General features: G+C 52.6%; 1 protein-coding gene across 1 annotated transcript; it reads right to left on the bottom strand.

Moving 5' to 3' along the window:
- Window positions 1-3,894: 3,894 nt before the first annotated feature.
- Window positions 3,895-31,926, bottom strand: WNT4 (Wnt family member 4). The gene is made up of 5 exons (XM_066270159.1): window positions 31,622-31,926; window positions 17,018-17,253; window positions 8,025-8,156; window positions 7,795-7,937; window positions 3,895-7,150 (listed from the first exon to the last, which is right to left on the bottom strand). Exons 1-5 carry the CDS (start codon window positions 31,696-31,698, stop codon window positions 6,683-6,685), a joined length of 1,056 nt encoding a protein of 351 aa, XP_066126256.1. The 5' UTR covers window positions 31,699-31,926; the 3' UTR covers window positions 3,895-6,682.
- Window positions 31,927-60,948: the final 29,022 nt, after the last annotated feature.

Below are 60,948 nucleotides of genomic sequence, written 5' to 3'. Positions count from 1 at the left end.
GCTGTTTTGTGGGGAGGAGGTGGGCTTAAGGCACTGAGGCCCTTTGGCCCAGGAAGCACCAAAGGCAGGTCTGGGCCAGCAGGGAGGAGAGGGAAAATGGAGAGGTGTGTGGGATTGGAGGAGGGGACTGCTGTCACACACACTTGCCACCATAGTCAAGTCTCTGCTATGAGCCTTGGTCTCATCTATAAAGTGGGGATGAATCATATACCTGCCTCTCAGCTGGTTTATCCAACAGGAGCTATTTGCTTCATTATTTGCTTATGCCCATGACAGAGGATAATGCTGGTAGTGGTATTTAGCGTGGACCTGACCTCACTGTTGGTAGGTGCTCAATAAATAATAGGGTATTGCGTTATCAGCACGGCTTCCTGGCCTGTCCTCAGAGGCCATGTCACTTTCCCAAGTGCAAGCTCCAGGGAGGCTACAGTTCTTGAAGTTGTTGCAAAGTCCACCAGTTCTTAGGTAGCTAAGGAGCCACACTGAAGATAGAGGGCTTGGCTCCGGAAGGAGATGCTCCCTCGTCGAGGGCTGAGGAAGGCAGGATTGGGCTGGAATCAAGAAGTCGGGGTATAGGAGGAGGGCCTTGCTTGGGGCCTGGGCGCTCTCGTGGTTGCTGGGCTGTGCAGAGGAGTTACTTCCTGGTCCAGGACCAGTCGGGGCCAAAGTTTGTTCTGATTCCCTCCTGCTTCTCTTAGTGCCATCTCCCCATGGATCAATATCTGGGCCTCTGTTTCTTCTCCTGGGTCCCTTTTTGTTGATAGAAGTAGAGTCTGGCCCTGCTCCAAGGTCATCCATGGTTTGTTTCCTTGCTGGACCATGAACCCTTTAAAGATAGGATTGCCTCTGGGCTCTCCTGTCCAGCATGTAGCCTGTAATCCTTGGTTCCTGAGCAGTGGGCTCAGCCCCTTCTGACCTTGATTGTTGGGCTGGTCAAGGCAGCACAAGCCTGAGTTGGCCCTTCTCCCTCACAGGTGGCATGGGTGGGGGTGGGGTGGGTGCTGAATCAGAGTATATGGCTCCTTGTGTCCAGCTTCCTCTTCCTGGCTGGCCCAAGGCTTGGGAACAGTGGCTGTCTTTCTGGGGCAGTCAGGGCTCCTGCCAGAGTATGCCTGTCGGGCATGGTCAGCTCTTCAGCAAGCCTCGGTCCTCCTCTTAACCTAGAGAAGGCCCCGGGTTATTGGTGTTGTTCTTGGCGGACCACCGGGCCCCTCAGCAAACAGGCAGGCGAGTGTGCACCCGGCCTGGGCCTGTTTGTGTTGGCCTCGCCAGGCGGGGGATTAGCTCAGCTGGGCTGCTAATTGCCTCCGAAGTGCCGGCCGGGATGCTGACAAGGGCTGGGCCTCTAGGCCCCTCCTTCCCAGCAGGCACTATGCCAGGCTAGGGGGCCTGGCCCAGAAGGGCCCCTTCTCTCCCCTGTCAGCGCCTGCTTGGCCTAGACCCTTGAGATGCGGGCAGGGGGTCACTAGGGCTGGCGGCTGAGGAAGGAGTGGGGGGAGATGCCTGTGAAGTCATCGCCTGGGCCAGGCCAGGCCACATCCCCCCCACCCCCACCTCCCTGAGACATCCCCTCACTCCCCCCTTCTTGAGTCAGACGCCTTCTCCTGAAGCTCAGCACTTTCTCCTCTTACTAGGAAGCTGCTGGACTCCTCTGCCCAGATGCCCTCTGGTTCCTCAGTGCCTTCCTCTCTCTCTTCTTGTATCTTTCTCACTCTGTTGCTGTGTCTGTCCTCCTACTCTCTGCTTCTGCCTCATTGTTTCTCAGCCTGTCTTAGCTGCTCTTAGTTGCACAGACCCTATACTTCCTTTTCCACCCTTGCTGTGTTTTCTGGCCCTTCCTTGGCCAAGATCTACCTTAGACGCTGCCTCTGGTCTCTCCAAATTTCCCTTAGACCACTGGCTGCCATGACGGGACTGAGAAGGTCTACTTTATTGCCCAGTTTCCCAACCCACCCAGAGACCTTGCCTGAGCTCCGAGGGCAGCTGTCAAGGATGGATGTGGACGCAGCCTCTCCATGAGCTGAACCACTCGGACTGGGAGTTCTGCAAGCCTTCCATCCTTACAGATGGAGCCCTTGGGCCCCACTACATTTGCTTCCTACAGCTCTGACTCTCCCACCTCCACAACTGACTGTGCCTTCCTTGGGCTATGCTCCCTGTCCTAAGGCAGCTTCTTGTCCACATGGGGACCTTGGTTCAGCTTCTGCTGGTGCCTAGGGGCAGCTTTGCTATTGCTTTGCTCGTGGCTGCTTAGCTATCCCAGCCCCTGGGATTCTTTGTCTCTGTCTGTCTCCAGCCTGGGATTCTCTGCCCCTGAGACATATGCCTGCTTCTGCTTGCTGGGGTGAGGCCAAAGGAGGACCGCAGTCTTGGGGTACCTGCCTTCAACTCTTAAGCAGTTCCCCCCTGTCTCTGCTTTGCTCCTTGTTCTATCCCCTTTTCTGGTCCCCCCATCTTAGAGCTACTTTAACTGCCTCTTACACTCCTGAGAAGAGAGTAATACTAATATAATAATTGACATTTGGCCTGACCAGGCGGTGGCACAGTGGATAGAGTGTCGGACTGGGATGTGGAAGACCCAAGTTCGAGACCCCGAGGTCACCAGCTTGAGCGCAGGCTCCTCTGGCTTGAACAAGGGGTTACTTGGTCTGCTATAGCCCCACGATCAAGGCACGTATGAGAAAGCAATCAATGAACAACTAAGGTCTCGCAACAAAAAACTGATGATTGATGCTTCTCATCTCATCTCCGTTCCTGTCTGTCTGTCTCTGTCTATCCCTCTCTCTGACTCACTCTCTGTCCCTGTAAAAAAAAAAAAAAAAGACATTTGTTCAACTTTACATGTGTTATTTAATGTCCTCAATAAATAGACTATTATCATATTATTTAACCCCATTTAGGATTGGGGCAAGGGGAACGGTGCCATAATGTAAATGAAGAAAATGAGTCCCAGTGTGACAGTGAGTTGTCCAAGATTCCTTATAGTGAAGGGATTCCAACCCAAGCCTGTCTTGATTGCAAAGCTTTGGTCCTTTTCACAGTTGTAAAAACCGGTTGGGAATGGACACATACATCTCTTAGCCGTCCTGGACTCTATGTTACCAGTCCCCTCCTCTCCTCTTTGACCCTGATTTGAGAGTGAGGTGTCCTTTCCTATTCACCCGTAGTCTAGACTTTATATTGTTCCCCTCCCCAATTCTTCACAAATTTGTATGTACTCCTGCTGTTCTGAAAGCACTTTGCACCAGCCCTTTTATATCCCACTAAACTTCTGGAAAGCCAAGCAGTTTCCAGGCTGGAATGAATTTGTTGCAGTGAGGGTGTTAGGTGGAGAGACTGGCCGTGCCCCGCTTGGTGGGGACGTGGACTTCTCCAGAGTAAGCTTCCTCAGAAGCCACCTTGGGTCTCCCCATCAGTGTGACTTGAGTTATGGTATTTTCCATCCAGACACCTCATTTTGATTGGGCTCCAAACCTGGAGTTTACTTCTAGCCATAGGCTTTGAATCCTTGTGTCCTTGACAGGAACTAAGTTCTTTTCCTTTTGTCCCCTATCTCCTCAGTTGGCACTCACTTCACTAGACCCTCACTTGTCAGTGTATCTGTCCCTGTTCTCCACATCAACACTCAAGAACGGTCCTGAGGCCTTGGCTTCGGCCAAGGTTGAAATGGCTGATCATTGCTCAGTGAAGTGCAGCAATAGCCTCTGGATGTTAAAAGTGAATTCCAGACAGCGTACTGGTGGGCCTTTCACCTGTGGCCATCACGCCCCTTACTCAGAAGGAAAGCAGGCAAACAGGGGGCCCATGTCTAGAGAGTGCTGCTATTTACCTGCTTTTCTCACGTCCTTTCCCAACTCTCTCTTCTCCAAAAAAGTCACCACCACAATTGCAAGATAAAGAAATAATCATTTTATCGTGCATCAGACTATTTCATGGGGATGTCACAATGGCAAGGAGCCGAGTATAAAAATTGGAGGATGGGGTAGGGCAGCAGAGGGGCAGCAGCATCCAGAGCTGGGGCTTATCCAGCCCAAGGGTTCAGAGGACATCACCTTTGCCTGTGGCAAGATTAGTGAAGGTTTTGGACAGGACTTGGACCCCCAGGCCAGCTTCCAGAGTGGGTGGCTGTCAGGCCTGTGCTGATTCTTCCTCTATTTGGGACAGTTTGGAGGAAAGTGTGTCCAAGGAAGCTCTATTTTCCTGTGGCAGTGGATCCCTTTGGCGTTTGGGGTGCTGGTTGTTGATGGTAGGCGGCTGGACAGAGGTTCCTAGAACCTAGTGTGCTTTACCAAGTTTATACCTTTCAGAATCCAAGAGGCTCAGCTTTGAGGAGCCCCCTGCCAAGGGGGGAAGGTAAGACCTATGAGTAAGCACAGACCATCTTTGCTGCTTCTGGGGGCATTGCCCAACATACCAGCATGCAGCCTGGACCTATTATTCCCCTGGCTCAGGGGAAAGGACTTGGGGATGGGGGAAAGTGGCTCAGCCCTATCTCTGGAGAGGGAGGGGTCCCCAGTGCTTCTTTTGTCTGGGTCTGGCCTTTGCCAGTGAGGGATAGTATTTTCCCTGGCATTGAGCAGACAGCTGAACAGAACCCGCCAGAGAAGGAGGGAGCCCAGCTGGGCAGCTGTGGGGACACTTACTCGGCTCAGCTTTCATCCACATCAGAGCCTGCCTGCCCCAAGATTATCCCCACATTCAAATGTGGCTCCAGCATCTCACTTGGTTTTGGCCTTCTTGGATGGACATTGAGCAGAGAGCTTGGTTGGAGACCAAGAGTATTGACCTCTTCGTGAGGGAGCCAACACCAGGAGGCACAACCACCAGGTCTGGAGAGCTTCTATAGGCCAGAGCCCATATTCTCACTTCAGGGCTTTGAATTCAGACTTTGAACCTGGGCGCCTAAAGCATGGGGTCTGAGAATCTCCAGTGGGGCTCCCAGAGCTCAAGACCTGAAACTAGGAGCCTAAAGCCCCAGTGTGGGGGAAGCCTGAAGGCAGGACTGGCAGCGGGGTTCTCTGGTGGTTGGGAGTCCACCCTAGAAGCAGCTGGTTCAGGCCATTTTTGTTGTGTGCTTGTCTTGCTCACAGAAGTCTGGACTAGACTCCTGATAGTTTGGTTGGTGTGCAGGGCCAGGCCCGGGCTTATAGTGCTGTCTCTTGGGACCTCTTCATTATCCATGGGACCCCGGGGCAAGAGTGCATTCCAGATGTCCACTTAGTCCAGGGGTCGGGAACCTTTTTGGCTGAGAGAGCCATGTACACCACATATTTTAAAATGTAATTCAGTGAGAGTCATACAATGACCCGTGTACGTTATGCATTATCCAATAAAAAATTTGGTGTTGCCCTGGAGGACAGCTGAGATTGGCTCCAGCCACTCACAACTATGAACATGAGCGATAGGAAATGAATGGATTGTAATACATGAGAATGTTTTATATTTTTAATGTTATTATTATTTTTTATTAAAGATTTGTCTGCAAGCCAGATGCAGCCATCAAAAGAGCCACATCTAGCTCGCGAGCCATAGGTTCCCGACCCCTGACCTAGTCCCTCAGAGCCTGCTCTGCCTTCAGGAACTGTGTGGGCTCTAGCCAGCCTGTGGCCTGTGCCTCCGTCTGCCTTGTAGCCCCTCTTCCTCCAGCCAGAGGTCCCCCCACCCCCAAGGCTCAGACCCAAGAAGACCTGCAGTTTCTGGGCCTTTGGGTACAGGAGCCCAGGAAGAGCCGTAGCTGGAGGAATTTTGTGGCTCTGCCTCTGCATCTTGCTTGATCTGGGATTGCCCTCTCTGCTGCAAAACAGGCACAAGCATCCCTGTCTTCTCTGTCATCCAGTGAAATGTGGTTGGGAGAGGGCTATTTTACGTGGCCCTTTCCTCTCTGTGTGAGCAGTTTCCATTCTCAGTTTCATGGAGGAGCAGCATTGAGGAGGAGATGCATGAGGGCATCACTGCAGAGGCCCAGCTGGGGTCTCTGGTCCAGGATGGCAGCTAGGCCTGAGGGGTCTAGGGAGTGGAGATTTTCCTCTCTGAGGGGAGGCCAGGCAGGTTGGGCTCCAGGGTGGGACTGTAGGGCTTCTCTTGCCCTCATCTCACCTGCTTTTCCTGCTGAGAAGGTCCCACAGAAATTGAACCTTCAGCTGCTCTTGGAGGGCTAAAGTTAATCCTTTGCCCTTGACCTGGTACCTGCCCATTTCCTTTCCGGTGGGCTTGAGAAGACACAGTTACCATGCTGAAGCTGCCAGGGGTCTGTGTGTATGTGTGTGAGTGCAACTTCCAGCAAAATGGCACTGATCTCCCCGCTGTAGGGCCACCCCTTTCCTTAATGGCAGGGTCAGTAGGCACGTGGCTATAACACTCCTGTTACCCTCTTCACGTCTACAAGTAGAAAAATGGATACAGATAACAACTGAGTGGTCAGTAGCAGCCACATGTGGACAGCCAGAAGCATGAGCAAGGTCCCTTTGGTCAGTGGCAGCCACAAAGGCCCAGGCTTGAGGGAGACCCCAGTTGGTGCCCTTGGGGTCACCTGCCTGGTTTCAGTAATAAATAACATGAGGACCCAAAAACCAAACCAAAACAAAATATAACCAGTATCTTTTGGGGTAGATGGAAGGGTACTGTTTAAATTATGGGCCTTCCCCAGGCCACTAGGTGGTTGCTGGGCGTGGGCAGGTGGCAGTCACCGGCACGTGTGCAATTCTACCAGCCGCTGGCATTGCCGGCACTTGACGAAGCAGCACCAGTGGAACTTGCAGCTGCAGCGCTCGGCCAGCTCCACCTGTGCTGTGTGGAAGCCGCGGCCGCAGCACAGCAGCTCACAGCCGTCGATGGCCTTGGATGTCTTGTTGCATGTGCGGCCCCTTGTGCCCAGCACACCACTGCGCATGTCCTGCTCACAGAAGTCTGGGCTGGGCTCCAAGTACACCAGGTCCTCATCCGTGTGTGGCTTGAACTGTGCGTTGCGTGGTACCAGTGCCCTGGAGGAGCCCACACGGCGTGGCTCTACCTCGGTGGCGCCATCAAATTTCTCCTTCAGTGCGTGGCCCACCTGCCGGAAGGGCGGCACAGCTCGCCAGCATGTCTTCACCTCGCAGGAGCCTGACACCCCGTGGCACTTGCACTCCACCCGCATGTGTGTCAGGATGGCCTGCAAAGGGCGGGGAAGGGAGAGTGCCATCAGCATATGTCAGGGAGGCCAGGGAGGTTTGCTGGCGGCAGACGAGGGCATGGCTGGGGGCATGCAGCAGAATGGAAGCAAGATGCACTGTCATGCTTCCTCTGTATTAGGCACCTGTTGTATGCTATGGTGGGCCAGGAAGCTGTGTTGGGGACAGTCCCTGCCCTTGGGACACTTGCAGTTGACAGGGGAGAGACATTTTAAAGGGCAGTGTCATATGAAATAGCAAATGACAAGTGACATGATAGGGAAGAACACAGCTGCATTGAATCTGCACAGGAACCTTGGTGAGTAGGTGTTGAGAAGGCAGATGGTATCAGAGTTGGCACATAATCTTTGTTGGACATAGAAGGATTCAAATCCTAGCTGTGCTACCTGTTAGGGGTGTGTGTGTGACAGAGAGATGGAGACACCTATACACATAAATACGTATGGATGGGGGGACGTGTGACTATGCGGGGGGCCACTCCCACTGTCCCCCACCCTGCCGTCTGGTACCCCACTGGCCGACAGGAGTATTCTCTGAGTAGCATGTGGGTGGGAGAGTGTTTCGGGGACTTTGCCGAGCGCGCCCTGCCCCTGCGATGATGGTGGCGGAAGACATGCCATGCTACCTTCCTGCCAGCCTCATTGTTGTGGAGGTTCATGAGGGCCCGGCTGGACGAGGCCCCCTTGCTTCTCTCCCGCACATCCACGAACGACTGTGAGAAGGCCACGCCGTAAGCGATGTTGTCTGAGCATCCTGACCACTGGAAGCCTGGGGGGCGGGGGCAGAAGGGGCCATGGGTGAGGGACGGCCAGGCCACTGCTCTCCCTCTCACACCTCAGCACCTCCTGCACTTACCCTGGGGGCTGACCCCATGCACTGTCCGGTCACAGCCGCACTTTTCCAGCTCCCCACTACTGCATGCCCTTGTCACTGCGAAGGCCACACCTGCTGAAGAGATGGCGTACACGAAGGCCGCCTCCCGAGTCCCTGTGGGTGGCAGAGGGAGGGCAGGGCTGGGTCCCAGTGCTCTTCCCTGCACCCTTCTTTTCAGAGGTGGGGGGGGTATATGGGACCTGAACGATGGCAGCCCACGGAGAAAGCAGGGCAGGCTAACTCCATGGGCCAGGAATGACACTGCTGGTGATTAGTCTTGTCACGTGGATGCTAAGTACACTTGCTCCATGCCTGGTCTTTACATGTGCTGAGCATTTCATCCTCGCAGTGCCTGTGAAGTTAGTACCATCATCATCCCCACTTTACAGAGCACTCACTCAACTTGTCCCTGGTCACGGTATGTGGGTGAGCAGGCAGACAGTCCAGCTTCATTGCTATTAGCTTTTGTGGGGTTACTGTTCCCACAACCCCTCCAGAATGCAAGTGATGTTCGTGTCATTTTTGAGAGATAAGACAGGCCTAGAGTGGTGAACTGACTTACCAAGACTACAGAGCTGTGAAGGGGCAGACTGAACTGTCAGCCCAGGTCTCGCTTCCTCTAAAACCTGTGTTCTTTTTGTGTCTATTTCCCAGCCAGCCCCCACGGGCTCTGAGGGGTCCCCCAACCTTAGGATCCTGCCCCAGCCTTCCTGCTCTGGCTGGGCTCATTCCTGGTCTCTTTAACAGTAAATTGTAATCACAGTGGCCCCTACTGTACCTTGATCACTGCTGATGAGGGCATGCACTCTTCCCTGGGTACCTTTCTCTGTGCCTCTTTCACAGATGGTGCAGTGCAGGTTTGGGGAAGGGAAGTGATTTGGTCCCAGTCACCCAGCTAGGAGTGATAGAATCAGGACTCAAACTCAGGTCTGCCTGCCTCTGGGCCTGTTCTTTCCCTTCTGCCCATGACTTTTCAGTGGTTCTATTTTGGTGCCTGCCCTTGCCCCCCTGCCTGAATGGGTGTTTTTATCCTCCTAGGAACTGTGCCTCAGGGGGTGTAGCTTCTGTGGAGCCTCTTTCTGGGGGTGTGGGTGGTGGGAGGGAGCGTGTATGTGTGTGTGTGTGTAGTGCAAGTATGGTGCATGTGTGCACGGCTGGCTGGGAGTGTGACCAGACAGGCCCAGCTCCTCTCCTGGGCCCTGTGAGGGCCTCTGTGTGCCCGTGACTGTCCTTCTGTCTCTTGCTGGAGTGTCTGTGTCCGCAGGAGTGGAGGGGGCAGGTTTTGGCCCCGTGGTTGGCAATTACCTCTGCGACACCCAGGCCTGTGCTCTCGGCTGCCCTGGGGAGCAGTCGCCGTGGTCAGACAGAAACAATCACCTCCTCTGTGCCCGTGTCTATGGACAGGCAGCAGAAAAAGCTGAGCTGGGGTGGGGGCAGTTCAGGCCCTGGTGGCTCAGGATGCCCTGTTCTTGGTTCGGCCCTTGAACTGGAAATACTGCCCACCACCCACTCACCACTGCCCAGCCTCTGCCCTGGGATGGCCATTTTGGGCCGGCATCAGGGGCCTTGGCTGGGGCCATGGGGGCCTCGACAGCCTGAGATGGAATCCTCTCCAATTTAATCGAGGTTAATAGCAGGATCATGTTGGTTGGTTTTGTGCTGTGGCCACGCAAAGAGAGACAACTTTAGTTTCTGGTATTTCTGGTATTTCCAGGCCTGAAGCAGCACAATTCTTTGCCCCAAAGACCAAGGGGGAAGGGAAAGCAGGAGATAGGGCCTTGGGCCCCAGCTCAGCCGGCATGGTCCATTCTCCCTTGCTTCTCCGGGCTCTCAGGCAGCCCTGGCCCATGCCAAGCTCTGGCCTCACCTCCTTCCTTGAGTGATTGTGGCCCTGGGAGCAAGTTGCCCAGGGAGACCTCTGTCTCATTCCCCAAACCAACACCTATCTGCCAGGATTCTGGGTCCTCCTTGCCCTAGCTTTGAGAACAAAGATGCATGGTTTTCCCCACTTGGGAGTGGGCCTGAAGGAAAAGATTCTGGAAGGAAGATAATAATAAAAAGAGCTAAAACGCCTGACCTGTGGTGGCGCAGTGGATAAAGTGTCCACCTGGAACACTGAGGCTGCCAGTTCGAAACCCTGGGCTTGTCTGGTCAAGGCACATATGGGAGTTGATGCTTCCTGCCCCCCCCCCCTGCTCTCTCTCTGTCTCTTTCTCCTCACTAAAATAAATAAATTTTTTAAAAAATGAGCTAAAGCTTATAGAGTGCTTACTCTGTGCTGGGCATCCTCTCAGTGCTTTCCATAATGTATATACAACCCTATGAAATAGAGACTTTTAAGCCTCATTTTACAGATGAGAAAACTGTGGCACTGAGTGGGGAAACAGCTTGTCTAAAATGACCCAGCTGGGAAGTGGTGGAACCAAATTCGAACTCAGGAAGCCTGGCTCCAGAGTTTTCAATCTTGACATTATCCCACCCACCTCATGGCCAAAGCCCCTAGGAATATATGTGCAGCCCCTCTCTGCCCACCTCCCATGTTTGAAGCCAAGAAGGTCTTCCTTAGGTTTACCCTAAATCTCACGTGTTGTAGGACAAGTCCAGTTCCTTTTGTGGGTTCTTTACTTGGGGATGGTGAGCAGTTGACCTCTGTGCTTAGCATAGGAGGCTCCAGGAGGCCTGGAGAATGTGGCCAAGCTACCATGCTCCTAAAGCTGATGTTGGCTCCTCCAGCTTTTTCTTTTTTCTTTCTTTTTTTTTTTTAAGTGGGAGAAGGGGAGATAGTGAGATAGACTTCCCACATGCACCCTGACCAGGATCCACCTGGCAACCCTGTCTTGGGCTGATGCTCAAATACTGAGCTATTTTTAGTGCCTGAGGCCAGTGCTCAAACCAATCAAGCCACTGGCTATGGTGGGGGGGGGGGGGGAAGAGGGAGGAGGAGAGAAGCAGATGGTTGCTTGTCCTGTGTGCCCTGACCAGGAACTGAACCCAGGATGTCCATAAACTGAATCGACCTTCTATGCACTGAGCCACCAGCCAAGGCCTCTCTAATTTTTTCTAACTGACCCTGCATCCCAGCCCTTTGACTCTGTTGTTTTGGCCCCTCTTGGTCCTCCACTCTGCTTGGGTGCCCAGGCTAGAGCCTTGCTCACTAGTGGGGCACCTGGCAGAGACCACTGAGAGAGAAAGATTGTGGTGCGCTTGAAAGTGTAGCAGAAGGGAGTTCCCTAGCCACGTGGTAGATAACTGCTCCCTGGTCAGGGTTTTGCCTGTTCCAACTGCAAGAGAAAGACAGTCTTGGCTTTGTCCTCCTGGGACAGCAGAGCTGAGGAAAGCAGGACTCTAAGGTGCCAGCAGCCGCCCTGCAACCTCTGCCTTTTCCATAGAGGCATCTGCCTGTCCCACACCCAACTTCTTCCTGCTTTTTCTCCTTCCCAGGGCACCTTCTTTGCCAGCTCCTGGTCTAAATCCTATGTGTCCTCTGTGTCCTGCCTCAGTGCCATCTTTTTGAAGGTGCTAAGGCTGCCTGGAGCTGGGAATTCAGAGTTCAGCAATAGCTCTCCTTTCTGAGGGTGCCGGGGCCTTTGCATATGCTATTAAGGCTCACAACAACCTTAATAACTTGCTCTCTCCAGCTCTGCTCTATGGAGGAACAACTGAGGCTCAGTGACTTCTCTGGGGGACCTAGGCCAGTCCATGGCCAAGACAGAACTGGAACAAGTCCTGTCTGACTGAAGGCCAGTGCTTTTCTGAACACATCACATATGACATCTCTCCCAGATGTTAGAAGGAAGTACATTCTAGCAAGAAGGAATGTTTGGAGGAGAACCGGGTGAGGCTGAGTTGGGCTGGAAAGGGAGTCATGGGCATGGTGATGCCCTAAGTACCAGGCAAGGTTCCTAGTAGAAGTGCCATCCCCAGATTAAATCATGTGCTTCCAAAGCAGATTTAGTGGGAGTTGTAAGAAGGGGGGAGGACAGGCATAGTCTCTGAGAGACATCATTCCTCGTTCTCTCCCTATCCTTGCCTCCGGCCTGCCTTTCCAGTTTCATTTGCTCTCTTATCTGCAAAAGCTCATCTTTTCTTGAAATCAACCTGTGTCTGAGTCCTGGTTCTAGCACCTTCAGGAAGCCTCTCTGGATCTAAGAGACAATGTAGGAGTAAAGGCTTTGGAGCTGGACAAAGCTGTGTTAAGACTCTTACTAGTGCTTTGACCTTCCTCTCTCAGCCTCAATTCCCCAATTTGGACATGGGGAAATCCTGCTGGCTGGCAGGCAAGACCCTAGTGCTTCTGCATATCTCTCCCACCACCGTGGATTCACCCCACTGGCCTGCCTGTCCCTTGCAATCAGGATCGGGTCGCAGACCGTTTCATCTTTTAAGTGTCTTGTGTGTTTGGCCTCTGCAGTCGAACAGAAGCTCCTGGGACCAGGCTGTCCCTCATATTTATCTAGCCCCCAGCACCCAGCACAGGGCTGGCACAGCATGGACCCCTCACAGCTGCTTGGAGGTGGGTGGGGCTGGGCAAGAGCGGGGATTGCTCACCAGGCAGGCCCGAGATTGAGTCCTGGTGCTGCCACTTCCTAGATGTGTGATTTCAGCTTTCTTGTCCATAGAATGGGGCTGATAATAGAACTGACCTCATCATGTGGTTCTGGAAATCTAATGAGGTAAAGTAGGGAACCTGTTTAGTCTAGTCCTTGGCACATAGTAGGCGCTCAAGAGTAGCTATTGTGAGACTTACTGTTGGGTGATTAATGCCACTTTATTCATTTAGTAACAAATATCAGTGGGGCATGTACACTCGGAGGGCTAGTCAGTTGACCATGTCTTTGCCGTTGGGCTAAAACACTTTCTTAGGGAAGACTCTTCCTTTGCTGCCTCAAACGTTTATCGACCACCTGCTGTGAGCTAGGCCCTATACTCTGCACTAGGGGTACCGAGGTGAGAGATGAATTTGTCCTCAAGGAACTCCCAGTGCCAGCATGTCTCAGGGGCTAAGATGCCACCTCCGCCCCCAGCCTGTAAATTATCTGATGGCACCAAGTGGTTTTGGATCTTCTCTTCGCTAAGGCCAGTGCACCGCATCCCTTCCCAGCCATGGCAGCCAGAGCCCGAAGGGGTCTCAGGGCTCCCTGTGTCCCCTTTCTCAGGACAGAAACTTGATCAAGCTCCCAGAGTGAGGGGCAAAGAGGCAGGGGGAGGCCCTGATGTTGTCCACAGATGAAGGGAAGCAGGAGGAGAGGCATCTGCATGGCCCTTCCCACGTCTCCCTGTCCCACTCAGGCCAGCTACGCTGAGACCAATCCCCCTCCAACCCCATGCACCCTGCTTACAGCCACCTCCAACATCCTGGCCTTCCCTCCCATCTTCAAACTCTTTTCATCCACTCAACACATACTTATCAGTTATCTACGATGTGCAGGTGCTGCTCTAGGCACTGGCATGAAGCAGCGACTGAAGGCACAGAGTCCATTCCACATCTGGCCCTTCATGCCTGCTTAGCCAAGAATTGCCACCCATCTGCCCCGTTCCTGTCTTCCTCAGGTGCCAATTTTACCAAATTGCTGGTAGATTTTCAGCCTAGAGCACACATGGCCCTGACTTACATATTGTCTCTACCGGTGACCATGTTCTCACCATCTGGTCTTGCCTCAATAGGACAGAGGCAGGGTGGCTTCCGCTACGTGGGGGTGGGCAGAGTACAAAGTTGGAGGCTGTGAGGCCCCAGGCAATAAGAGAGCCCGAGGAGGGTCTCTGTGGGAGCCAGTTAGCCCTACAGGCATCATCTTTTTGAATCCTGATGAGTCCTGGAAGGGAGGTTGGTTCTAGGATTGTCCCACTTTACAAGGACAGAAGGACCTTACCCAAGATGTCACAGCCAAGAGATGGCAGGTCCCAGACCTGGGTGTGTTAACCACTCTCTGCTTGCTGAGCCCCTTTCTCAGCTGGGAAACCGGAATAATACTACACACTTGCAGAGTCAGAAACTGGAAAGGCCGGCCGGGGGCAGCACACGGGAGGCCCTCAGCAAGCGGGGTTTCCTGGCTCTGAGGGTGAGCTGTTAGCTTTGGCCTCTTCCGTGTCTGAGGTCATAACCCCAGCCAGGCAGCTCATGAATGCAGTAACTGGCCAAGCCCCCCAATTCCCAAAGCTGGGGGCTGAGAGGGAGACCTGCCCAGACCGGCTGCTGCTGCTGCTGCTGCCGCCGCCGCCAAAAACGACAGCAGCTGGTGATGACGGATGGCTCTTCTTGGGGCAGGGTCTACACCACTAAGGGCTGCCATGCATTACGTCACTGAATCCTCATGACAACCCTATGAGGTAAGCGCACCTGCCGGTCTCACTAACAGGTGAGGATGCCGGGCTTGGAGGACTGAAGTCACTGCTGAAGGTCATGGTCGCCACGTCCTCCCTCCGCCTGCCTTATCAACCCCTGCACCATCTGAGAGTAGTGCTTTGGCCTTGACATGGACAAGTCCCTTCTCTTGTTCAGTGGAAACAAATGAAGACTTTTCCAAGAGGAAAAGTCAGGAAGAAAATGAAAAATACGTAAGTGCGGAGATGGATGGAGGAGAAAATAGACTCCTTCAAACACAACTGCCTGGTGTGGTCAGCTCGAGGGGAGGGCACCTTGACTCAGCTCTGAGGGTACTGGACGCTTAACCAAACCACTCTGGCCGTAATCCGGAGCAGGTTCCAGCTCGGCCCGGTAGGATTCTCAGTGTCTTCCCAAACTTGCTGAGCCAGCGCTGGGCCCCTCCTTCGTTCCTGTCTCAAGCACAGCTGAGGAATGGGGTCCCTCGCTGGCTTCAGGCCAGCACTGACCCACACCTGCCTTTCTTTGCCCCGTCTAGTCCTTGCCCTGACTTGTTTCCTGTCATTGTAAGACATCCACTGACTGTTTCCTGCATGCCAGGCTCTGCCACATGCTGGGAAACAGGTAAACGTGATGTCATCCTTACCTTGAAAGAGCTCAAGTTTTAGGGATGGGGGAGTCGGGTGGGGGACAGGCATTACAGTTCCGTCTAAACAGTGTAATGAAAGCCCTGTGCACACAAGTGGTTTAGATAAAAGTGTGCATGTGTGTTTTTAGAGAAACTGATAAGGCAAATGCGTTAACATGTGAACAATTGGTGAATCTAGGTAAAGAATATATATATATATATATATATATATATATATATATATATATATGGAAACTCCTTGTACTATTTTTGCAACTTTTCTGTAAGTTTGAAATGATTTAAAAACAAACCAAAGAAGGGAAAACCCCCAGCACGAACAAAAGAGCTTGAGCCCAGAGGAAAAAGCGGGCACCTGCTGTGGGGAGCTGGGGAGACTGGAGGAGGGACCCGCTGAGTGGCACAGAAAGAAGGCTGGGGAGATGGGGGGGAGGACACAGCATGTGCAAAGACCTGGGGGTCTGAAAGGGCCTGGCATGTGAAACTGGCTGATCTACCCACCAGTCCACCCAAAACACCAAACAGCTACTGCGTAAGAGGGGTTTCCCACACTCAGCATCTGTAATCTGAACACAGTTTCTGGGCCTCATCAAACAGGTAGCCCTGGCACCTCAGCAGTGGGACCATTGTCCCGGGAAATCCTCCGCTACTAGGCCGCTCACCGGGTCTCAGCTTCTTCTCTGGAGCAGCAATGTGTAGTAATGCCAAGCATGATCGTGCCTTTTTGGCCTCTGCCAGCTCCCAGGAGAATGGCTTCCAAATTTCTATCACAGTTGGTTTCCAACAACATCCAAACGGTTTGCCACAAGCCCAGCAGCCCTAGCTGTCCAGGGCCACAGGTGCCAAGACAAAGGTTGGCCCAGGCAATGCTTTCCTGCTGCCTGAGCAAGTCATAGGGCCCCATCCACTGCTGGTGGCTCCGGAGTGTCAGTTTCATGCTCAGGAAGTAGAAAAAGAGGCAGCTGGTTTAGAGCACTTCCTCGAGGGCAGAGGCTTGACCTGGTGACCTTTCAAGGAGCCTTCCAGATAGTTGTATGGAACATTCTCTATGTCCTGGACCACCTTCCTTTGGCTTAATGCCTTCTCATATTTCTGGTCTCAGCTGAAGGCTTACCTTCTTGGGAATGTTTTCTCTAAGCCCCAGTCCTGGTCAGAGGAGGGGTTTACCCTTGTGCTCCCAAGACTCCCATGTCGCCTCCATGACAGCGTTTTTCTCATCGAGGGTAAGAGCAACACCCTGGAGCTGGATTGCCTGGGCTTGAGGTGGAAGGGCTCTTCCACCTTCTAGTTCTGTGACTTTGGGCAAGTTACTTAACTTTCGTGTGCCTCAGTTTCTTCTTTTGTAACATGAAGGCCTATCCCAAAAGGCCGGGTGACTTAAAATACTCTGAACAGTGTCTGGTCCCTAGTTAGTGTTATCGGTGTGCAAGCCACTATCCCTACTAAGCTGCAGTTGTCAACTGAGAGCTCAAGAAGACAGGAGCTGGTGCTTTTCGTCCCTGAGTCTCAGGGCCGAGCATGGCGAGGCTCTCAATTTGGGTCATCAAAGGTACAGATGACTGAGATGGACTCACATACGAGAGGCTGAGTGCTCAGGCAAAACAGCACCGGGCTGGGGGGTCTGGAGCCCAGGTCTCAATTCTGATTCTGCTGTTCACCCTCAGTGGAGCCCCTTTCTGAGCCTCGATTTCCTCCTCTGTAATACCGGGCTGAAGACGCTGCGCACTGCAGAGTGCTGCCTAGCACAAAGCACAGCAGCCCCCTCTGATGGCCCTCCCACCTCGAGCTCCCGCCCCCGGATCACACCGCCCTCAAGGTCCATCCGTCGGCACCCTACGCCCTCGCTGGAGCAAGGTGCTGTTGACACTTGATAAACGACCGAATCATCTGGCCACTAATGAGCATATCATTCCCCACCCCAAAATGGTAATCCCTTCTGGGGTCCCCCGGCAGAGAGTCCACCCCGGCGCTGCTGGTCCCCGGCACCCCCTCGAGCCCTTCCCTCACCTTGCGTCACCACCTTGCCGAAGACAGGCAGGGAGTCGAGCGTGGAGCAGTTCCAGCGCCGGTTGCGGAACTGGTACTGGCACTCCTCGATGGCGAGCTGTGCTCCGCGGCGCACAGAGTCCATCACCTCCAGGTTCCGCTTGCACATCTGCACCTGCCTCTGGATCAGGCCCTTGAGCTTCTCGCATGTCTCCTCCTCCGAGATGCTCCCCACCGAGGACAGCTTGGCCAGGTACCTGGGGAGAGGATGTGGGGGGGCGGGGCGGAATGTGAGGCAGGGCCCCGTCCCTCCTTTGTCCACTCCCAGGACGAGGCCATGCCCAGCCCGGGTCTCTGGCAACCGACTTGTCTCAGTGTAGGTTCTGGCTGTCAGCTTCTTTCGAGTCCAGTGACAGGCCCTCTTGTGCAACAATTGGGGCCTGAGGGGAGAAGTCCTATCTTACACAAGAAGGCCTCCGCCTCAAGTTGGCCAAAGCAGGCAAAGCCCACGTGGGTCCCTCCCGGCCTGGGAGGCTCCTGCACCAGGGTCTGTGCTGTGCTGTTACCTCAGCCCCTGGGCGCCCACTCTGCCCATGCCCTCTAGCTGAAAGTCACTGTCTGCACTGTCTTTCCCACCCCCAGGCAGTGACCTCACTGACCTAAGCCCATCTTCTGGTTGCAAAGCCAGGATTCTCCCTGCCAGCCACATCCTGGGGCCACCAGCTAGGGACCAGCATCGGGGCTACAGCACTTGGGGGTGGGACAATAGGGGCTAGGGGAGAGGGGGTGGCAGGTAAAAGAGTATTCAAAATCCAAGCATGCCATGCTCTGCCCTCAGCCCCTTGGGTGTTTACAGTGTACACACTGGGGTGCCAATGCTGATGGGGTCCCCTCGGATTATGGCAAGGATCATGATCTAGATGAGATCATTTATGTCAAGAAGCTCTGAGACCAGGCATATGTGGGGAGAAGGGGCTTTAATGTGTCCCTTTTCAGTGGAGGACATCAGAAAGTACTACTCTCATTAAACACTAACTATGTGATGTGCTTGGTGGCAGGCACTGCATCCTTGCCCCAAGTCTATGAGGGGATAATTACTATGCCCGTTGTATGGATGCCAGAACGAAGGCTGCAAGGGTGATGTGCCCAAGGTGACATAGATAGCAAGTGCCAGAGTCGGTCCTCAAACTCCTTCAGACTCCAAAGGCCTTCCTCTTGTCTGTCCTTCACAGCCATAAGGGGCCTCGGGAAGGCTCTCCCTCGTCTAATGACAGACACTTTGTGACCTGAGTCAGGAGGCAAGGGAGTAGGAAGCGAGACAAAAATGCTCACTGGGTTGGGGAAAGGCCCTGTGAGGAAGAAGTGATCCCTCTCTCAAGGTAAGAAGAAGTGTATTAACTGAGCACCTACTGAGTGCCAGTTATGTTTTGGAGAGGCAAAGTGACTAGCTCAAGGTTACCTGGTTCGTAAGGGTGGACCTGGATTAAAATCCAGGTCTGGATCTCTCCATGACTTGGGCTGTAATTGCCGCCCCGCAGTCTCCCCCACCACCGGGTGTCCCTGGCACACAGTAGGTGTACGAATGGTAGCCTAATGGAGGAGCGAGAGTTGCTGGCGACTCTGGAAGACCTCCTCTCCTTTCCCTTTCCTACTGCTCATGAGAGATGCACCTTCTTACTTCCCAGGGCTGGGCGGCCTGCCTTCTGGGTTCTTGGGGGAACAGCAGAGCACAGAGAATCACAGACTTAAGGCATGTACCTGGCCTGGCATCCGGTCCAGACCCCTCATTTTACAGGTGAGCACAGAGAGGCACAGGGGCCTTCCCACTGTCTCCCAGGAGGAAACTCCACCTTAGCCACACAGACCCGGGGCTCTGAACAAGCCAGTGAGTGTCCTTCTTCCTCCAACTCTACAGTGAACCAGGACCCCTTCCCCCAAGGGGCTTGGCCAGCAAACCTGGTCAGGGGAGCTCCCTGGGTGTGTGTGTGAAGATGCTACTGCATTTTATAAGGAAATCTGCACAAATTTCTTGTCCAAAGAAGATTCAAGGGGGGAAGGTGGCCATTTCTGGGACTCGGTTTTCTCATCTGTAATGTGGGGAAGATACTACTGGTTCTGGCTAAGTCAGGAACTGTTGTCAGAGGCAAAAGCGATCTTGTATGTGAAAGATAGATGGTCTGACACAAGGCTGAGGCAATGGGGCAGGAGTTCAACTGTTGGCTGGATGAGGGAGTGAATGAATGAATAGAGAGACCAAATAGAACAGTACAAGAAAAGCTCTATTAAAATATGGGAAATGTTTATGATGGTCATAAAGAACTGAGCGAGGGGGCTAAGTATACTTTATGTACATACATTACTGTACTTGGCCTCTCAGCAAGACAGCGGACTCTCATTTTATAGAGGAAGAAACTGAGGCACAGGTTAAGCAATTTGCCTCGTGTGCAAAATCACACAGATAGTAAGACATGGAGGTAGGACTCGAACCTGGTTTTGCCTGACTGCAAAGCCGCTGGTAGAGACATCGTGGCTCAAGGACTAGAAGTGACACCAGTGGGCAGAAACTGCAGGGAGTTGGACTGGCTCAACCTAAGGCCGGCAGCCAAGGTGCCGCTGGCAGGCTGCCTGTAGTAGCTGAGCTCTCCATTGCTGGAGGTGTGCAAGCAGCCATTGAATTCTATTGGTCAGGCACGTGGGTCGGGCCAGAGCAATGGTTCTCAAACCTGCCTGTGCATTTGTGGCTTTGTTGAAAGCACAGGTGCCTGGGCCCCACTCCAGGTGGGCATCTGGGCTTTTAACATGTTCCCAGGAGCAGCTGTGAAGCCAGGTTGGCACTGGCCTGGTCAGCACTTGAGGAGAAGCTCTTGGGTAACCACTGGAGGGGTGTCTCCTTCTAAGGATTCTGGGACCCACTTTCCTCCTCATCGCAGTGTCAGCCCCTGCTATGGGGTCTGTCTGAGCCTGACTTCATCCACAAGTGGAGATAGTGGTTCTTGTCCCAGAGGGTCACTGTGAGAAATTAATGTGACTTAATGTGGCTGGTGCACCTGGCTGTGAGCTGGGCATATTGTGGGCGCGCCGTGACAGTGAGGATCTCACCCTTCCCTGGCAGCACAGGTGAGTGGGAGGTGGGTGGTCTCGAACTAAGGCAGTCCAACCTCCACTTGCCTCCCGGGACCTAGCAGATGCACAGAGACTGGTAGTGTCCTGGCAGAAGTCTGAGCCTCTCAGAGGGACACAGGGAGGGAAGATGGCTGAGGGACAGGAGAGGGTGCATCTGGAAGGCAAGGGGGCCACTTGGCTCTTCAGTGCTGCCTGAATGCTCACCAGCCAGCTGAGAGAGGGGGGCCCTCATGGAGCTAATCCACCTGGTGCTCTTATCCTGCAGGGGGCGCCAAGAGCCCAGGTACTGGCTATGGGCCAGGTTTATGTGAGGCCACCTGTGAGGGGACAAGAAGTTGGACCTCAAGTTGGATTCTTTCCTGCTCAGACTCAGGGTTGGCCTTTTGGAGAAGGGTGGGGACCCCTATGTCCTATGTGACATGGAGGCACAGAATTGGCCTGTCCCCATCTCAATCTGTGTTCCCTCTGTGTCTAGCTAAGGAACCTAGTTGGACTATGTTGGGTCCTGGCTTCTGGTGAAGGGAAGTGTTCAAGGGCAGGGGTTCTCTGGGCAGGGGGAGGAGGATAGGGAGGAGAAGCTGAGCCACCAGCCCACTGGGTGACCTTAGGGAAGTCCCTGCCCCTCTTGGAACCTGTGTCCTCATGGGTACAGTAAACCAATGGGTCTGTGTGGCCATTCCCACTGTCAGAGTCACCATCCCTCCTTCTAACAGACTGGGATGGGGGGTCCCAAGCCTCAAAGGCCTCCTAGACCCATGCCAGGCTGATAGATGGAGCTCTTGCCATTGAATGAGGAATGAGACGACTGGAGGGGCCTCCTACCCCAGAGCTCAACGAGGGGAGATGGGCTGAAATAATAGTAGTAGGGATGTAGGGGTGAGCTGCCGGGCTGCCAGGGCCGTGAGTCACTGGGACAGCTTCCAGGAAGAAGCGGAGAAACCTCTTCCGCTGAGGAACGTCCCTGTCCCCACGGCTGGCACCAATGCCCACTACCCCCAGCCTTTATCTGGCCCAACAGCTGTCCCCCTCCATGCCATGGGAGGCACAGCGTGACACAGGAGGCACACCCTGGTTCTCCCAGAGCCCAGGGTCTTGTCTGGGAGGGGTGGGGTGCCAGAGCTGGAAATGGAGTTAGAAATGGGGTGGAGAGAGTGAGGAACCTGGGTATCACAGGCTCTCCCCTGCATTGCCTGCTTATTCCGGAATCCTTCGCGTGTCTGGCCTCGTTTTACAGATGCATGAACTGAGGCCCGAGGAGGTGGAGTGACTTACCCAAGGTCACACAGCTAGTGAGTGGCAAAGCTTGGAATGCAAATCCAGCTCTGATTGAGGACTCTCCTTTGTACCCTGGTTATGGATCTGTCCTGTTTGACAGCTGCAGGGGGCTCATGCCTTGGTGTCATGTCCAGTCTGGGGTTCCCTTGGTGCCTGACACGGTGCAGCACATAGAAAGTGCTTAATAAAATCTTGCAGCATGAACAGAGGGCGCTGTCCTGACTAGGTCCCCTCTGCCCACCTCCTGGCAGAGTACTCAGGATGGGTAAGAATGGTGTGTGTGGGGGTAGGGAACAGCAATAGGGGTGGCTTTTGCCTTTCAGTCTGCTGAGGGCCTGGAGACCCTTAGGGGTTAGGCCCACCTGGTCCTGGGGACCTCAGGAATCTCCTCTCTGCATCCCAAGGTAGCTCAACCTTTCCCCCAGAGACACACATGCCTCTTGCTGACCCTGGAGCTGGGTTGGGCTCAGACATCAACTGGAGAAGACAGAGGGCCTGAGCACGATCAGTCTGGGCTGCTGCCGGGCTGGGCCGGCCAGTGGAGGGCCTCGACCATCCCCGCTTTCCTCCCATCCTAGTTGCATTGCCCCAGTTTAGGCTTCTTCCTGCCACTGCTGAGTACAGGCTTAGCAATTTGCCACCTGCTGCCTCGGCCACCCAGGACTCTAGCCACAGCCGTGCCATCGATCAGGTTACCCCACCAGCCCAGAGCGCCCCGGCTGCCGCTGCCAGCCAGCTCGTGCCCCGTCTTCTCAAATGGGGGCTGTGGGTCCTTCAGGCCCCTCCCAGGAGGCCCTCCCCGCGCCCGGCCCGTGCCTGCAGCCTGCCGGGCTGGAGGGCCCTGGCCCTGCCAGGGAGATCAGATCCTCTCAGCCACCTGCTGTTTTCATTAGAAACTAAAATTAGCTGGGCTTGTCCCAAGCTTTTCCAGGTTTGCTTGCCTTTTTTTTTTTTTAATTTAAAAAAATACATATATACAAATTCCTAGAGGAAAATCCACACCTCTCGGACTCCTCCTCGGTTCTTACTCTGCGCGTCCAGAGGACAGGAGACGGGAAATAGCTGGAGCGTTTGGGAGGCCAGGCAGATCAGTGTCGCGGGTCCTGGCCCTGAGGGTGTCCAGGTGGGGGCTGGGATGCCGGCCCAGGCCGCTCTGCCCCCTCCCTCTGGCCTCCCTGCCTGCTTGGGCCACATTTAGAGCCTCCTCAGGAGCGGTTCTGCCTGTGACACCAGGGAGGAGGAAGGCCAAGTGGGAGGAGGAGCCCGAAGGGAACGCAGAGCCTGTCGAGCAGTGAGCCACCTTGGGCGACACGGGGCCGGGTGAAAGCGAGGGCGACAGGGTCCATCCAGGACTGTGTTCTCGCAGGGGGTGGGGAGTACCTGGCTCCCTGAGGTCCCTACCACACCTCCCAGCTGTTCAGACCTGTAACCATTTCTGTACCCATGGTCTTAGGATCCTGCTGTCCTCTCCCCCATGGTGTCCCTCCCTGTCCCTGAGACTCTTATCCCTCAGCACGGTAGGCAGTGTGGTGCATTGTGCGAGGGAGACGGACAGACTGGGTCAGGATCTCATCTCTGTGATCCTTGAGGCAAGTTAGTGCACGTGGCTGAGCCTCAGTGTTTTCATCTAGAGAATAAGGAGAAGAGTAGTCCTTACTTATCTCAGGAGGCTTAAATGAATTAAGTGTTCACATAGTAGGCACTCTTCCCCTATTGGCAACATTACTACCTTATCATCATTATTAGGATGTTTACCTCCGTCATAATCATTGTCACCACCATCTCAAAGCCTCTTCATAGCCCCTTGAGCTACACCCCCCGCTGGACCTCAGACCGGTTCTCCCCATTTGTCCCCTTTGCTTGGCTCTGTCAGCTCTCTTAGACCTGGGTTCCCAGCACTTTTTTTTCCAGCTGAGCACACTTAGGGGAGGACACACTGTCATCAGAATAGTGGGTCACTTCAGCCTCAACCCCAGCTGCAGACTTCTGACAGAATCTCCAGACAGAGTATGCAGAGTGGGGGGAGGGTGTTTTCTGTATGCTCCTGGCCCGTCAGATGAATCCTTCAGGGACCATGAGTATGAGACACGGCATGTGGGGTGGGGAAATGGTGCTGGAGAAGACCAGGAGCTGGGGACACTGAGGTGAGCAGAGCAGGGACAGCAGGTATCCAGGACATGCTCAGGTATGCTCAGGGGACTTGGAAACCATTTGTGGGACTGGATGACTGGAAGAGAGGCACCTTACGTCCCCTATCACTTGTGCCCTTCAAACAGTAGTCACTTGCTTTCATATATCCTTGTTGTATCCGTTCAGGGTTGGCCAGGTGGGTATTATCCCCCACATTTTACAGATGAGAAAACTGAGGCTCAGAAACATGTGTCCAGGGCCATGCACCCAGTCGGGGGTGATCAGGATTTGAAAATAGGTCATTCTGGCTCCTAAGCCTGGGCTGGCTGATCAGGCTCCAAGGATGGCCCAGGGTACCAAAAAGGCATGATGGTTTGGCATCAACGGACAATGACCGGAGGAAGGTGGCTTCATTCTTCCACTGAAGAGTCTTTCCAGAACTATAGTGAGGGTGTCTGAAGTACTTTAAAAAGCAAGGGGTCCTGGGGAGGGAGCTGTCTCAGTGGTTGTGTGGCTGCCTGGACAGTGTCTGGGCATCTGGTCTTTGCAGCTTTTGGGGCCACGAAAGGAGTTGCTACCCCTGGAGGCACTGCCAGTAAGGAAGGGCCAACTTTGGAGATACTCACAGTGGTTGTGGGGTAGTGGGTGCTGCCCAGTTTTAGCAAAACTCTAAAGTCCTCAATGCCCAGGCCCAGTTCTCTTTGCTCCGAGTGCATTTCCCCCTTTGGGGGGAGGGTGATGGCCTCCTCTGGAGCCCAGGTCCCCACTCCCGCACCTAGGGTACTAGTGCCCTTCTTTCTGTCTCCTGGGATCCCCAGCTCCCTCTCCTTCCCATCTTCAGAAGATTCAGCACCCCCATTTTCTGTCTCTTGGCTTCCCCGCTTCCTCCCATCATTTCCATTCCCGTGCTGTCCCAGCTCCCCACATTTCATTCCCGAGGGCTCCATGGCCCCTACCTCCGGTCTGGGTGATGGCCCTGCCATTTTCCATCTCACAGTATTTGTTCCCAGGGGAGGGGCTGGCTGACCCAGGGCCAGGAAGTTGCCACTCGGACCTAAGCCTGGATGACCTCAGAGCTATGCCAGAAGGTAAGAATTTTCCTCCTCTCCCTGGGCGCGTGTGCTTGTGGGGGTGAGTGGCTGTCAAATTTAGGGCACTTTTTTTTTTTTTTTTTGTATTTTTCTGAAGCTGGAAACGGGGAGAGACAGACAGACTCCCGCATGCGCCCGACCGGGATCCACCCGGCATGCCCACCAGGGGCGACGCTCTGCCCACCAGGGGCGTCGCTCTGCCGTGACCAGAGCCACTCTAGTGCCTGGGGCAGAGGCCAAGGAGCCATCCCCAGCGCCCAGGCCATCTTTGCTCCAACGGAGCCTCGGCTGCAGGAGGGGAAGAGAGAGACAGAGAGGAAGGGGGGGGGGGTGGAGAAGCAAATGGACGCTTCTCCTATGTGCCCTGGCCGGGAATCGAACCTGGGTCCCCTGCACACCAGGCCGATGCTCTACCGCTGAGCCAACCAGCCAGGGCCTTAGGGCACTTTCTGACCTTGCCTTGCCCTCTAATTTGCCAGCACAGAGTTTCTCCCTCGTAAAGAACCCCCTACCGGTTGTCCCAATTGCCTTTCCTGTCCTTGTAGCCACTGAACTGTTGAACTGTCCTCCCTTGTTCCACCGAGGGAGCCCTGGGGGTAGGGGTGCGGAGGGATGGGTGAAACCCCAGCTGAGCTGTCCAGCGCTGGCTTCCTGGAGTGTAGCTTGAGCTCTGGTAGCTTCAGGCTTCTAGTAAGTTCCTTGGCCTTGATGGATCCCTTTTAAAAGCTCACTCCTGGGAGACCCTGTGGCCAAAGTCATGCCCACATCCTTACAGGGCAGATGAGAACACTTTGGTTCCGTCCTTGCTCCAGTTGCTCACCACCTCCAGCAGAGAATGAATGGCTAGGGGTGTGGGCTGCAGGTCAGCTTCCATCACTGCAGGGAAAGTCCTGGGGACACTGTAGAGCTGGGGTGGAGTTCCAGCCCTACCACTAATATGCTATGGGACCCCCAGTGCCTAGCACAGAGCCTGATGGAATAGGTCTTGACAAATAAGTGTTTGCCAGGACTGAGTGGGGCTCAGCAGGCATTCCCTTGCCTGGAGGCTCAGTGTCCTGGGAAGAAGTTGAGCTGATTATCTTTGAGAGTCCCTTTCACTCTGATGGCTGCGATTCCACCCTTTATGCCTGGGGTGCCAGCACAGCTGGGCATCCTTGACTCAAGAGGGACACTTTGCGGTCTCCATCTCTTGGGGAAGAGTTCCTGGGACCTGATCCTGTATGACAGGACTTGTGTGTGAGCAGAGTGAGAAACAGTGTCTACAAGGACCACTCGGAGTCCCAGCAGAAAAGAGGCCCCTCTGGTCTCATAAGCAATGTCCTGCTGCTTCTAACGGACTCTCCAGGGTCCCCCCTGAGCTGGGAGCTGTCAGGAGGGTCTCCCCTCCCCGTACACATCCCTCCCTCTTTCCACCCACATCCCTCCTCCTCTCTTCTCAGATCAGGTCCCTGCCACCGCGGGGGTTCTGACTTGGCCAGGGAACTTTTCAAGTTTGGTCTCAAGTTTGTCAGGAGATGGGGGAGGTGGAGAGGGGTTTGGATGGGGGAGGGGAGCTGGTGGGGTCACGGCAGGGAGCGAGCCTTCTCCTGAGTTTGGCTGAATCACAGAAGAAGTGGTTCAGGACTCAGAGATAAAACCTGGTGACTCCTGCAGAAATCTGGACAGCAACCATGGGGTTGCAGCTTGGCCTTCCAGCTGAGTGCCGTGCAAACCAGTGGAGGCTCTTGCAAACTTGTTTGGAGTGGGGGTGACTGGGGGGGCAATGGCATGCAGCTGTCACCTCCATTAGTGGTTCCCTGGCCAACTGTGCCAGGTTGGCTCAGGCTAAGCCCTTCTCCCCAGAGGGAGGGACAAGAAGAGGAGACTTGGTGCGAATGCTCAGCTTTCCAAACGCACCCACAGGGCCTGAGTTGGGCGAGTTTCAACAGGTTTGGGGAGCACTGTCTTGTCAGATGCTTGCTGAGTTGCTCAATTGCTAATCCAGGGTTGAGGGAAGAAAGTCAAGCCATAGCAGACAGCTGGGTCGTGACTGCCGCCTGAGCAAACCCCTCGGGCAGAGCCTGGTCCCGGGGCCCTGCGATGGAGGGTGAGGGGGAGACAGTGTTCAGGCTGGCTCTCAGGGGTGTGCCCTAGCTGGGGAGCTGAGGCCAGAGCTGCAGATCTGCTGGGTGACTGCCACACTTCCTGACACCCACTTTGGCACTTCATAGCCTCACCTGAGACTCAGGGAAGTGGAGCGGAACCCTTCTCCTACTTGAGGTCTCTGAAGATAGGGCACCATTTGACCACAACTTAAAACCCTCTGGAGTCAACAAGCCCTCCCTTCTTATATCCATCAAATACTGGCTGAGTGCTGACTGCACGTCAGACGTGTGTCAGGCACTCTGAGGGTGCCGCGAGGTGTCTATGCCACAGCCTCGGCCCTCAGCCGTTTACATCCTTGTAGAAGAAGAAGCCACACTGCTGGATGATAGCTGTGTGTAATACAGAATCATTCTGTAGGCAGGGGCTTAAAAACTAGGAGATCTGGTTATATGAAAGAAATTCAAGTTCAAGTCCTGCTTTTCATTTTCAGAATGTTCCTGGGGAAGTCACTGCACCTCTGGACCTCTGAAGTGGGACTGAAAAGAATACTCTCCTTCCTCCGAACAAGGGAGGGGGGCCGGTGATGTGGTTCTAATAGGGCAGTGGGTGTGAAAGTGCTTCGTAAACTGCGGATTCTCAACCACGGGTGATTCTGCCCCGCTGGCGACATTTTTGGTTGTCGCCTGAGGGGGGTCCTACTGGCATCTAGTGGGTGCTGCTAAATATCCTACAATGCACAAGACAGACCCAACATATCAATGGGGGGGGGGATGTGAGAAATCCTGGTATAAGCCACAAAGGGCTGCAGGTGTGTTAGTGATGGTGATTCAGTGCCCTGAGCCACTCAAGGATTCAGAAGGGAGGGAGAGGGGTTGTTTCATTTTTAGCTGGGGGCCAGAGGGATCCTACCTGGGGGGGAGACAGGCCACACCTTTACCTGTGAGGCTGGCACTGGCATCTGGGCTGGCTCTGCCCACACCTGGCCCAGCGAGTGTGCCTCGAGTGCCAGGCCTCACTCTGCCTGTGGCCAAGGGAGTTCCACAGCCCGCCGGGCGAGCAGATGCATGGGAGCTTGGCTGGGAGAGGCACACCTGTGGGAAGTCAGACCCTGCGAGGAACATGATGCCTCGCCCAGTGGCACCGACAGGGCTCTCCCAGCAACGACTCCCTGGGCCAGCAGGATCTGCCTGTGAGCCATGCTGGGCCTCCCTCACTCTGTGAGGCTCTCGTAGGGGCTCTGGTTGAAGAACAGGCAGGCAGCAACCTGAAATCCTACCTGTGCGACATGTGGAAGAGCACAGGATCTGGACAGAATAGTTTGGAGGTGAATGGGGCTTGGGAGCAGCAGCTCAAAGACCTGCTTTCTCCATCACCCCTGTAAGCAGGAACACGACTCCCCCATCTCACTGACAGCAGCCCTTAGCTTCCGGCAGCAGCCATGGCCGCTGTTTTCCTTGGTGTGCCTGGCACTGGGCTCAGACGGTACGTGCGTGGCCTCTCTCTTGCCACTGAGGGTGGGTACTGTTTTAGAGATGAGAAACGTGAGGCTCAGAGAAGTTGAGTAACCTGTCCAAAGGTCACTCAGCTGGTCAGTGGCAGAACTAGAATGAAACTGTGGGCAATCTGTGGTCCTGGCGGCCCAGTTCCTAGCCACTCTACTGGACTGTCTTTGAGTGCAGCGCGGACTCCCCGCCCTTGCTTCTGCTGGGCCTCTGCTGGGACCCTGGCTCAGGATACCACCGTCTTCCTCCAGGAGGTCCATAATATCGAAACCTTAGCTTACTTATTCTCTAACTCTTCCCAGTACTTCCATTTGGGGTTCAGAGCAGTCGCTGAGGATTGCGGCCCGAGGATGGAGGAGGCCCACCCAAGGTTACCCAACATGTGGGGCACAGATGGGACTGGAACCCCAGTCTCCCAATTCCCTGCACAGCCCCGGTGCCTGGGAGAACATTCAGAGACGTTTCTGAGCCCACGTCTGTGGCAGAGTCCACTGATGGATTGGGTTCATCTACCCATCCATCCCTCCCTCAGTGGTGGGAGCGGCCACAAGCTGTCAACTCGCTCAGGGTGTCAGACGCAAGTCTAATCAACAGCTTCCAGCTTCTCTGGGCTTGCCCAGGCCTCAGGCTGCGGGCCTTCCCAGCTCCAGACTTCGTCCTGTCCAACAGCTGCACGCAGCGGGACACCTGGCCTCCCTGCCAGGCCACCCGCCCTTCTGAGACAACAGACAGCACCGGCTCTGGCACCAGGACAGCCCGCCGCCCTGGACTGGAGCTTGAGTCCAGGTACTAGACGCGGAGTGGACAGCCAGGCCTTGCCTCTCTTAGAGCCCTGCCAGCCATCCCCTCGGGGCCAGACGTCCAGTGTGGCTCACACTTGAAAAGACACAGTGCCAGCCACCGTGCCTGCCTGCCTGAAGCTTTTCCTTTTAGAGGCAGCTTTTGAATCAGATCTTTCTGCCATTTACTAGCTAGGTGACTTTGGGCAATTACCTCTGTGATCCCCAATTTTCTCATCTGTGAAATGGGATTCAGATGTTGGCAGGGTTTAGAGAGTACAGTGGGAGCTATTATGATTATTATTTTTATTGTCATGATTCTAACCTCCAGGCCAAGTCCCCCGCTCCGGGACTGCGCCAGCTCACACTTAACCCTTCCCTCTGCCAGCAGCAGCATGTACACTGCCCCGCCCATTTGTGGTTTTGCTTTTATCTTGTCTTTCTCCCTACACCCCAAGCTCCTTGAAGTCCAGGCTGTGACACAGGTTTCCTCCAGAGCTGACTAGTCCCTGGCCTGGGGACGGAGGGTGACAAATGCAAGGCAAAGTCCCAGTCTTGGATGTGCCCAGAGATCTCTTCTCTATCACAGCCTCTCCGGTTGGGTAGAGTCCTCGGGAGTTTCTGTTTCTTCTGCCTCGGACTGAGCAGAGACCCTTGGCTTGAAGCCCGAAGCCCAGGGTGTGAAGCCCGAAGCGCAGGAGTGAGCAGGGTCATCCAGAGACTGCTCCGTGGCAACCTGAACCATCACCATCGCAGAGAACAGGTTTGCCAACCTTGCTTCTCCCTCTCGGCCGCCCTCTCACCCCCACCCCCCACGGCGCCAGCACAAGAACTGAGCTGTCGGAATTCCCCATGGTTTGCATGACCCTAAGCGCGGCTGGGATTATGGACTTGGATGGGACACCACCTGGGCCACACTGGCTCAACTTTGGGACGGCTCCGGAGAAAGTGGTATATCTCTGCCTGGGAGTCAAAGCACCTGGGTTCAGTTCTTAGCTCTGAGTTTGGGCAAGTAGCTTCCCCTCTTGGGGCCTCAGTTTCCTCATCTGCAAATTGAGCCCAAACAGTGGATGCTCTTGAAGGACTTTGCACTGTGGATGTCATTCTCTTCCCTGAAGACTCGGGGCAGAGCCTGGAATTGCCACTTCTCTCCCTGCCCTTTTCCTGGCCCTCTGCTGGGGGTCAGACCCAGTCAGTCCCTACTTTTCCCGATGCTCACACTCACTGTGGAGACCCAGCTCTGAACCAATGCTTTTCAGAGTCAGCTTCAGGGACCCCAGACTCCCGCAAGTCCAGGTCAGCCCTCTGCTCAGCTTTTTGATTCATAACCCACTCAAGGGGCTGGCCTGCAGGGTATAGGGGGCAGTGGAGGAGGTGGTGATACCCTGGATTCTGTACTCTGTGACACTGCCCATGAAGTGCTAATCAAATTAAGTGTCCAAGAAAAACAAAAGCTCTGCAGCCACTTCAGGCGGCCTCAAAGTCCTCGCTCCCAACAGCTGGGAGAATTCCACATCACGTCTGTCCCCAAGCCCTGGGTGGCTCGGACCCCAACGAACACTCTCCTTCCAGCCTGCAGGGCCCCCACTGGCCACAATGACTTCATAGCAACAGCCATTGGACACTCGGGGCAATTTCATGGGAGATATTTGTTCTTTGGTCTTGATGCAGAGAGAATTTTTTCCTCTCCCGCTGTCTCCATGGAAACCCCAGCTACACTGTTGGCTAACCCCCTTCCCACCTCATGCTTTTCAGATCAATATTGGAGCTTGGCTGCCTACTGGCTGCCCACTGAGGATGGGGGCAGTGCTCTGGGCCAGGGGTAAGCCTGGAGCCTGGGAGTAGTCACTGAGGGGGGATGGAGAAGGAGCCCAGGGTCCTTTTGCTTCCCTGTGGACTCACCCAAGCTCATCCCTTTAGAATCCCCCCATACCTCCCAGCCAACCTTCTGTCCCTTCACAAGGATTCCCCTGAGTCAGGTCCTCCTCAAAGAGAAAAAGACAGGTCACCAGCAGTCACCACCCATCTCTCCTTAGGCGAGGCACGGAGAGTGGGGGGGGGGGCTGTTGTCCACTTTAAGGGCTAGACAGAGTTTCTTTCTGCCCCAGGGAGAACCAAGGCCGGCGAGCGCCAGCCACAGGCTCTCGGAGGCCATTAGTCCCGGTCCCTTCTCTCCTTCTATCCCTGGCTCCCGTCCCCCAAGCAGAAACAGGTCCCTGCACGCCTCCTCCAGCCCAGCCCGCAGCGCGGCGCAGCTCGGCGCGGGGAGCTCGCTCCTGGACGTCTCAGGATTAACCTATTACTATAACCCGGAGTCCTTTCCCATAATGGGCTTCCTTGGTGACCTGTCAGCCCCGCCTGGGCTGTGTCCTGCGCCCGACATCCCATTCCGGCGGCCGCCCTGCTCTCGCACCCCTTGCGCTCTCTGGTGCCCCGGGTCGCCTATGGGTGCGGACGCCGCCGCCACCCCTGGGCTCGTAGCCGGATCAGGCAGAAGGGGTGTCCAGAGGGAGGCCCGGGTAGCGGAGAGCGCGAGCGAGCCTCGCGTCCCGCAGCCAAGACACCTGCCGGGCACCCCCGTGCCCGCTGTCCCGCCCCTCCTGGCCCCTCCAGGCTCAGCCAGGTCCCGGCCCGACTTACAGCCAGTTGCTCGCCGCGGCCGAGAAGACGGCGAAGACGAGGAGGCGCAGCGAACGCAGGCAGGAGCGGGGACTCATGGTGCTGCTGCGGGCGCCCGGCCCTGGGCAGCGGCTGCGGCCGCGGGGGGCCTCCCGTCGGGGCGGCAGGTGGGCACCCCGAGGGTGGGCTTGGGCGCGGGGCCGGGCGCGGGCCGGGGCACGCGCGGCGGGGCTCAGCCTCCGTGCCTGCCGGCAGCCCTGCCCGCTGCTGCGCCCGCTGCCCGGCGCGGACCAGACTGTCAGCGCCGCCCAAGAGCCGGGATGCGGCGGCGGCGGCGGTGGAGGCGGGCGGGCGGCCGGGGGGGCGGGCCGGGGGCGGGCCGAGGATGGGGTTACCTGGGCGGGCCCAGCGGCCCGGGACACCCCCCGGGGGCGGGCCGGAGCAGCGGCGGTAGCGGCCGCCCTGGCCCGCGGGACTGGGCTTCTCCGGGGGCCTCCCCAGCCTGGCGCCCGGGACGACTTGGGGCCCGATCCCTCTCCAGGCACGCCTGGCTGCGCGCCGCCTAGCCCGGCCATGCTAGAGGCGCGGCGACCCAGCTGCCGGGTTCTCGCCCGAGCCTTGGGGACAGGCGGGCACAGCTCCCCCAGCCCGCCGCTGCGGGCACTGCAGGGTCGCCCTTGCCGCCCCGCCTCGCCCCCGCCGGCGCCTCGGGGTCCAACCCCGGTCGGACCATAGCGGACCGACCCGGGCGCGCCTGCCACTTGCGCGCACCCAGCCGCTTGCGCTCCGGGCGCTCCGGGCTGCGCATCCGGGAGTTCGGGGCGGCAGGGCTGTCCCCCGCCAGGCCCCTCCCTGCCTCCTGGCCAGCGCGTCCTTTGGCCCAGCCCCTCCCTGGCGTTCACCTCCCTCAGCCTTCCGGGAGCTGGACCGGGCCTCCCCAGCTTTGGGCAGCTTGGGACAGTGGCCCGAGACTGAGGGAATCTGACACCTCGATTCTGGCTAGCCATAAGATCTGGGCGCGCCCTAAGCAACAGGGTCTTCATAATGTCCCTTACCCCTCTGGACCTCCGTTTTCTCATCCAAGGAATGGACGTAAGACTCAGGCGTTGTGACATTGTGAGCTTGGAAGGAGCTTAGGGAAGGTCTCTTTTATAGCACATTTACCAAATCTTGCTTTGCGTTTTGGCTTTCGGGCACTTTTCTAATTTATCCTTCTGAATCCCAATGATTCAGAGCCTAGCTCAGTGCCTGGTGCAGAGTAGGTGGCTGCAATGTCTGTGGGATGAATGAAACTGAATGGGAAAGCCTGTGCTTTGATAGCGCGGAGTGCTCAGTTCCTCACCATAATAATTGGCAAGAGTTATTTGCCCATTCCCAGGTAACTGACTCACCAGGTCCCTCATCTGATTCTGTGCCACTTCTCACCCTGTCTCAGCCTGAGTTCCACAGCTACCCATAGCTGGAGGGACCTCTGGTCTAAATGGAAAAACTAAGGCCCAGAAAGGGGCATGGCGGTGCCCCACCTCACTAGGGCTTGGAGACAGAGCCATAGACTAGGCCTATGCCGTCACCCCTGACCCAGGTGCTCGTCACTGTTTCAGGAGCATAAGGTTTGATCCCATGTAGATGGTTATGTTTGGGTGCTGGGATGGTGCCCTCCTTCGTGGAGTCCCTGGGCTCTGCGTAGAGGAGGGGCTTAATAAACATTTGGTGTTGAGAGTGGGGAGAAGGTGGCAGGGATTTGTGGGACTGAACAAGAGTACAGATGGAGGCTCACATACCATATGTCTAAATATTTGCAAGTTATAAATCAAACTAACAAAATGTGAAATAAAATATGTTCTATTCTCCTCCCTTGACAAGCACACTTTCATAACAACCTGGAAGGCCAGCTTTGAATGTAGCATTCTCCGACGACTCAGACCCTGCACTGGAGCATAGTGGAGCTGGGAGAGGAGGCCCTCTCCTTCCTCACCTCTGTCTTTAGCCTGCCCTGCAAGAGGCCTGTGCACACACATGTGAACATCTCAGCCTGCCCAGCTAGCGTGGGCTACACTGCCCCGCTCCCCAGCTAGCTGCCCAGGACTGGGCATCCCAGTCATGCAGCCTCTCCTCAGTAGATGGATCTGCAGAAGAGACCCACCCAGGTCCTGGCCATCTGGGCAGGAAATCCCAGGGTCCTGGATGCCCAGAGTGTGATCTATAGGAGGGGACACAGGCTCCAGTGGGCACATCCTTTTGGCCTCTGGTCTCCTTTTCCTGTGCTGAGAACTTAGCCAGACTGGAGGAGAACCAGAGTGTGGGGCTCCAGGGCAGGGGCCACTGTCACTGAAGGGTGCCACTTAATTACTGAACTAGTTTGAGCCAATGTTTTTACTTCCTGGAAATTCAGTGTGATATAGTGGAAAACAATAACAATGATTAATAATAATAATAATAATTAAAATGTCAAAAGACAATTATTTTAGGGTGGCCACATAATTTTCTTCCAAACCAGGACATTTCTAATAGTGACTGGGGATGCTAACTGGAAGATTTGCTGGGCTATCAGACATGAAGCAGGACCGTGCCAGGCAAACTAGGTTGTCTTGTTCTGCTAAAATGTTGAGCCCTCCTGTGCCAGGCATTGTTCTAAGTGCTGTCACTCATTCAATCCTTGCAACAAATCTTGGAAGTAGGTACTGTGATTTCCCCCATTTACAGAAGAGGAAATGAAGGGAATGACTTGCTCAAGGAAAGTGGTGGACCTGCGACTCCAGAGCCGTGCCCTTGGTCCCCATGCTGCCCTGGGCCTGGGGCTCAGGGGTTTGGGTTTGAGCCTGTGTCCCATAGTACGTGCCCCTTGACCTTCGGGGAGCTGTGGAGCAGCTGCTGGACCTTCAGGGTCTGTAGCCATCAGCTGGGGACAACATCACCTGAGTCCCCTTCTCTAGGGGCTGTTGGGACACATGAAGCAGTGAGTGTGAATCCTGTGAGCTGGAATGAACTGAGTCTGGGAGGGAGGGAGGGAGGGAGGGAGGGAGGGAGGGAGGGAGGGAACGGAGGCCCACGGCCAGAGAGGCCCGGCCAGAAAGGCCCGCCCTGATCGTGATAAGGACGAGGAGGAGTCCTTCGGTCTGAGTCAGTGGAAAGTCTTAATGTGAGAGTCTCTTTGAGGAAATGCTCTTCTAACTTTCAAGAACAATTCAGTTGAAAAGCTGTAAATGCAAATTAATTAAAAAGTTCAGTTGTCAATAGCTGTTTGATATGCAATCATATATCATAATGACACATGGGTATCTAGTGCTTTGGTATGCTGGCCACTGTTCCAGATGTTTTGCTTGTATTAACTCATTTAATCCTGGCCACAGCCCGGGGAGGTAGAGTTTGTTATTATTCTCATTGATAGGTGCTGAAGCCCAGATGTTGATCTAAAGTGCTTGAAGATATATCAACAATCCTGTAAGAAAGGCTCTACTGTCATCTCCATTTTACATATGGAGAAACTGAGGCACAGAGGGGTAAAATGGGTTGCTCATAGTCACATAGCTAGTAAACGGCACAGCCAGGGTTGGGACATAGGAGGTCTGAATGATGAATCTCCCATGACTGTGTTCAATATTCAAGAGTCTTCCATACATAAGGATTAATGTCTGGGTCTGGAGCAGAAGGTCATGGAGTTTCTCTAGGGTCCTCCTAGAAGTAACTGTAAATCCCCAAGGCCTGAGGTGGGATTTTTCTTCTCTGTTCTCAGAGCATGGCATGCCCCACACATAATGGAATCTGAGCACATCTTGGTTATTTCCTACTCCTTGGTTGAAGGAACAATTCCTTAACTTCCTGAGTGGCTCGCTTTTTCTCCTGAAATGAGCAGCAGGAGGCAGACAGACAGGCTCCCGCATGTGCCCAACCAGGATCCACCTGGCATGCCCACCAGGGGGCGATGCTCTGTTGCAACCAGAGCCATCCTCAGCGCCTAAGGTGGAGGCCATGGAGCCATCCTCAGCGCCCAGGCCAACTTTGCTCCAATGGAGAGATAGAGAGGAAGGAGAGGGGGAAGAGTGGAGAAGCAGATGGGCGCTTCTCCTGTGTGCCCTGGCTGGGAATCAAACCCGGGACTTCCACATGCTGGGCTGATGCTCTACCACTGAGCCAACCGGCCAGGTCCTGAGTGGCTCACTTTTGAAGTGTGTTCTCCTTTCTTTACTTGCAAAACTTGGGAAGTTTATAAAGGAAGTGAAACCTGGCCAAGGTTTTAACCAGAGAGAATCATGTGCAGTGGGTCTCTGTCATTGCCAACTCTCGGTGAGCAGGTCCAGAGCAGTGTGTGGATGCGTCTTCAGCCCAGTCTTAGATGCACCCAGTAAGGGAGTATCTGGGCAGCTGCTGACTGGGATTTCCAGTTCAGCTTCCTTGGTTTTTGAGGTAGAGAAATGAGGGCTTGGGGTCTAGGGGTCTAGAACATTCTTTTTTCTTTTTTTTTTTTTTTCATTTTTCTGAAGCTGGAAACAGGGAGAGACAGTCAGACAGACTCCTGCATGCGCCCGACCGGGATCCACCCGGCACGCCCACCAGTGGCGACGCTCTGCCCACCAGGGGGTGATGCTCTGCCCATCCTGGGCGTCGCCATGTTGCGACCAGAGCCACTCTAGCGCCTGAGGCAGAGGCCACAGAGCCATCCCCAGCACCCGGGCCATCTTTGCTCCAATGGAGCCTTGGCTGCGGGAAGGGAAGAGAGAGACAGAGAAGAAAGCGCGGTGGAGGGGTGGAGAAGCAAATGGGCGCTTCTCCTGTGTGCCCTGGCCGGGAATCGAACCCAGGTCCTCCGCACGCTAGGCCGACGCTCTACCGTACATTCTTAAGCCTATATGCATTGTTCAAGCAACTAGAGTAGAGGGTTCCTTTCCTGCCACCATGGCCCACACTATTTCAGGCTTGGCCGGACAGATCTGCATAGTCCTCTCCTCTAGAGCTGTCCACGGTAACCTGGTCAATCCCAGCCAGCCACGGGTGTCTGGGTGGCTCTGGGCAGCTCCTGGCTCTCTCTGGGACTGACATTTGCCCCCTAAAGAACACTTCTAGGAATTTATAACAGGGAACATCAAGTTCTCAGGAAAATCTCTGTTTGTTCCCAGACCTTCCATATCCCTTTGCCTCTCTGAGCCTCAGTTTCCTCATCTGTGCAATGGGGGTTATAAAAGATCCTGTGAGGAATCAATGGGGTAATGTGTGTAAAGTCTTTTAAGGAGGGAGCCCAGCTTCAATGGCTGTTAGCACTTCCTCTTGTTCTAGGGTTTGAACCAGAAGTTACACTCCAGGGGTCTGCAGGTGTGTTTTGCTTGGCCCGCCCAATGTTTTTAAATATATGAATTTGTTCACAATATTTCAAGATTGAAAGATTCATGTAAGAAGCTGGACCCCCCCCCTCTCAGTTCCTTTTGAAAAATGGGGAGACTTGGCAATAGGGCACCCACATTCTTGGGTGAAGAGGTGCGACCTCCACATATCTTTGACAGCTCACTCGTGTCTCTGCACCCCCGACAGAGCTCTCTGGGAAGGAGGGTAGCCTGTATTTCCTGAACACTCTACTGTGTGTCAGGAACCATATCTACTGCTGTGCCTATATGTTGCATTTAATGCTCACCATGAATTATTAATACCTTATTATGCCAATGAGGAAATAGAAGCTCAGAGATTTGTGGAATGTTGTCCAAGCTCCCAGTGTTAGCAGATGGCACAGCCAGCCCTTCTAATCAGGACCTGTGTCACTTTTCTCTTTTTGGGTTCTCTTTCCATCCTAAGCCTAGCACCGGGTCCATGGAGGAACCCTGGTTACGACCTGTTGATGGCTTGATAGATGGATGTGAGCATGTGATGTCAGTGCTTGTGGTTCCCATCCTTTACCGCTAGACCCCCAGGGGGCTGTGGAGTTAGGGTAGGGATCCAGGAATCAAGGTGCACACCTAGAATTCTTGGAATAAAACTCTCCTACCTACATTCGTATAAGGTGATCACAGTTTTAAATCTTTTATTATGAAAATGTTCAAATATACACAATAGAAGAAAGTATAACCCCCCCCCAGGTATGTATCACCCAGACTCAGCAATCATCAATATTTTGTCCTGTTTTGTTTCTCTTTTTCTTTACTGATTTGTTTCAAAACACATTCCAGATATCTCATGTCACCCGTATGTGCTTCAATGTAGATCTCTAAAACCAATGCTGTGCTGGAGCCAGCTGGTTCCGGCTGCTAAGAGCTGACTGTGTTCCTTTCTTTTTAATTCTGATTCTACCGATATCGTATTGGTAGCTTGAAATTGGCCATGGTGGGGGTATTTACACCACGGAAATCAGCAAATGCGACAAACTAGGGCTCCCCTCCAGATCCCACCCTGGAGAACTGGTTATTAAACACTCACACCACTGTCTAAAAGACGCAGCTATTCTCTTAATCACCATGCTATTATCTCATCTAATGAAATTAATGCTAACATTGTAATTAGATGTCTCCAACAGCTTTAAAAATTGTGCCTTTGCAGGTTGTCTAATCAAGACTCAAACAAGGTCCACTTATGACATTTGGTCATTATGTCTCTTAATTTTTCTTGATCTAGGGCATGCCCTTCTATCCCTCACCTGTGGCTTTTTTATGTCCCTGATCGCTGCAGACATCGGAGTGGTTGATTTGTAGAGGGTCCCCATTCTGCATTGACTATTTGTGCTGTTAGTTAATGTGTTCCTCTGTTTCCGTATTTCCTTGTCTTTAAAGTCTGAGTAGATTGAGCTCAACTTTTTGTTTGTTTGGTTGGTTTTTTGGAGGGAGCCAGAGGACTCCATAGATGGTGCTGGGATGTACAATTAATTTTTCAGTGCTCATAGATGATTTGTGCTAAATGAAATGCAGTTATTGAAAAGCATTTTAAAATTTATTGTGGCCTTTTCTTACTTTATCATCAATGTCACTACAAGTATACCCACGATGGAATCTTTTGCTGTGAAGGAGGGGCTTCAGCGTCAGGAAAGCTGGGTCCTTCTGATTGGGCCTCACCAGTCAGGGCAGGTCTTTCTACATTCCCGTCTCAGGGATGAAGAATTGCTTTTGGGAGTCCATTCCAGGATGCTGTCACTTGGATGGTCAGGTACTCCTACTTCATGTCTAACATCAGTCTTTCCTGCTTGAGGTGCAGGCCATATTCTTGACCTGGAATGCTGGAATTTCTTAACTTCCCCTCTCTCAATCTCTCAAGTCTTTTCTAGAGCTGAGGGAAAAAGCAATCATGAATATCCTGTGATTCTAGGATTCTAAATCCTGTACTTGAAATAGTAATCATCTCACCCAGAAGTGGTTCTCATCTCATGCCCCCAGCCCCAGAGGAGTTGTGTGTACCTTCCCCATACACCTGAAGGATGGGGGTCCTCATGGGTCAGGGAAGAGAACACGCACCTTTGCCTTCTGTCCTGGAATGCCCCTGTGCTCCCTGGCTGGTGGGTCTGTGGCTTGTTGTAGTCCACATTGGGTTGTAACCAAAACCCAATGTCATGTTTTGGTTCTCGTCCCCAACAGGAAGGACTCCTGTTCTTGCCCACTCTTCCCATCTGGATCAAATCCCGGAAACTGATTCCTTTCTATCTCCATCCTCTTGTCTGCTCCTTTGGGTTTCGGCCTCACTTCACTGAGTCAGCTGAGAGCTTGCTCTTTCCTTCCAGAAACAGGGAGCTGTGGCAAAAACACTTCTTGGGGCTGAGCATTCTGCTTGAACCTTGAAAGTGGCTTGATCTAGAAGTGATGCTGCTTCCTTTGGGAAGCAAAGAGGCATCTGGGTAGCGCAACAGCTTCCTTAGTGCTATGCCTTGCGCCAGAAGTTTTAATCCGAGTCTGTGTTAAAGCTGCTCTTAGGTCCTGATCTCAGTAACAAATTCTTCAGTTGCAGAAAGGCCCTGTTAGACCCATCCTTTGCTCCTGGCAGCACTCTAGAGCAGATCATTGGCCTGAAGGGAACTTGGGGTGGGAAGTGTCAACTTGACTTTTTCTCAAAGGTAATTTCCACTACATACGAGGTCTTGGATACTTATAATCCTGGAGTCTCAGAAAAACGGTCTGAGTGGAAAAGAAATATTCAAGGTAAGTTAGGAGAGACTTTCTGTTAAGTTCATGGTCACAGGGAATTTAGTCAACAGCTAAGGATAACTGCATAAGGTGCTAAATAACTCTTGAATGTTTATGTTCTTGTTTTTATTAGAACCTCTAAAAAATGGATTGCAAAGATATTTTAGTAGAGGACTTACTGATAATTTTCTTAAACATTCCCAAGTAGAATGAGTGATGTTAATCTGTTTGTATGCTTATATCTGAAAGCCAACTTTCTGGACAAGAGGCAATAATGGAGGTAACTCCCATAACTGTTTCTTTCAGCAGCAACCTGCACTCATATTGGAGAAGCACAAGCAAAGGCCCTGAGGTCAGTTAGCCTTGAGATCTGACCCAGGTAAGTCCTTCACTGGCTGTGTCACTTTCAGAAAATCATTTATTGTATCCCTCCATTTCCCTTCTATCTTCCCTCTGTTTTTCTTTTCTTTTCCATCTCCCCTCCATTTCCCTTCCAGGCCTTTGCACATGCCATTTATCTGCTGAGAATGCCCCTCAACCTGCCTGTTACTGGGCTAGTTCTCTTCAGGTGTCAGCTTACATATCATGCCCCAGAAGGCTTCCTTGGGCTCCTGGTTACATATTCTCTCTCAGCCCCTTAGACTTTTTCTTTGAAGAACTGTCAACCTCATCAAAATGATTACTAAGTAGTTATTTGTAAAATTATCTGTGTAATGTGTTTCTTCCCATGGATTATGACTTCCAAGAGGGTGAGGATTATGCCTGTTTTGCTCACTGCTGTGTTCCTGGTGCTACTGTGTGCCTTGCACATACCTGGGGCTGGATTAATAAATGAAGTGCAATCCCTCTAAGTCTCAGTCTTCATCCAAAAAATGGGCCTATGAGTATCTTTCTTTTAAACTGGAACAAATATACCTGACAAACCTTAGTTTCTTTCTCTCTCTCTTTCTTTCTTTCTCTCTCTCTCTTTCTTTCTCTCTCTCTCTTTTTCTTTCTTTCTTTCTTTCTTTCTTTCTTTCTTTCTTTCTTTCTTTCTTTCTTTCTTGTGAGAGAGACAGAGACAGACAGGAAGAGAGAGAGATGAGAAGCATCAACTTGTAGTTTTGGCACCTTAGTTGTTCATTGATTGCTTCTCATATGTGCCCTGACCGGGGGACTCCAGCTGAGCCAGTGACCCCATGCTCAAGCCGGTGACCATAGGCTTCAAATGAGTGACCACTGGGCTCAAGCCAGCGACCATAAGGTCATGTTTATAATCCCATACTCAAGCTGGCAACCCCATGCTCAAGCTGGTGAGCCTGTGCTCAAGCCAGCAATTTTGGGATTTTGAATCTGGGACCTCAGCATCCCAGGCTGATGGTATATCCATTGAGCTACCACCTGGTCAAGCAACATTAGTTTCTTTCTTATTCTCACTTCTTGCATAAAACTCAACAGATATAAATGGTCTTTTGAATTGTTAGTCTGAAAAACGCATAATTCAAGGGAGCAAACACAAAGTTGGAATTGTAGTTCTGGAATGGTGGAGACGTCCCTGGTTTCTGCCACTGGGAGATGAACTAAATGACTCTCAGATCCTCAGTGAAGGAGTACTTTCTTGTCGGGCTGAGAGAACTGGTTTGCCTGTGGGTGCAGGGCCCAGGGCTGGGCTGAGGGATCCACAGAGAATTGTGGGGACTTTACTCAGTCCTGGGAGTGTCCTTTGAGGTGGCAAATGCTGGCAAGACTTCCCGGTGAGCCTGACCAGTGGTGGTACAGTGGATACAGTGTCACCTGGAATGCTGATGTCGCTGGCTTGCGTGTGGTCTCATTGGCCTGAGCATGGGTCATTGGCTTGAGTGTGGGGTCACTGGCTTGAACAGGGAATCATTGACATGACTCCATGGTCACTGGCTTGAGCCCAAGGTTGCTGCCTTGAGCAAGGGGTCACTGGCTCAGCTTGAGCCTTCACTCCAATCAAGGCACATATGAAAAGCAATCAATGAACAACTAAAGTGAAACGACAAGTTGATGCTTCTGACTCTTTTTTCTCCCCTCTCCCCTCTCCCTTCCTATCTCTCTAAAAAAAGAGAGAGAGAAAAAAAGGCTTTCTGTCAAGTCAGAGGAGGCTTCTTGGCAGAGGTGATACCTAAGTTCAGCCTGAAGGGTTCATAAGGTTAGCTCAGGGAATGGTGAGAGACAAAGTGCATATTCTAGGCAAAGAGGATAGCATGTGCAAGGCCTGGAGGTGAGATGGCATGACGTGTCTGAGTGGTGGGTGGGCAGAGGTGGAGGAGTGGGTGGATCCTATGATGAAGCTGGAAGAAATGATCCTGTGATGAAGCTGGAGGAGCCAGGGCAAGAGCAGAGAAGAGGAGGCCACCTAACTTGTCAGGAATGCCCTGAAGGAGACAAAACTCATGGGATAGTGTGCGTGCGCGCGTGCACATGGGCATGCGCATGTACGTACATGTATGTGTGAAGGGACAGTGAGTGGGCAGCACCCTCGGCCTCCAGCCAGGAACCATGCACACAGATGCCCAGCCGGCATCCCCACAGATGCAGACACCCCGGCACTGGAGTGTCAGAAGCCCGTCGGGGCAGGAGCAGCTGCTTCTAAATCAAGGCCAAAGGCAGCCGAGGGGCCGGGTCGGGTTTGGTGGCTCTGCCGCATGGGCTGACGTGGGGGCTGGGGCCAAGGGGGCTCTCCGTTAAGGGTTCTGGGCCAGAATGAGTCCGGATGGTTTGGAGAAGTTTATTTTGGAAGCTGGAATGATGCAAAATTAAGTGGGGAGGAAAAAATAGATGAGGCGGCGGTGAGGGTCTGTCTGTGGCTGGCGGGGTTGAAAGCGTCCAGCTAGAAGAGCGTTGTTGGGTAAACAGATGGGGGTGGCAGTTTTTCTACACGTCTGCTATAAATACCCCACAGCTCGTCAACGCTGCTGGGCTTTCCTGGCATCGTGGGTGTGGAGATCAAGGTGCAGACACGGGGCACTTCCGGGAGCAGCCCAGGGTGGCCAGGGCACTGCTCTGATCCCAGCCTCCTTGGGGCGGGTGGAGTGGGTACTGAGGTCTGAGGCTGAGGCCCTGGGCAGGGTTGCGAGGTGCTCCTTCACTGCCAACCCGCTGTGGGTCTCAGGCAAGCCTCACCCCTCTGTGAGCCTCAGTTTCCTCACCTGTATCATGGAGACAGTGAACTAAGGTACAGGAAGTGTTGCTCGTGGCACAGAGTGGACACGGTAAACATTTGGGAAATGCTCTCTCCCGTGGTCAAACATATTAGCTTCTCTCTGAGCTGGGTGAGTTCTCTTATATCTCTGAGACCCAGTTTCCTAATTGAAAATATGAGGTGGGGAGATCTGGACCCCCAAAGGATCCCTGAGGGATCTCCCTCGTCTCTCCAATATTAGGGCAATTAGTAGTAATGATAACAGTCATGAGAACAGCCATGCCCGCTGTGGCTGGCCCGTGATGATCCAGGGACTTTGCAAATAAAGTAATCTAAGTTCATTATTTTCCCAGCCTCCCCTGCTTACGGATAGAGAATCTGAGACTCAGAGAGAAAGAACTGGCTGGAGGGACAGATCTGGGATCCAGAAGATCCTTCATCTAGTCAATAACAGTCAGTGAAGATCAGCCACGTGCCAGGTCCTGAGCCAGTGGTTAGATCAGTGAGTCTCTGCATCCATGGAGCTCATAGTCCTGGTGGTGGTGGTAGGTTACAGGTCAATGCAGGGCTGATACACAGACAGGCTTCTAGTGGAGCATGGCCTCCTGTTTTCCTGCATCTTTAGTGGATGTATTTGAGCTCCTTCCTGACCCAGGGATTTTGTTATCCAGACAGCCACAGTGCCAGCCCCTTGTTGGCAGGTTCCTGCTGAAATGAATCAAGGACAAATTAATTCAGCTCATCACAACATTGCCTGAACACTACTCTGGGCAGGACGTGTGCTGGCCTCTGGGCTCCAGGGCTGACTGGGGTGTGTGGGGAGAAGGGGTTGAAAGCACCTCCTTGTACACATCTGCATGACATGTCACGATGGAAGAGACAGTCCCACATCTTCCCAGAGCCCAGTGAATTAGGCAGGGCAGCTATCTTTGCCCCCATTCTACAGATTAGGAAACTGAGTTCAGTGAGGTGAAGTGACCTGCCCAAGGACACTCAGCTGGGGCCCACGTGGTGACACAGGTCTTGGAACCTGCCCAACTTCAAACCTAGTGCTGGGGACCTTTGGCCCATGTTTGCATGCCAAGCTTGGCAGTCGAGCTCTAGCCAGGGGCGCGGCAGGCACTGTACCCTTCCCCCCCCCCCCCCGGTCCCATTATGAAGGTGCCTGCCTGTAGTCTGAGGGTCAATGGGACTCTGTACAGAGGTTCTGGAGACTCAATTCTGCCATTTACAAAAGCTGGGAACCACTCATTCTCTTAGTTTCTGAGCCTTAGTTTCTCTGTAAATGATAACCTCCAGGGAACATTTTGGCTAGGATGTCCTGTATTTCTCCTCCCAGGTGGCCTGTCCTTGGGCCCAGGAGGGCACAGCTGGAAACAAGGGTCCATCTCAGATAGGACCAGGATAGGCTTTGTGCCCCAGCCCCCCAGGGAGACTTGGGCTCATGACTGATCCTGAAGTCTGCACCCACGGCACGCAGGGCCAGAGAGCTGAAGAGTGACCGTGTTCCCCAGGCCTCTGGGATCCCTGGATTGAGGAGATGGGCCAGGGCCTTCATTCCCTTCCTATCCAGTTCCCATTTCACTGACTCCGGGGACAGTGCTCCCAGGCATGGGGCGATGTTAGGGCTGCTCACAAATATCCAAGTTCTCCTTGTTCCAGATCCACAGTAGGAATGCACTGTTCACTCCTTGGAGTTAGACGGGGCCATGTGACTGGCTTTGGCCAATAACATGTGACAGCAGCCAGCAACTAGCCAGATGATGGTGGTTTGGTCCTAAGTTAGGACACCATGGAGCAAGCAGAGCCCCTGGCAACTCACAAGCATGTGGTGTGAACAAGAACAAAAACTAAACCTTTGCTGTTTTGGAGCCACTGAGGTTATAGAGTTGTTTGTTATTGTGACATAACCCAGTGTATCCTGACTGATAGGTTTGGGGACAGAGTGGTGGGGTGGGTGGAACAGCAAGAGGCTGCAGCCTTGGGATTAACAAATCATTGTTCCTTCTTTTACTTTTTCATATATTTATCCATCCTTTCACTCATCCCTCCATCTGGCCATCTATCCATCTATCTACCTGTCCACCCATCTGCCTATACATCCATCTATTCGTCTATCCGTTCATCCATCCATCCATCCATCCATCCATCCATCCATCCATCCATCTGTTTATCCAAGGATTCAAATCCTTGGATGGTCAGCTTGGCCATGAAAACCAACCTCCTCTGATGTGTTAGGATGCCTCTTTGGAGGAGGCACATGCTTCTCTCTACCGGCCTGAATTATCTCTGTCCACAAGGCATGCTCAACCCTCACTCCTCCGGGAAGCCTTCCCTGACCAGCTCCCAGCCCCAGCCAGGGTGTCCAGGAGGCTAGAGAGACCACGGAGCCCTGGTCACCACAGCTGACCCAAAGATGCATTGACTGAGTCACGGTCTGGAGACACAACTGCACTTTTCCAGAGTGAGCTGAAGTGTTGTGGGAATTTGCCAGCAGTGTCCCAAGTCCCTGATTTCCCTGAATGTCCCCAAGTTCACATATATGGGAACCCTTGGTAGGCCTCATGTATCCATTTTGGGTTCCTAGAAATATGCTCCCAGCTTCCCAGTCCCACTCTTGGCTTTTCCAGAGTTCAGAGTAGCCTTAGAGTCTACCTTGAAACTCAGGTCTTATTTTGAAAAAAAGGTGGAGGAGACTCCATGTAGGGGAAATTGAGTTTTAGTGAAATGGTCAAATGTTAGGGGAGCCACTTGGGCCTCTGCTGTTTTCTCTGGGCTTTCCCCAGCAGTCCTCACTGAAGTTCTGTGACAGCAGAGGCTTCTCTCAGTCTTAGGAGGCAGGGTAACCTAGTGGTGAATCCTGGGTTTGAGTTCCTTTTCACTTCTGTATGGTCCCTGAGCCTCAGTTTTTTTTTTTTTAATAAATAAATTTTTATTACTTTTAATGGGGTGACATCAATAAATCAGGGTACATATATTCAAAGAAAACATGTCCAGGTTATCTTGTCATTTAATTCTGTTGCATACCCATCACCCAAAGTCAGATTGTCCTCCGTTACCTTATATCTCGTTTTCTTTTTTTTTTTTTTATATATATAAATAAAATTTTATTTTAATGGGGTGACATCAATAAATCAGGGTACATACATTCAAAGAAAACATTTCCAGGTTATCTTGTCATTTAGTTATGTTGCATACCCATCACCCAAAGAGAGATCGTCCTCTGCCACCCTCCATCCAGTTCTCTCTGTACCCCTCCCCCTCCCCTCCCCCTCTCCCTCCTTCCCTCCCCCCACCCCCCTTAGCCACCACACTCCTGTTCATGCCTCTCAGTCTCGCTTTTATGTCCCACTAATGTATGGAATCCTGCAGTTCCTGTTTTTTTTCTGATTCGCTTATTTCACTCCGCACAATGCTACCAAGACTCCACCATTCCGCTATAAGTGATCCAATGTCACCATTTCTCCTAGCTGAATAATATACCATGGTGTATATGTGCCCCATCTTCTTCATCTAGTCCTCTATTTTTTTTACAGTGATTAAAAGCCTTTAAGCAAACTCTTGGCCAATACAGCAAGAATCCATAAATGAGTAGTGTCCTTAACATGTTCCCCAAGTCCAAGTTGGCCCCCTCACCATGCCAAATCCCTGAAAAATGCAACCCAACCACAGTTCAGTCTGTTAGGAGCTGTCACAGGGAGCAGGAGTCCAGGAAAGTTCCCCACAGGAAAAGTCCGTATGGCACTGGAATTATTGTCACCATTCTATACTTTGCAGCTCATGTCCAAGTCCCAATGACCGCTGCTTCTAGCTGGTAATGATTCAGGTAGACTGGAAAAAGCCATTTGCAGCATGCGTGGATATGGAGCTTCTGTTCTCCTCTGCCTGGAGAGTTGAGACCAGGTTGCTTTTCCCTGGAGCTCTGTGACTGTGGCCTGGTAAAGAGAACCTTGGGATACACTAAGCTGGGTGGCAAAGGTAAATTCATAATACAAGTTGGCAAAAGGAGGAAAGAGAGCTCTAAATTAAGAGTAGGTCCCAGCCTGAAATATGAGTGGGGCAATGAGGTAGGAGGAATAAAGGAATCACTATATATTAAGCAAAGCAGCAGAAAATAGGACTATCAACACCCACAACAGAGATCTTTGAGGGAAGAATAAAGAACCTGACTATTCAGGCAAAACATAGTTAAGTGGCCCTTGTGCAAATGAGATCAGTTTACCTGCTTCTTGGAAGAAATACCCTAGGCTCGTCCACAGTGTCGTAGATGGGGTCGACGGCCCTGGGCACCTTCAGCCTTCAGTGGCAAACCCCAGCATTCTGGGCAAGGTTAGGTCATAGGTGGCTGGAGCAGGCCTGGAAGAGACTGAACCCTCCCTTAGAGGAGCGAGGGGGAAGCCCACCTTCCAGTGTCCCTGTTTCCTCACAGCAGAGGTGTGTAAGCCTGGCAGTCTTTAGCTCAATGACCTTCCTTTCCACTATTTGAGCCTCAGTTTTCACATCTGCAACATGAGGGTTTCCTCAGCTTGTAGGGTTGTTGTGAGAATGTGAGGGCATAGTGAAAACGTGTGAAGTACCATGCACATAGTAGGTGTGTAATAAATGGTCGCTACTATCAATGGTGGTAGGGCCGTGCTCTGGACAGGACCTCACTCAGTAACAAATGTGCAGAGATTTGGTGGCAGGAGAGGGGCTGATGGTGATGTTTGTATTTTTGAACTAAGTCCAGTTCCTCTTGTGGAGGAAGCTTAGACTCTTGGTTAAATGCTGGGATCAAGATCAAGGACACAACTCAATTTACATTTATTAGGAGAAGGGAATTATTTTTTTCTTTTAAAAAAATATTTTATATATTGATTTTACAGAGAGAGGAGGTGGGGGGATTGAGAAGTATCAACTCCTAGTTGTTTCACTTTAGTTGTTCATTGCTTGCTTGTGGCATGTGCCTTGACCAGGCAAGCCCAGGGGTTCAAACTGGCAACCTCAGTGTTCTAGTCTAGGTCAATGCTCTATCCACTGTGCCACCACAGGTTAGACGTGATTTTTTTTTTTTTTTTTCATTTTTCTGAAGCTGGAAACAGGGAGAGACAGACAGACTCCCGCATGCGCCCGACCGGGATCCACCCGGCACGCCCACCAGGGGGCGACGCTCTGCCCACCAGGGGGCGATGCTCTGCCCATCCTGGGCGTCGCCATGTTGCGACCCTCCTGGGTGTCGCCATATTGCGACCAGAGCCACTCTAGCGCCTGGGGCAGAGGCCACAGAGCCATCCCCAGCGCCCGGGCCATCTTTTGCTCCAATGGAGCCTTGGCTGCGGGAGGGGAAGAGAGAGACAGAGAGGAAGGCGCAGCGGAGGGGTGGAGATGCAAATGGGCGCTTCTCCTATGTGCCCTGGCCGGGAATCGAACCCGGGTCCTCCGCACGCTAGGCCGACGCTCTACCGCTGAGCCAACCGGCCAGGGCCTAGATGTGATTTTTTCCCTAAAATCTCTGCTGTGTGCCAGGCACTGAGATGGGCAGAGTAGGTCCATGATTTCTTGGGAGCCTCAGAAGAGGCTCTCAGAAGAACCATTTGACCTATTCTACAAATGGCGCAATTGAGGCTCAGAGAGGCTAAGGGGTTGGTCAAGGTCATCCAGTGAATAAAAGATGGAGATATCAGCCTAGGTCCCCGTCTTCCCCAACTCCGGTGCTTTTTCTTGCACAGACAGTGCTGTGCTCAGGCCTCTGTGCTGCTCACTTTCTCTGGCCCAGGTCCAGTGTGAGGCCCAAGCAGCTTTGGCAAAGCCTTTCCTCAATCCCACAGGAGACTTGCCTTGCCCTACGCTGGGCTTTGGCTGACACCCTATTGGAGTGTGGGCTCGGGCCTGCCCTGGGGCACCTGGGCCAAGCTCCCTGGGAGCCCGCAGGCAGGAAGCGGGCCAGTGGGCAGCAGGTGGGGATGGCACTGGGGAGTCGGCAGGTCCTTCCCAACACCTCACTCTTCCTCCCAGGGCCCTTCCCTTCCCTTCCAGCTCCTCACCAGGGCCACCACCACCTTCCTTCTGGAGCCCATTCCCCTCCCTCTGGTCAGAGATGAGAACCAGCCTGAGGGCCCCTGCACTTGACTTAGGATACAGACCCCGCTGGAAAGAAAAGCCCTGGGACAGGAAGGGAGACTTGCCAAGTGGCAGAGCCTGAACCAAGAACCTGGGCTCCAGATTCCCTGCCCAGGGCCACTTCCTCTGAATAACCCACTAGGATGATTCTATTTCCCAACAAGATACCAGTTGGTGTCGTGGGAAATGGGAACAGATGAGCTGAATTCAGAACCATCAAGTAAAACTCGGGACAGAGTCAGCACAAGTAAACCACACAGAGTTCCTCCTCCTCACTCCCCATGTTAGGGACCGAATGCATGGTTTCTTCCAGGAGTGAGGGTGCTGAGCATTGCTTAACCCTAACCCCCAATTCTCATAAGGAAATTTCAGGCACAGTGGTACCTGGGCAGGGTGGAGATTTTGAAGCCAAGGGACATTCCTGGCTTCCCTTCTTCCTACTCCATGATGGCCTTTGGGAAGGCTGACCAGAGCCCTTAACACCAGGCCGGGCCTCCTCAGAAGACTGTTTCTGTGCTTTCCTGTTGCGGTTTTGACTTTGGAGAAATGCTCCGGCCTTGAACTCATCAAGGGCTGGCCCCATGTGAAGCCTGAAGTTTGTTCAGCCGTTTTGGGCTCCTGGTGGCAGAGAGTTTGGCCTTAAGCAAAGTCCAAATTGACCGCAGGTTTCCAGGGTGACTCTGGAGCGGACGGGCCTATTTATATGTGGTGGGCATTATATCACCACTTCCCTCCACGCTTAGTTTGCAAAGGTTTTTCTCTAAGGGGAGGAAGCATGACCTTCTTTCTACCATCTCTTTTGCTTTTCCTGGCCCCTCAGAATTGGGAGGCCGACTGGATGAAGACAGGCTGAGCACCACAGTGGTCAGGGTGTGGATGTAGAGAGACTTGCTTTTGAATCACTCAAATGTCACCTCCTCCAAGAGGCCTTCCTTGACCACTCTTTCTGTTTTATTCTTCTGATGGTATTTCCCACTGTTTGAGCTCTCTTGTCATATATTTATTTATCTTACTCTCTCCCCCTCCAGGATGTCAGTGCTGAGGCTGGGGTGTGTCTGTTCACAGATGTATCCTCCGTGCTAAGAAGAGTGTTAGGCATATAGTAGGTGCTTAACAGAAGCTTGCTAAATAAATGTTCGAAGGGGGTGTGTTCCCTCCAACAGTGGTACTCAAACTTCAAGGTGCATCAGAGCCCCAGGGTGCTTGTTAACTACACTAACCTGGTGCCCCACCCCAGAGGATCTGATTTGGTGGGTCTGGGGTGGGCAGGGATCTGCAGCTGGTTAGGAGACATTGGGAAACATCCTTTGGAAAACACTGGTCCAGGGACCCGGGGCTCGTGGGGCCCAGAGCATGGAGTGATGGGTGCAGTTCCCTGAACTCCCTTCCTTGAAGGACTTGGGAGGGGGCTGTGCAGCAAGAGGGACCTTAGGGACCTCATCTGAGGGTACCAGAAGGTGGACTTCCAAGTGAAGCCAGGCTGTCCCTCATACAGGCATTCGTATCACAGCTCCTACTTTCTTAGGGTTCTTAGTTTAATGTCTGTTCTCTCCTTCCCCAGAGCAGGAATTCAGTCATTCCCTAACTGCCTTTAGACCTAGGCCCTAACCTTGACCTTGGCCCCTGCTCTGGTCCTCTTTTGCCTGCACTCCATCTCATAGGGGGAGGGGCTAGGGGGATGTGCTCACCTACAGGAAACCACACCCCTCATAGACCACCTTGCAGACGCTGCAGCACCCTGGCCCAGAGGCCTGAGCCTGCTTCCACAGCCCGTGTGGGCCTCTTCCCTAGGCCAGCTTCTCGGGGGTGGCGGCACTGTGGTGTGAGCCCGGCGAGGCCGAGGTGGCCGTGGAGCAGGTGTTGGGTGGGCATGGACAGTTTGGATGTGCGGGCTGGGGTAGCCACGCACTGAGCCCAGGGTGGGAAGGGAAGGGGACAGGCAGGGGCGGGAGCCCTCAGACACACTCTTGCTGGGGAGCTGCAAAACTTAGCCCTGTTCCTAGTTGTATCCCCAGGGCCACTCAGGGCCTGGTGCCTGGTTCACCCTCTCCTTCCTTCCCCCTTGGCCTCTCTGCTTCAAGCCTGCACTTTCCTTAGAAAGCAAGCAAGGGAAGGGGTGGGAAGAAGAATGTAAATGTGTCATTTCCTTGCCACGTATGTTCATCATTTATTTAGGGCCTTCTGGCGTGTCCAGAACTTCCTTAAGTTTCCATGTTTAATCCTCATGGTGTCCAGGGGGTTAGGTAATGTTTTCCCCATCCTATGACACTCAGAGAGGTGAGGCGACTCATCTGAGGCCACACAGCCAGTAGAACACCCTCAATGACCGACTTCAGAACCAGTGCCCACCAGGTTGGGGGAACACACTTTTAGGAAATAGCAAAACTCTGGGGAACTGGGTGGGTGCATGTGCTGAGGAAGGCCTGTGTGGAGAGTGGCGATGGGGAATGGGGGGTGGGGGTGGCTATGGCTGCACAGGGTCCTGGAAAGGTCAAGGACAGATTCTAGTCACACAGGAACTGGGGCCACCAGAGTGCCAGCAGTGTTGAGGGACAACTTGGGAGTTCTTCAGACCCCAAAGCCACCATCAGACCTCCCAGAACCTCCCTAAATAACCACCAGTCAAATTAATACAGGGTTTTGGCTACATAAATGCAGCATCAGCTCAAATCCTGTGGCTCCCTTCCAACCAGGTGACTAAGAGAAGGTGGCCCCCAAAAGAAGGACTCACCACTGGATGAGGCTGAGCTCTCCCAGGCCAGTGTCCCTTCAGGAAAGAAGTGAAATCTCAGTGTCCCCTCAGGAAAGGGCTGAGTCCTCTTGTCTCCTAGGTAAGGAGTGAAGCCCTCAGAGCCCCCTCATGATGCCTGAGCCTGTGGCCAGAGCTCCTCATGTCAGTCAGTGTTGAATTGTGTGGCAGGCACTGTGCTAATTTCATTGTCAGAGCAGTCCATGGGGTGTTTACAGTTACTATCCTCGTGTTGCATATGGAGAAAACGGAGGCTTGGAAAGGTGAAGCGTATTTTTTTTATTTATTTATTCATTTTAGAGAGGAGAGGGAAAGACAGAGAGAGAGAGAGAGAGAGAGAGAGGAGAGACAGAGAGAGAGAGAAGGGGGGGAGGAGCTGGAAGCATCAACTCCCATATGTGCCTTGACCAGGCAAGCCCAGGGTTTCGAACCAGCGACCTCAGCATTTCCAGGTCGACGCTTTATCCACTGCGCCACCACAGGTCAGGCAGGTGAAGCGTATTTTGCTGAAGGTCAAAGAGCTGCAAGTGGAGAGGTCTCTCTGACTCCACGGTCCAAGGGCTCGTCCTCCACCATCTACCTGGTGTTTGCTAAAGCCTTGGGCAGTGGGGCCGGAGGTGAGTTCTTATTCCATTCTCTTTGATCCCCAGGCAGAACAGAAGGTGAGGGTGTGGCAGGCTGAGACTGTGGGGAGCTGGGGTGGACAGGGAGCAGAGTGGGGGGTGAAGGCATGGAGGGGTAAGAAACCCAGCCTGGCAATGCCAACCTCTAGCAGGAAACACCTTTGCTTGTTCAGCCAGGCTGTGGGCAGAGGACAGCTGTGTGGGGTGCCCACTGCCACAAACCGGAGATGGTTTCTAAAGGCAGAGGGTAAACAGTCGCCTTGGCTACTTGGGTATGCACCTGGGACGATGGATCAGCTCTGGAATATTCCGGGAAGTGAAGGAATGGACCCAGAGGCCTCACGTTTTGAATGGGAGGTAGAGGGCACAAGCTGGAGGGCCCAAGAGGAGCCTGCTGTCACAGAAGCTGGCCCCAGCTGGACAGCTGGGATTGTCTCCTCCCCGGGGAGGGGGTCCTAGAGTCAGGACAAGAAGGCTCCTGCTCTGGTCAAGCTGGCAGCCCCTGTGTGACAGGAGAGAAAGAGGCCATCACGTTTCTTAAGAGTCGTGACTCTTCTCTGATCCCATACTGGGCTGTCAGTTTCCACTCCATTTGTTCATCTGGCAAGAGGTAATCAAGCGGGCTCTGAGCTAGGCCTGGGGTACAGCACCGAAGGAGGCAAACTCACAGTCGTCTCTGTGGAGTTTCAGTCCAGAGAGCTTGTACTGGCTTCCTCTCATTCGTAGTTTGCACGGTGAAACCTGCTTAAGCAAAGCAAAACCAAACAAAAGATGGTGCGGGACATCTGGTAATGGGGGGACTTTCAGACACCGCTAACTCCAGGGCAACGCCATTATTTCTAGGTTCAGCTGTCCTCTCTGTGTCTCTTGGCTCTATGTTCTCTGTCTGGGGGCTTCATTCTCATCTGGGTATTCTCCATGGGGCACTGCGGATGCCTGCTCCGACTAATGTCCCTACAGCTCCCCCTCCTCTATCGATATTCAGATATCTAATTTTAATCCAGACCCACCTCTGAGACCATTAGGTGTGTGTGTGTGGGGGGGGAGGGGTGGTTCACCCGAGGAAGAGGCAAAAATAATGTGTCCATGACTGAGAAGACAGATATCCAAGGACCAATTCAACCGCTACTTACGTAATTGTAAGTGTGCTTGGTGCTGCAGAGGAGAAATACAAGGTGAGATCAGTTAAGTGGAAGACTCTGATCTGCTCTGAGAAATCAAGGAAGGCTCCCCTGAAGAAGTGGCCTTTGAACAGAGATGTGAGGCACATGCAGGAGTTAACAAACCTAGGATGGGGAAGAGTGTTCATGGCAGAGGGAACAGAGTAGCCATGAGGTTGGGTGTGTAGAACTCTGGGCAGACAGCAAAAGATGGGTAGGTAGGGTGGCAGGCTCAGCCCACAGGGGTCTCTCTCTGGAGGTGACAGGAATCCTAGAGTTTCCTTGAGAGCAAAAGGAAGCTACTGGAGAGTTGTAACTTGGAGTGGCATAACTGAATATATGTTTTAAAAAGATCTCTCTGGCTGCACTATGGAGAATGGATTGAAGGGACCAGTAGGTACCAGGAGACCCATTGGCCGCCAATTTAGTAGTCCAGGCAGCTGGTTTGGATGAGGGAAGTGACATAGGAGACACGAGAGATGAATAAATTTGAAATATATTTTGGAGATAAAATTAATGAATTTGGTGTATGATTGGATGGGGGATGGGTGAGAAGAAATAAACACTAGAAGGATGGCTTTTAGGTTTCTGGATTGCTCAGCAATTTACACAGTGGGGATTATTGACTCTCATCTAACAGCTCTGGAAACTGAGGCTCAGAGACAGGACTTGCCCAAGGTCACACACAGCATGTGAGTGGCCAAGCCAGATTCAGACTCAGGTTTCTGTGTCTTCAAAACCCATGCCCTTTTTCCTCCATGGTTTTCTTTCCATCTTTATCTCCTCTTTTAAGGCTCTGAGAAATGAGTGGCAGATTGAGAGAGTCTTTGGGAACCCAGCTTCGTGCTGCGGGAATACCCACAATGTGGGTGGGGGTTCCAGAAAGTCGACAGCTAGGAGCCCAAGTCAGAGGACTGGTTAGAGAGAAGCCTAGGGGAGGGTGGCTCAGGAAGGACACCAGCCTCTTCTACCCCTAACAACGAGGACATGTAAAGCAATGTGTGTAGCCTGGGGAATTTTAGTGTGTCGGTACAAGCAAGGACTCTGGAGTCAGGCCAGGAAGTTGAATCCTGGCCTCATGACCTCTGAATTGTCTCCAAGACTCAGTTTCCTTGCTTGTAAAATGTCTACAATCCCTAACTTGCCGGGTGACGAAGTTTTGGCACCAAGAATGGGCCTGTGAATTGTAGCTATTACAATTCTCACGTGCTAACCTGGGGTTTTGAGTAATACCGAGAGAGTCAAGCAGATTTCCCTGTGTGGGATTCTGGGATGGGAATACCTAGAGGTGGGAATCTTGTGAACATAAATACCCAGAGAACGTGGAAGAAGAGGTGGGCACTGGTTCCAGCCTGGACACCGTGAATTTTTACCCCTACTCTCCACAAGTTCAGAAAAACTTGTTCTTCTCCAAGAAGCCTTCTCGACTCATCCCACCCACGGCACACCTCTCCCCCTCCAGGCCCTGAATTCCTGGTGGCCTTGTACCTTTTATAGCTGTCCTCTTGCTGATCTGACCTTTGCAACTCCCAGAAAGTGAGATCAGGTAGAATTGCCCAAACAGCTGAATGATCTGTTGTGACTTAACATCACTGTCCCTCTGTTAACTAAGGGATCCATATCAGATAAAACCATTTACCCCAGAGCATGTTTGAGAATTCAGTGAGATAAAGTGAAATGTCCACCACAAGAATAAACAGTACTTCCTGTTGGGTTGTCATTATATGTTTGTGCCTGTCTTCTTTCTAGGCCATGAGCCTCACGGAAGGTAGAAATTATACCTTGATGACCTCTGAATACTCAGAGCCTGATGGGATGCCTGACACATAGCAGGTAGTTCGTTAAGGACCGTTGAATCAATGAGCTCTGTTTCTTGGTATCTCCAGCAGTGCCTTGTGCATGATTTAGAGGCAGGTTGAGGTAAAGTTAGAAGAATGAATTTTGGTATCAGGCAGCTTTTGGGTTCATCTCTTGCTTCTGACTCAACAGCTTTGATGCTTCAAGTCACTTCACTTAATCTGCTTGCTTTTCTGCAAAATAAAATTCAAAGGCCACCTCCCAGGGATCTGGGATGATTTATTAAATCAGATTAACTCATGCATTTGAAATGCTTAATGTAGTTCATGATGGGTGCTGCAATTATAATTAATCAGCTGACTCCCATGTAGGTGGCTGCCCAAGGCAGTGGGCCTCTGTGGGTGGCTCAGTATCCTGCTGCCCTCTCAGATAACCTTGGTTTTGGTTTGGGGTGCCATATAGTTTCAGGGACTGACTCCACTCCTGATGCTAGGCAGGAGCAGGGCTTAGTCAATAAATACATTTCAAACCCCTGGCTCAGTGATTGGTTTAGGGTTGGACATGTGATCCAAACCTGTCATGTCAGAGTGAACCTCAGGGATTTTGCTAGGAATTCTGGGACAAAGATGGTTCTCTGATACTCTACTGAGCACAGTTGAGGTGATCTTTGTCTTTGGAACTGCGGGCAGATCTCTTGACATTGTATGGGGAGTCAGTCTTGAAAAAGGCAAGGTAAGTGAGAGAAGGAAACTGGGTCCTTGCTGGCACTGTTAAGCTGCTTGATCAAGCCTTTCCTGAAGGACTTTAAAAAAAAATTGTGAGCCAATAAATTGACTTTATTATTTATGGCTGTTTGAATTGGGTTTTCTGTTCCTAGTAACCAAAATCATTCTTACAGATACAACCCATACATTTCTCCACCTTATGTAGCTGTCACTTCCTTTCTGTGGGTGGGGTGACATCGGCTCAGGCCACATTTCCTCCATGAGCACATGGACTCTGTGAGAACCAGCTGACGCTGCTGCCTGTCGGAAACCAGACCACCCAGGAGTCGAAAGATTATGGAAACATAAAGAAAACCAGAGCAGGGAAAAATCCAAGTGAATGCTTCCAGAATAACCAAAAAGAAAAAAAAAAGCGGTGGCAACTCTAATAGCAAAATAATTGACCACCACACTCCTGATTGAAGAGGAGTGTACCTTGACCTGAAGGATATGTCATCTCTGCAGGGAATGTTCGTTGCTTCTGGCTGCCAGCATCCACTCCCCTGCAGGCCAGCACTCTGGTTTCCTTCCCTTGAATTACCTCCGAGGTCCCACTTTCCCTAGCTAAAGGTGGGCAAACAGTATCTCCTTTACAGGGATCTAATCTTGAGCTGAAGAGGCTGATCCATTCACCCCTGAGTTGGGATCCTTACCATACTATTCCAGTTGTGAACCGAATGTTGTACCTTCTGCTATCTAACCTCTGCTGTGTCCTTGGTTCCCAGCCTGGTGCTCCAGCCCACTTTGGATCCTCTGAACTCCCAGCAGCTGAAGCTAGAAAGGGTTATTCTGTTGCTTGAAACTAGAGAATGCTCAGTGATACACCTTTGGAAGGGTCTGTGACAATGTGTGAAAGGGATCTGTCATTTGTTGAGAGTTTATCAATCACAGTCTGGGTGATTCCCCACCAGATTCTGGCTATGCACTCGATGGGTCCATTCTTGAGAAGACAGACTGGGTAATTGTGAAAGGTCTTCAAAGTCATAGTGCATTGTCAGGCATCGGGCATTGTCTACAGGTTGAACACATACATTACACATGTATAATGATGCTGAAGTGATGAATAGAATATAAAGCAGTTTCAAGGAATTCTTAAATTCACATTTAGGAAAATCATTAGGTAGTTTATCATCTAACGAACACTAAATGTAAAATCTGGGAAAGTGTCCTCATGAAAGGGCGCTGCTCTTGAAAATGTAAGAATTACAGTGGGGTTGTGTCCATTCATCCTTCTTGCCTCTCAGAATCCACTTTCCCCTCAGGATTGCATTCAGATAGAGCTCTGGAAACTGGCTCCTCCCACTGGCTCCAGAGGTGGCATGTGACTCAGATCTGACCAATCAAAGCATTGGATTTCTTAGGCCACAGTGATTGGTTCAGGGTTGGGGAATCGACACAAGCAGAGCCAATGAGAAGCAATAAGAGTTTCTAGCTGGGCGCTGGGAAGGAGCCAACCACCAGCGCTGAGAGGATTTAAACCTGAAGGGTCGCAAAGATCTGGAGCCCTGGGCCGCAGGCAGTGCTCTGTGAGGGAAGAGTCGTCTGTGAGTGGAGATGTTAAGTTAGGTAGCTAGTTAGACATGAGCCGGAACAGGGCAAGTGGGGGAAGGGATAAATTGTCCCCATGCATTTCTGTACATCCGCAAGGTCTCTAGATGAATCTTTAAGCCGGAGCAGGCCTCAGGACACCCAGTTGAGGTCTCCTCATTTTACCGGTAATTAAGACAGCGCAAAGGAGGGCGACCTGAGAGAGGAACTGGGTCCTGGGAAGGTGGGCTTGGGCCTCTGCTCCGGCCTCGGAGAGCCAGCCCACCCCTGGACTCCTCCGTGACAGGAGCCAAAAAACCCCCCTTTTTCTGAAGCTCCTTGAGGGTCCTACTGGACACGCAGCCCAGACTCATCTAGAAAACCGTCCGTTGTCACCCCAGAGAAACTGGCATCTCGGGAAAGGCACGTTCTGTGTAATTCAACCAAGATGTATCAAGAGACCTGCCTTCCTTGGAGGCTGTGATTGCAATTGGTACCTGTCTAGCCGAGGAGATTCATGTCAGAGTTGCCAGCAAACGATAATACAGAACTTCTAGTCAAATTTGAAATTCTGTTACACAAGGAATAGTGTTTTAGTATAAGTATGTCTTATTCAATATTTGGGACATACTTATACCAAAGAATAATTCCTTGTGTATCGCAACTTCAGATTTAATGGCGTGGCCCGTATTTTATCAGGCAACCCCACCCCAGACTTCCTTGGGAGGCGCCCTGAACAGGTGTGCTCCCGAGGTGAGGGGAAGGGGCTGGGTAGGGGCCTGTGAGCTGACACTGGGTGCAGTGGGAGCCTGGAGATGTGAGAGGTGACTGGAGAGGAGGTGAAGAAGGGGAGAGAGGACTGGGGTCCTGGAGGGTGTCACCAAGTGGGGACCCTGAGGCTCAACAGGGGAAGTGTATGGCAATCATTGTGCCTGCAGTGGCCACAACCCCCTTGAAGAGGAAGCTCTCTCATCCTCCCCCTCTGCTTATGGGGTCCTTGTTTGTGCCTCATGGCCCCCCAGCTATAGTTGATTGGATAAGGATGGGCCCTGGAGCAGCCAGTCCAGGGCCACACTTCCACTCTGACTGATGGGAAGACTTAGAGTGGCCTGTTCAGATCTCATGCCTGAGCTTAGAGATGAGAGGCCAAGGCAGCTGGCCTTGGGAGCCAAAGCCTGATGTTGATATGGAGAGAGGCTGAGAGGCCATGAGGGGCCACAGGAAAGGCACGGGGTGTGGGGGAGGATCTATGCCAACTCAGAGGCTGTGAGGTCAAGAAGTTAACCTAGGTCTTGGGGTTCCAGCTATGACCCCACTCTTTGAGAAGCTCCCAGTCTCACAGGGAGCAGACCCCCTAAGGAATGAATACTGTGTGAGGATAGGGAGAGGTACAATATGCTCAAGGAGAAAGATGCCAACTCTGCCAGACAGGTTGAGGAGGGCTTCCTGGAGGTTGGAAAGAAGGTTGGATTAGAGACGAGGACTTGGCAATTGACTGTCTCGAGGTGACAGGTGGACGAAGCTGGCCAAGAGAGCAGAGAGACCAGAGTCACAGGCTGCTGCTTTGGGGGAGCCAGGTTGGTCAGGTGAGAAAGAGATCCTGTGACATTCTGAGGATAGCTTCGATCTCCCACTTTTAAAAGGTCAGGGATCCAATAATTGTCCTCTAATTAAAATAAATCACAATGAAATGATAAAGAGCTGATGTCACTATGGCCAACTGGAAAGTCCACAGTCTGTCTAAAGCAGCTACCCAATAGAATCACTGGGATCCTATTTTACCATATAGGATCCCTGAACCCCAGCCCCAGAGAATTTGACTTAATTGGCCTAGAATGGGCTCCAGGCAGAAAAATATTTTTATAGCTGCCCAGGTGATTCTAATTTGATTCTCTGGGACAGCTGAGGCTGAGAACCACCAGTCCAAAAGGAATGCCGGTTGGTGCTGTGCAGGAATGTGTCTTCCCAAATCTTTTGATTTTTCAAGGAAAGCTTGAAATATGGATTTTTCTGTGAAACCTCCTTATTTTGAAATGTAGGCTCAACTTTTTAAAAAAGGCAAAGTTAGGAAGTATGTACTTTGGACTGTTCTAAGGTCCTTATCCTCACAACTCTATGAGGTATTTCTGTCTATTTTGCAGATGCAGAAACAGAGGCTATGTAACTCACCTATAGCTAGAAAATGCCAGACCAGGATGCACACCCAAACAGTCTGGCTCCAGAGAGCAGCCTTTTCTCCATGGCACCCATCTGCAGCCTGGATCTGGCCCATGGCCCAGCAGTTGTGACCTCTTGACAGTGAGTAAGAGGAGAAGAGGGCCTGGGGCAGAGTCCTGGCCCTGATGAGGAAGGACGGATCGGGCTTAGGGTGGGTGAGCTGCATCAGACATTGGTTGAATGAATGGAAGAATGGAGCCCTTTGCCAGCTGTCATGGCCTCCAGCATCTCTGAACCCCCATGTGGCCCTACCCAGGGAGTGGAGCCCAACGGCTCAGCTTCCTACAAGGCCTAGCAGGTTCAGACTTGGGTCTCCATCAAGACAGTGCTGGCTGGGCCAAGATGCTGCAGATAAATGGGCTCACCTGGTGCTGGGGCCGTTGCTGGGGGATGCTGCAAGGTTTGTTTATTGCCGTGACTCAGGGCAGGTCATCATCTGGTGGCAGCCATCATACCTTTTGTTGTGGGCTCCAGGCTAGGCCTGGGAAGTGTCTCGGTCTGGGGCCAGTGAGACCCACCCAGTGAGCATTGTTCCTTGTAGTCACTTTAAAAGGGAATGCTATCCTCCAGACTTCAAGGATGGGGCTGGGGTCATTCTGGGTAAGATAGGAGAAAGGAGTCAATGAACCAGTAAGACTGAGTAAGAAAAGGAAAGTGGACATTTTCTGTATGCCTCCTATGTGTGCTGCCCCATGCTAGGTGCCTTTATATCAGATTTCTTAATTTTCTCAATTTTGAGGGGTCAGTGTTGTTACCCCCATTTTACAGATTGGGAAGTTGAGGATCAGAGTGGTGAAGTGACTTAGCCAGGGTTTCCTGGCTTGTAAATGGAGCTGAGATTTGAGTCCAGGTTGTTCCCTGGCCATTTATCTTCTCTAGATATGTCCTAAGACCTCTCCTCAAAACCCACCCAAATCCTACTCACTCTGGACCCCAAGACCTAACTGCCCTGCCTTAACAGGCCAGGATGAGTACAGCTCAATAGACATTTACAGCTCACCGGCATCTCAGACCCAATCAAGAGATGACAAGTATACAGAGACATGGGCATTTGTATAGATGACTTGCAGAGAGATTTGGGGCTGGCAATTGTTAAAACACCAATCAAATCATATAATAAATCTTTGGCCACTAGGCCAAGAATCATTTTAATTGAGTTAAAAATAAGAACAAAGCT

Source organism: Saccopteryx bilineata, chromosome 3, assembly GCF_036850765.1.
Source record: "Saccopteryx bilineata isolate mSacBil1 chromosome 3, mSacBil1_pri_phased_curated, whole genome shotgun sequence".
Lineage (NCBI taxonomy): Eukaryota > Metazoa > Chordata > Mammalia > Chiroptera > Emballonuridae > Saccopteryx > Saccopteryx bilineata.
Note: the sequence above shows the minus strand (reverse complement) of the source record. Positions and strands in the feature narration are given on the sequence as shown.

What these genes read in the sequence shown, in the direction of transcription:
- WNT4 (XM_066270159.1), bottom strand. Translation starts at nt 31,698, where the DNA reads ATGAGTCCCCGCTCCTGCCTGCGTTCGCTGCGCCTCCTCGTCTTCGCC. An exon ending in GCATGGGGTCAGCCCCCAGG is followed by an intron (nt 7,938 to 8,024) that starts GTAAGTGCAGGA and finishes CCCGCCCCCCAG; the next exon opens with GCTTCCAGTGGTCAGGATGC. An exon ending in ACAATGAGGCTGGCAGGAAG is followed by an intron (nt 7,151 to 7,794) that starts GTAGCATGGCAT and finishes CGCCCTTTGCAG; the next exon opens with GCCATCCTGACACACATGCG.